The sequence below is a fragment of the Melozone crissalis genome, unplaced genomic scaffold, assembly GCF_028551555.1.
Source record: "Melozone crissalis strain CALT ecotype California unplaced genomic scaffold, PUWL_Pcris_2 ptg000042l_1, whole genome shotgun sequence".
NCBI classification, from domain to species: Eukaryota; Metazoa; Chordata; class Aves; order Passeriformes; family Passerellidae; genus Melozone; species Melozone crissalis.
Window position 1 is genome coordinate 62,941,216 of NW_026535820.1, and position 72,089 is coordinate 63,013,304.

Sequence of the window (72,089 nt, forward strand, 5' to 3'; positions counted from 1 at the left end):
CATAAACTGGAAACCAGTAATATGTGCAGAGCTTTGTTTAAAATTAGGGTAGCTATCCATGATGAAGAAACAGAGCCTTTCTGAGATGGTGAAGGGGTGAGCATTTGGCAGACACCAGTCAGTAGTGTAGACTTGCAGTACCAGAGACTGGCTATGCAAAGCTAACTTACAGGAAAACAGTAAAATTAATAAAAATCAAATCAAAATTTTTGCATGGAAGGACAATTTATTTCCCCTCTCTGACCTTTCAATACCCCTTGAAGACGTAAACAGTGGCATTCCTCTACACCACTAACCTTTCCCAAATGAAACCACATTATCTAGCATCACATTTTTTTCAAGCCAGGGTGAGGGATGGGGGGAGCTACAGCAAAAGCAAAACAACAAGCCTTGAAACAGTGTAAGAGCTCTTTCTGTAATACTGACCATGAGCTCTTGCTCTTGAAAGAGAAGCAAGTGAATTCTGCTCGAAGCATCTGTGAGCAAGTTAGGTTGGGCTTAAGCTAGAAAAGATCATATATACTGAAATACTTAGCCATAATTAGGGACACCCATTTCCACTTTGTGTCATGGCCAGCAGAACTGATCTGACTGTTGGCTTTTTTCCCCTCTGGTCTAGTACAAATGCCATTTTCTTAACTACAAGAAGATACAGAGAAAAAAAAATATACGTATATATATGTGTATATATATATAACCTCTAAAGCATAAAAGTTTGCTAACTCCTCATGAGGCTACTTATTTTCCCATTGCCTAGTTGGCAATGGGTATGTGATCCATTGTTTTTGAGTTATACAGACACACAGGCAGATGGATGGATGGATGGATGGATGGATGGATAGATAGATAGATAGATAGATAGATAGATAGATAGATAGATAGATAGATGTGTGTATTTATACATACATATATATATATATATATATATAAAACAGACACGGCAGTAGGTTACATATATCTCTCTGCATAAATCTTCAGTGGAATATAATACCACAGAGTTTATGACAAGCTATTTTCCTGATCCGTTGTTAAGCTTACTAGCTTGAGCTCTGTCCTAGTTTGTATGCTGCCTTCCAACTCATAACCTGATGGGGAGCTTACAGAAAAGCTAAACACAGCTGGGCAGAAGCTGGGTCAGCTCTGGAAGGCAAACCAGGAATCAGCCACAAAGGAACTGCTGCCATGGACCCAAAGTCAGGATTTTGGGTCATCTTTGGTAACAGATTGTGAAATATCCAAGGGGTGCTGGAAGCAGGACATAGTGAAAATATTTGTTCCCAAAGCACAGAGAAAGAAGGAAAAGGACCATCATGCCCTCCATATGTGCCAAGAGTGGGAGAGAAGGTATCACATCATTCACAAGGTAAGCCCAAGCTCTGATGGAAATGAGCTCAGTTGCTTGTTTGGAGGTCATGCATAGAGGTGCCTGAGCAAACCACAACACAGCCAAGTCCACTTGCTTTCTGAAGCACAAGCCTAAATAGCCAAATAAAGTATTGGCTCTAATTGTAAAGAAAGAGAATGGAGAAAACTCACAAACCCTGCTCATCTTCTCAGAAACAGGAGCCACCTTCCCACTTTAGAATAGATCCCTGTAAGCAGAAAAGTACCAAAAGAGGAAAAAGGAAAAAAAAAAAGTCAGGTCCTTCCTTTGAATTCCTTATTTCAATTTGTGTATCCTATTTGCCAGGGAATTAAAAGAAGAGAGGCAAATACTGGAGATTTGCATAAGTTACACTGAAGCAGAGATGCATGCTGGTCTTCAAAGTAGCAACCTTCAACTTGGCTTCGTCCTCCTTGCCCGCTCACTTTATTTTATTTTTTTTCCTTTAATCGTTTCTTTCCTTTTAATTATCCTTTCCCCGCCTGCCTCTCTGCAGAGTTGCACGGAAAAATGCTGCCATCCAGCGGCATTCCCAGAAAAAATTCCAGAGACTGAGGGCTTTGAGGGTCTGGAGAGCAAGACCTGCCCCCCCAGTTTATCTTCCCAGAGCAGAGGAGCAGCAACGAGGGTGCGGGAGATGTTAAGACTTGCTGGAACTCTGAATTTCACTGCCAGACATAATTATGTCAAATCAAAGATACGATGATTCTAAGGATCCTGCCAAGCACATCGACTATTCATTACTGAATTCAGCTCACTTACAGGCAAACATTTTCTCTAGCTGATGCATTTGAAAAACCCTGATTTTATTTCCCTAGAATGATCTAAACAGAACTGTAGAAAAAATTTACTAAAAATTAAAATATCTAATTTTATTAATGTAATTAGAAAGGAAAAAAATCTCCAATTTTTAGTGCAAAATACTTCCTTTTCTGTCATTTAGAATTATTTTTCCAGCACCCAAAAATTACAAGTTTCTCAGACTGAAAGACATGCAGTCTGCTCACATGTTATAGAAAACTGATTTATTTTTTTTCCCTAGGAATATTTAATATTTAATATTCAATTACTTACTCGAGGACAAAAGTCCGCAGTCTATGAGTTATAGTTGGAGTTATATAGGTTTTCACAATTCATTAAGGCTTTGGAGACCTTTCCATCACTTTGTTAAAGCTTGAAAATATCTGTTCCATGTCAAGAAATTGTGTACAAACATGTAGTTACATAGCCAGTGTTTCTGTCTCTGGAATGGGAAGAGCAAAACCAATCCTTTTAAACAAGCACATGCACTTGCAGTAAAGGTCAGCAATATTCAAATTTTAGGGAAAAAGGTGTTTATTTATCTTAGGGTAAAGTGATTTTGCATAACACTGCCACTCAAAACACATACGTGCAAGATGAATGCACTGAGCTGTTTATGAAAATTTAGCACGTTTGTGAGCCTTTGTTTTGGCTGTGCCGTTAGCAGTACATGCTCATACAGCACATCCAGGTTGTGTCTGCAGCTTGAGTTTTCACCTTCTTGCTCCATGAATCTCCCCAGAAATTCCAAGCTTGGCATGAACTTCACTCTGACATTCAAGACAGGGTTTTACACTTAAACATCTGTTTCCAGAGATAGGTGTAGCTCTCTCTCTCTGCCCTCTGTTCCCGAGGAGTGAATTTGGAACACTTTCCATGGCACTCCCAGAGGTCAGCACTCCCCAATATCCAGCACCCAGTATCCTCCCCCTGGGTTGTCTCCCATGGAACAGGTGAGCCTCCCTTTTTCCCCTCCTTTGGGACACAGCAATCTTGTGGGAACCCAGGAAATTCCTCTGACTGCCCTGGATGGCTCAAGCCCTGGCCCAGGGGGCTCAGAGACCTTGGCACAGAGCCCAAGACCCTGTGCCTTTGATTTAGCCCTTGGAAAAAACAATTACCAACCTTATATGAAGAATTGCAAGCCACGAAAGTTTAAGTAGAATGATAGTGAATTTATCATGGGGTGAAAAATAGATTTTTTGGGGTTTTTAGAATGGAGGTGTAGGGACCAAGATGGAGGAATCTGGGTGTGTCCTGCCTTTCTCCTTCTTCTTCTTGGCCTCCATCTTCTGCTGTGATGTTGGCACTTTTAGATTGGTTTAGAGTAGAAGCTCACTGTCTAACATAGGTGATAGGTATTGGAAAGTAATTGTAAATATTGTACACATAGTTTTTAGTATAAAGACATAACACTGCCCCGGGGGCAGGCAGAGTGCCTCTGTCTGTCTTGCTGAGCGGACCTCAGCAGGTCAGGAGAAAGAATTTTATATATAAGATACAACAAACAACCTTGAGACCGAGGACTGAAGAGCTCTGACTCCTTCTTCAATCTCCGGGCTGGGAAAAGAGACTTTCTAACATATCTTGGGGTCACTGACCAGCTAGAGATCCTGAGATAATCTATTAGGAATAAAACCAGGAGGGTTTTATTTTGGTTACAATCAATTATTTATATTCATTTTCCCCACTTTGCAAAGTCTTCTCACATGTTCAACTGTTCAGTCTCTCTACAGCCTGAGCTCCCAGCTGCCCACTGCAGCCCCTGTCCTACACTAATGAACAGCCCTATCCAAGGAAGCAAGAGGCTGACTGGATCATCCACACCATTCTCCAGTGTGAGGGGATGGAGTCAGACTGGCTGGGTTTCTGCTAGACTGTCAGTAAAGCACCAAGTCTAGATTTCCAGATTCCACCTTTCATACCATACTGAAGCCCAAATACTCCACTGAACCATGGAAAAGACTTTTACCTCCACAGGTACCCATGAAAGAAAGCTAAGATAGAAAGCTGCTTGCCTCAGTGTAAATATGCATCTTGTTTTCTGCTTCATGGACTTCATTCCCAGTATAAACCATTTTCAGTAATCCCATTAAAATAAATGGAAAGCCTGCATGTAAAATCAAGAAATTTTTTATTACTGAAGCCTAAATTTTCCATTCATGCAAAGCCTATATAAATACTTCCATTTTAAATCAACCAAATCATCAGTCTTAAAAGCAAGGTCAATACATCTACATACTGGACCTACAGAGACATGCTCACAATATGTGGTAAAGGAATGTGTATTACATACACAACAGATAATGGAAGGAAATGGGCTTAAATCTACTGCTGACCACTCCCTATGCCTTTTTGCTCAAATTGTCTCTCTACTGTTTTTCCCTCAAAAATATTTTCCATTCTTGTCAACAGCTGGCTCCCTGCTGGCTGGATATTTTGCAAAATACTTTATCACTCCTGTTTACTGTGTGTCTATTCTTTGATTAGACATGACTTTACACTTCCCAGAGGTGATGCTGTGGTATGTTTTAAAAGGATGAAGAATTATCAAAATAAGTGAAGATTGTCCTTCAGGCCTATCCAAAGCCATTAAAATCCAGCACAGTTCAAAAAAAGAGAGATTCATATTTCACAAGAGACTTTATGCCCCCTATTTTTTACACATCCCTTTACTCATGTAGGTTGCACGAGCTAGTTTCTGCTAATTTTGCAAGAGCTGAGAGACTCAGATTGTTAAAACATTCTGTTTACTGGCCTGCAAAAGGTCATCTCTTTCAATGGCTGTCATTAAGCCCATTACTGCACAATTTAATCATAGATGCTTAGAGAAAACACTCAAAGCAAAATATCACAATCAGCATGCCTAAGTGTATTACATAATAGATTAATAGAATGGAAGGTTCCAATTTCCCATCAATACGACCGAGTGAATTATTTTCTTGAGTAGACTAATTACTATGAAGTATCTCAACCAAAACCTTTCCTAAACTCCATTTATCAGTCATTTACTACACGCATCCTTGTCAGAAGGAAAATGCACTTATCTGCTCCATTTAGAATAATGAGACTAATGAGTTTATAATTGTTATTTACCAAAATCCTTTATAAAAAGTAATGAAGTAAATGTAACTGTCACATCAAGGAACTAGAAAAAGAAACTCCCATGGGATGGCCTTTCTGTGGGAATTGCACTGCCAGCAGTGGAAATCTCACATTTTGGACACAGATACATCCAGTAGAAGCAGCATTTTTCAGTCTTGCTAACTGAGGGAGTAAGAAAGGTGAGGACTCCTCCCTTCCCAGGATGCTTTTTGCTGAGCTGTGCAGAAACATGCAAAGGCAAATCGGCATGAGACTCAGAGCAACTCTGGCACCACCAAGTTATACCACACACCAAGTTATACCATACACTAAGTTATACCACACACCTAGGCACTCCTGTCACGTGTAGCAGAGCATTTGCACACCCCCAACAGAGCCCTTGCTTGCCTCTCACTTTCAGCTCAGAGCACTCCATCGTTCCAAGAATTTTGCAAACACTAATGATTTTAAAATGAATAAGTAAATAGAACTGGCATAATAGAATGAAGACCAAGTCTGGGGGAATGCTTCGCCCAGGGCTGCAAGCAATAAATCAATGCACGGCAAGATAATCATATAGTCAAACTGAAGGCTCAAAAAACACCTTAAATGCATTACAGTACCACAGAGTAAACAGTGAATCCACCAACAGACACCCTTATATTTAAGAATGGTTCTATCTTAAATCCTTAATTCAAAATACTTGTTAATAACCACCCCCCCCCCCCCAAAAAAAAAATCCACTTCAACTGAAAGAAAAATATTTTAAAATCTTGAACCTGAAGTCCTAATGGACTATTCCAAACAGTATTATTGGGTTGGGGATGCATTCCTTATCAAGATATCAGGTACCACATGTCAGAGCAGAGACAATAGAGCATGTAAGAAATAGAAGTAAATCTGGATCTGGAGCTAAAGTGAGACTGGTAGAATATACCAATGAATTGTTATCATATACTGGTCCAGTAGCATTAATTTCTATTGAAAACTGATCATTTGGTCTGAGCAATACTTCTGTCTTCCTATTCTGAAATCCTTTTCCGTCATATTTATAAGCTCTTTTCAGATGAATAAAAAAAGGAGAGATTTGAAATTCCACTACAGGAATAAAAATATTTTAGAAGAGGCAAAACTACATGTAGGAACTATATTTCTTTTTCTTTGTCCTTGTGTTTTATACAGAGTTAGATAATTTCACTGTGTGTTGATAAGGTTATACTACAGAATAAGAATCTCTAAGGGATTCCTAAAAAGAGACAGTACTTAATAAAAATTCCTATATTTGAAAAGTGGCAACTAATACATCCCATGTGAGACATCAAATCCATAGATTTGATCATTTTGGCTCATCCTGAGTCAATGCCTGACTAGTCTGAGCATTAAATGATGCAGCTTACACTACCAGTAAATTGTTCAGCAGGACTGCCTGAAAGGAAGGAAACCCCTTCCAAAGGTAGCACTTGCAGTAGGTTTTTGATGATCCAGCCTCATGATGAAAGAATTCCAAGAAAAGATGTTGATATGTTTCTGATTTCTTTGGTAAGATGCCATCTTTACCAGATAAGAAAAGACTTCTTGTCTCAGGTAGCTATCAACACTGAATCAGCCATAGACTTGTAAAACTATTTTATTAATATGAATACTTTCCTATTAAAAAAAAAATTGATTTGGTTGAAAACTGCATGGGCTTTTTTTAACAACATGCCAACCAATAAATTCAGGAATGAAACATGTCTATTTCTGACATTTAAACCACTGTGGAGATGTTTTGGTTTAGATTAGCAATTTGTACTTTTTCAAAAGTTAGATATTCCCATTATGGAGCAAAACCTACCTTATAGAATTATGCAAGTAGTGATTAATTTTAAATCATAGCAGAGATTTGATAGGGTTAAAAAATACCAAAAAAAAGAAAAAATTCTGGTGCACATTTTCTTGATGATTGCTGTGCAGGAATGCTGGGAGCCTGTCTACAAACAATTCACATAGAAAAACATTCTAAAAATACCTTAATCTCTTTGCAATTTATTTCAAATGCTTTTGTTAGAAGGACTTTGGTAAACAGAATAGGATAAGTGTACAATTTGGAGGCAAGTGTTATTATCAGAACATTACTGAAAGTGTCTCAACAACTGACTATAAGAACAGTAAGAAAAGACACAGAAACAAGAGTTACAGTTCCCATCCCAGTCCTGCCCTTACCCCTACACAAAATCCTTGACTACTCTAGCCAAAGACACTGGACCCCATTTGAGCTGTACCCCATTTTCACAGCTTATAGCTTTGAAAATTAAAGCAAAACCTAAACCTTTTCTGAGCCTCTCCTCCTGTCCTTGTGAATTCATCCAAGGTTAGCAAAAGCCAAAAACATAAAGGTCCTCTTTTTTGCTGCAAGAACAGCAAATCCCAGGGGAAGAGTTGGTTTGTCCATTCTCCAGGGTTTCTCCATCTAAAATCCAGGTGACTAACTTTCCACGTTGCTGCTCCAAAAACTTTGCCAATCACCATTGTAATGACTAATTCTGTCATGTTTAGAGTCATTAGAAATAATTAATGTTCAGGATCTATAATTTTACAATGGGACAAATGGAAATGATGGGTTAACCAAAATAAGAATATACCCTAAATTGGCTTGAATGGTAGGGCTTTAGTTAAAATGATACAGAGTTTGCTAAACTCTGAGAATATAAGGAAGATACAGAAGATCTTAAAAGCGGACAGAGATGTATTTAGAAAGTTTAAAAACTAGTATTGCAATAAATTAAATAAGGACAAAAAATCACAAAAACCATGAAACACATACCTTAAAGTCTAGATACAAAATTCATTGTAGATATGAGAATTCCTCTTTTATCTCTAGGCACTCATGTTTATCTCTGCAACAGTGAGCACAATAATCATGCTTATGAAGTGGATTCATATTCTTCATGCTTTTTATGAAGCCACCTGTATATCTGAATACTTAAACAAGCATTTCTATAAACAAACAGTGACTATCTTCTTTTTATATCTTCTCTCTTCTCTGAGATATTTCTACAATGTTGCTCCTTAAATTACTCACTACCTGAAGCATAAAAAAATTCAGTGCTACTTTGAAGCTGATGAAAAAAAGCTGAAAATTCTCTTGAAGAACAGAGGATGAAAAAATAGCCCCAAATTTGTCAACTGTGAATTTGATGCAAATTTAAGAAATTTAAGGACACTGAAAAAATAAACTGTTACTCATATTCCCACAGGCTGTTTCATTAGGGGAAAGAGCAGTTTATTACTGATATAGGATAACCCACACCTGGGGATTTGAATTTGTCAAAGGTGCTGATCAGTTGCTTTGGACAGCAATGGGAGTCCCAGTGACTGGAGTCTGTTGCAAGTGACATCTGCACCTGGGTCAGGTGAGACTCTCCAGTCTGTGGCTCTGCAGATTCCTTCTATCCAGCTGCTCCACGGCCTAGACAGCCCCTCCAGTACATGAATGATCCCTTGCTATTGTCTCAAATTCCATAGAAAACATCTCCTACCCATCTGACCTGCCTAAAGAATACTGCACTTCATGGCCATTTCTGCATCTGTAGAAACAGCTTCTACTGATTCACAAGCATCTTACAAATGCATCTTACCTTGGTCTGTCCTGCAGCAGGAACCACCTGGGTGTCACTGGAGCACCCAGATTCTTCACTCAGCATGGTAATAATTGTATTTAAGCAAAGAAACTGGTCAAAACACAGGAACAGCTACCGAGGGAAAATTTTTGGGAAAGTCTGAAGTGTCTGCTTGGAAAGGCCCAAATATTTGGTCAAATATTACTCCAAGTCAAATACTTAGCTGTGAAGACATCTTGTAGTTGAGTCAATGAGTAAGTTTCAAATCATTTTAGTATCCCAGATCCATGCATTACCTCCTCTGCACAAGTGACTAAACAAGGAGATCCAGAACTCCCCAGAGAGTTAAAAGACTGAAGTGCAGGGATGCACTCTGGTTGAAACCCTGCTACAACTGGCTACAACTATAACAGAGAAAACTTGACTTTTTTTATTTATAACTTGAATCCCGTAGCCCACACAACAAAACAACCACCAACACCACCAGACAACTACAGTTAAAAGCATTGCATGGATGCCCTGAGAAATCCATGCTTACCAGAGAATTCATCCCTTCCACTAGAGACCACCACAGGGCTTGACCACAAAGTCAGCATCTCATTTGCAACACCATTTTACAGAGGAGGAAGCAGGACCCTTGCAAAGTAGGAAATTTGTTCTCACAGATTTGCCACGAGATTCCTCAGAGCTCAACTCTCCTAAACATAAAGTTGCAATAAATAGAGCGCAGGGCTCTGAAGAAAGAAGTCAGCATCCTGCCTTAGGAAGTGAATGGCAGTGTGTTCACATTGCAAAATTTTGCTTAAAATAAAGACAACATTTCTCAGAAGGGCCATAGATATGAATATCATCTCAGCCAGCACTGGATTTTGTGAACTGAGAAAAATATGCCTTACATTTATGAATGATTGCTATTTAAAGGAAAGGCAACATATGGCAACTCTTATTTCAGGATTAGAGTGTTAAGACAGGCTACAGTAGCACCTACAGTGGCTGACTGCTAACATGACTAAGGACAGCCATATGACAAAGCACGAGAACTGTGTCAGTCCTCATTGCTTTTTCCAGTGCTTCATATAAATGTACTGGAAAGGTCAAAAAGAGACTATATTTGGATCTCACTTACCCTGCTATTCCACTTTCAGCTCCATGAACCAGACTGAAGGAAACTTGTGAAAACATTAGACATTTAAAGCATGGGATAAACATGGGAAGGCACTCAGCCACTTAGACAATGTAAAAGTAGCTCTGCCAGAGCCAATAGCTCCTTGTATCAGCTCCTGAGAGGCAAGGACATGCATCTCACCTGCACCTGCATAAAATGAAGTGATTGCTGCTTCACTGATGGTTAACTGTACACACACTGGAGTGATCCCAAAAGCCTGAGAATCCCTTAAGCCTTTGGAAATCAGGTGGACTTTTATCCACTGCTGCCAAGATATGACTCTTCTAGTGCAAAAGAAGCTTAAATTCTTAATGTTTGTTCCAGGCAATGCTTTCCAAACACAAAGGGTCAAGCAAAAGATAAGAGACTGCATCAAAAGCAATGTATAGCCTGAGATTTGTATGCATCAGATTGGAAAAAAATTAAGAATCTGTTTTTCCATAAATTAAGAGAAAAATTATTTACTATATTCTTCACGCACAAATCATAATCTTAATTTTTCTTCAGATCTAAGTACTGCATGAAATAGAAAAATAAACATCCCCAAGCTGTTGGCATAAAAATTGAGTTGTTCTATCTAGAGACCAAAGCATCTGTTTGCTGTACCAGAGGGAACCTGAAAAACCTTTCCTTCATCTGGCAGGAGCAGATTTACAACCTGTGTAAGGCACTGGGTCTAGATTATTTCAGATTCCTTTCCTTCTCTATAAGCAGCAATACACAACAAGAGGATTTTCCAAACACTTGAACTTTATTAACAACTTTTAGTAACAACTCAGCATTCTGCAGCCCACCATCAATCTGGCTCCATTTTCCTGAAGTCTCATGATTCCTAGTCTGCCATCTTTGATCCTCACCTTGGATTTGTCCTGTTGGCCATTGGAAGAGCTGCTGGTATTCCCAGCAAAAAACATTACTTAATCTTACTGCACACAGCAACTGAAGTTCCTGCTCAAAGCAGAGATTTGGGTATTTAAAGAGGGAGTAAACAAGAGAGACTTTTACAGAGCAATGAAATTAAATTATCTTCAGGCTCCCCTGCCAGGGGCTTGCAACAAGACCTGCTCCCACCTATGCTGTTCTGTAGGATTTGGATCTTTTTGTACTGAAATGAATCTGAGGGACTGATCATTTAAAACAGTACAATTGGCCACAATTCACTCAGTCTAGTCGGTATCATGTCTGGGCAGAAATGTATTTCAGGCTGAAAAATGGCTCAGCTTCCCTTAAGATGACAGTTGTTGTTTTTCCTAATTTTGTAGAGACAATCCCCAAGATTTTCCTTCCACCATATCCCACACTGTGGTGAAGAGCGGGCCATGATCTTTTAGGCATATAATGAAACAGTAAAAGACTTTTCTGCAGTTTGTTTTTGTGAGTCCATTTGCTTTTGATGACAAAGCTGTGGAAGTCATCACTTTAATCCAAATAATTTTCCAGATACTTATGCCTAAATGATGCTCTCTATAATAAATTGCCATATTTTATGTAAACAGTACAAGCTTTATGTGCTGCTCTAAAAGTTCATCTGTTTAATCTGGCCCTGTCAGGGCACAGGCATTTCGAATCAAGGTATGAACTATATTCTCTTGCTGTTTTCAACATTGTGCACAAAAGGCACTTGTGTTTTCCTGAATAAGTATTGCCTTTTTGCCAACACTGTAGGAAACCCTTGTATTTTTTAACATAGACAGAGGCTAAAATTACTAACTAAGCATTCACTTATATTTTGCTCCCCATAACAAGATTGACTGCAAAAGCAGCATGCCCTTCTTGCAGTTCCAGTACTTACACCAGCAGGACTGTCATGAATTGTAATGGATGGCTAATCATACCTTGTGCATGTTGTAAAGCACTCTTTTTGATAGTTCCAGGCATATTTATCTCAGCTTGCAATTTACTCATGTCAGACTGTATCCCAGCAGCCTCTTCAAAACGTTGTTTTGCTTCCAGAGAACTGGCAATTTTCCTGCTTCAGTTTTTATTCAAACTGCACTGAGTTACCTGAAGCCTCTGCACAGAATTATCATTACGTCCTTTTTTGCCCCATTCCGGCCTGTAACCCTTCTCCCACCCCTTCTTCTGCCACCATGGGCAGTGCCCACACTGACAGCATTCCCAGGTGTCCTACTTCATTCCCCAGGGATCTGCACAATACTGAATGCGCAGATCATCTGGTACCTGGGGATAATCTTGCCAAGGCAGCCTTGCCAAAGGCACCATTATCAAACCCATTATCAAACTTTATCTGCCAGGAAGGTGTGAGGCGCTCACCTTTCAAAACTAATAGGCAAGTGGCTTTTTAAAATATTACTTTGTCTTCTTGAGACACCAGATAATGTTCTTTCTCTTTCTACGCTTTTTTTTTTGTTTGTTTGTTTGGTTTTTTTTAATGGATGAGTTCAAGCCCACAATCTGCCTCTTTTTCACCATCTGGCAAACAAGTGAGATAGCCCAATTAGCTGGATACAGAGAAAGACTAGAAACGGAGACTAATCCAAATTTCATCTAAATTTTGTTGGAAAGGGAAAAAAATGTTACACAGACCCTGTTTTTTTACTTAACTTTGTGAGGAAAATGTCATTAATTATGTTTTATCTGGCAGAAGTGTATCCCAAACAAAACAGCAGTTCAGATGGAGAAGTCTGATCTTAAGACTCTGCTTGATTATTCAGGTTTTGTGGTTTGAATTCATTTCATGTGTCTTGTCTATAAGACTTTCTACACAGCTCTTTCTGCCTTCAGCCAAATTGTTATGGAAGGTAAAAGCCACAGCTGTCAAGTGAGTATAATTTAACCACTTCAAGCTAGCAAAGAAGATGGCAAAGAAACACTCAGTGAAATGGAAAAGCTTTCAAGCATGACCCAAGCCCCCACCTGCTCTGAGGGAGCATCCAGCACACAGAAAATATTTGTCTGACCTGATCCTTAATTTTTTTGGATATCCACCAAACACTCCCCATGTAGCCCAACTGTTTCATCAGGCTAGCAGGTAGAAAGTTTTCTTTCCTGCTATCAGAACTAAATGGAAACTTATTAGTTTCCACTGTATAAATACAGGTTAATTTCTCCCTCTCATAAGCAGTAAGAAAGACTGAGTATTGCATCTTGTTATATAGTCTATATAAACGGCTAGAAATAGCTAAGGAGCTATTAGGTAACAAACCCCATTCTCTTTATCCTTCCTATGAGGCCACAGTTTCTTAACACCTTACTATTTTTCCTAGTTTTTTCTCAGCTCCCACATTAGAACAAAACATTTTTAAATTATTTCACAAAAATTTTTATTTGCCTCAAGTTATCATTAGTCCTCGTAGTAAAGCCCTGGAAGATGTTTACAGTAACAGGAGCCTGGGTTCAGGCCTCAGAAGTCCCTCTTTAAAGGGCATCTTGCCCAAGGCATCCATAATAAGTGATGATGTTTCCCTACTCAGTTGCCTCCATCACGAGTGCTGTTTTTCAGTGAGAAGCAAGTTAATTCATGGAAGCATATTTTGAATCCTCAACAATAACTGCCACACCCAAGACACAACAGTTGTGCCATTTGTCCTCCCTTTATCGTCTTCACTTGTGGATGCAACTGTCCCAGATGTCCTTTTAAACTCATCCCTTTCCCTCCCCCATCCCCACAGCTCACCTTAGCTGCTGATGGTCAGCAGAGCACAGAGCAATGCCCATGAAGGATCCTTTCTCATATGGGGGAATAGCAGGAGAGCTGGAGGGAAAAGGAGACAGCAGGAAGCTTCCAGGATACTAAGGTAGTGCACACCATCATCATCATCTTCTCTTTATCACAACCCAGAATTACAGCAATCTATGCTGGAAGATTTGTTACTTTGCCCAGCTTGTGGTGCCTTCAGTGAAGTTAAGGCATAGGAAACAGAGCAAATTGAGAAAGGGAGAGTTGCTTTAAAAGCACACAGTTTGCAAATTGTTAATTCAGGAATCCTACACAGGAGCAACTCAGTTGCCTTCCAGCCCATTTCCTCCCTTTGCTCCCACTGATTTCAGCTTGTTAAATTACTCTTCACTAGGAAAATGATGGGAGAGGTCAGTGACTGATCAGAAACAAACCTGAGCCAAAAAAGCACATTGCAAGGCAGCAAGCTCTCCTGCACTGTCTGTCAGATGGACAGTGAGGGACTCTAACAGGCTGCACCCATTTCCTGTGATCACAATCTTTCTCTTTTTCATTGTAAAAACTAACACCACTGACATGCCAGAACACCAAAGAGGCATCAGCCAAATTATTTTCATTTTGCATCCAGACAGTCTCTACACAAAATCGAAATAATATGTCTATATTTCAAGGCAGTTAAAATGCCATCATGGCAGTCTGTCTGTCTATCTATCCAGGCCCATCAGTCCTTTCTTGTTATTGTTGACCCAGGCAGGTCACAGTCAGCCAGGCAGAGGAAGTTATTCTTTCCTGAGGCAGAGAAGACATGCAGAACATGTTTCTTTTATATTCTTGAGAGCATCATATCTTAATCCTGCAAGTGTGAAAGAGAGTTACTAATGTCCTCTCCTTCTCGTTTTCTCCACAACTTAGGGAAAAGCCCTGCAGGTTTTACAAAGAGGTAACTAATCACCTTGCACAGAAATGAAAGGTTTCTGAGGATGTTATCCCTACCACAACATAAATAACAAATAACTCCACTGAAGACAATGAAGTTCCACTGGGATAAAAGCATTAACCAAGGGTTAAGAATTTTATGCAGAATTCGTTCCTTTTAAAAAAATCTTTGGAGCCCTTCCATGGAAGAGATAAATTCCGCAGCTCAGTCAAAAGAGTGGTTACAAAATAACCTTTCAGAAGGGTTTCCCATTGAATTTTGAGAACTTTGCCATTAGTACAGAATAATATTGTCTCTGGAAAGTGCTTTGTTCCTGCAATGGTACAGCATCCATACAATGCCTCTTCATCTGAGCTACTAGAGCACACAAAGGTAGCTGCAGAGTGAATCCATTTTATAGAGGCTATGTACCACTTAGAGGAACTAAGGTAATAAATTCTGTAACTGCCAGCATTTTTTCTCAATGCAACAACATTCTTATTTAACTTCACAATTTGAAGTTAAAACCTGACAAAAAAGGACAAATGCTCATCCTGCTAATACAGAGTTGTCTTTGGAATTGAAGCTGTCGTGGCAAAAGCCAGGTAGGGAAATTCCTCAACTTTCAGGGCACAATTGTTTTAAAGCTTTTGTTTAAAACCCTGTGGGAGAAAGAGGATTCATTATGACAATGGATTTTAAGAGAAACATCATTTCAGCAGTGGTGTGTTTGACCTCAAGTATGATTTTTGCATTGCACAGTACAAAAGAATTACACTATTTCTAGAAACGAAGTAGCTCCAACTGGTGAAACAAAAGACATTGTAGACTGAGAAGTATCTGAGGAACTGACTGTCTTTCATAACAAATGAAATGAAAATTCCACTCCATTTACTGTGCTCCCATGGGAGTAATGTACACAGCTAAGTTTCAACCAAATGGAAAATGCAATAGCAGCACTTAACTTCATTTTCATGTATCTGTTCTCAATTTTGCAAGGGATATACTTTAAACATCTGTAATAATTATACTGAAATTGTTTCTAAATTAAATGTCACAGAATATAGTTTAGAAAAAACAGTTTTCAGTACGTGTATTACATATTGTTTTAAAACAATACATATCAATGACTAACTATCTGCAGGTACATTTAAAGAAAGGATAGTGAAGGAAACCCAGTGGGATGATCCTTTTTTCCTCCTTTTGTCCCTAGAATCCCAGTGAAAGATCCCCCTCTTCCCAACGCCAGCATCTGAAATCACAAATCCCTTGGAGAAATTATGTACTACTGGTAACATTGACATAGCAGAGTACTTCCATGATTTTCTACTTGACATTCTGAACACAATGAAGTATAATTCGCCTGTTTGAAATTATGTTGTAAAAATGGTTTATTTTTAAATGGAATAAATTGAAGTACATTTTTAAATATATATACCAAGGGTGACTGTGTGTGAATATGTATAAATGTGCGCATGCAGGCTTACTTGTGCAATATGAGCACCCTTTAGGGACAGGACAATTACAAATCCACCAATTCCTCCTCCTTTTCTTTATTGAGCAGACATTCTGGGAGATTACTTTCTTCTCCTCCTCTGTCTTCCAGAGCGATGTGAGGAGATATAGTCAAAGCTACAGCTGAGATTTCATTTTATCCAAATGGATATGCCAAGTGAAAGTAAGACCACTTAGACTTACCAAAGTTTCCACCATATTCCATATATTTTTTTTTCTTTTTACATAACTTATGCTAACCTGACTATTTTTGATTCTAAGGTAGGCTCTGTGAAGGAGTCATACAGCTGTTCATATTTAAGATGGCTCTTGTAACAGAGCACAGCGCTCTGAGGATGTAATTAATGGCCATGTGGAACAGGATGACTCACCATCGCTTAATAAGACACAAGTGCTACAGGCATGAGCAAAACAGGCAAATGACACAAAGAGGTTATCAACATGTCCTTCTCACAACCCATGTAGGAATGCATTTTCTGTCTTACAAACTACAGAAAATATTTTTCCAATAGATTATGGATACTTCGATGAATGTTACTGACTTTATTTTGCACCCCCTTCTAGCTCTGAAGTACATTTGCTACAGGCACATCCATGGCACTCACGGCTCAGGAACGATTAACCCGGGCAGTCTAGCTGAGAATCGGGACACCTGTCACTGTCATATTTTCTGAAAAAGCTCTTCGCCCAGGACTTTCTCCTGGGAAGCTGAGAAGCCTCAGAGAAAAATGAAAACAATAATTATCTGATTTGCTTTTCCTTTGTTTTGCTGCTTTGGAATGTGGTTTCGACACTGTTTACCAACAGGTGATTGATTGATTATTTTCGTGTGAAGTGTTTTGACTTAATGGCTAATTACATCCAAGGTGTGTCAGACTCTGAGGAGAGTCACAAATTTTTCAGTAATATCTTTTAGCCTTTTTTCTGTATCCATTGTGTATTCTTTAGTATAGTTTATTATAGTATTCTTTAATATAATATAGGTCATAAAATAATAAATTAGCCTTCTAAGAACATGGAGTCAGATTCATTCTTTCCTTCCTTCGTTGGAGGTCTCAGAAAATACCACAGACATCCATAAGCAAAGAGGGTGTAAGCCAAGAAAACTAATGGTTTGTTTGAGGTTTTTTTAAGCAGAACTAAAACCAAAGCAGTATAAATAAGCTGAATTGTTACATATACACAAATATGACTGTTGTCGTTTCATTCACCTGTAAAAGATTGCTGTCCCAAATTATTTCAAGAGCAAACCCCAAATTCCCTGGCTGCCAAACACTAACCTGCAAACCTAACGCTAGTGACCACTGTCTTGTATTTGCAGGCTTCCCAGATGAAGGAAGGAATGAAGGAATCTGACTCCATGTTCTTAGAAGGCTAATTTATTATTTTATGATACTATATTATATTAAAGAATACCACGCTAAACTATACTAAAGAATACAGAAAGGATACTTACAGAAGGCTAGAAAGATAATAATGAAAACTTGTGATTCCTTCCAGAGTCCTGACACAGCTTGACTGTGATGGGCCATTAAGTCAAAACAATTCATATGAAACCAATGAAACAACTACCTGTTGGATAAACAATCTACAAACACATTCCAAACCAGCAAAACACAGGAGAAGCAAATGAGATTATATTGTTTTCCTTTTTATCTGAGGCTTCTTAGCTTCCCAGGAGAAAAATCCTGGGCAAAGAGATTTTTCAGAAAATATGACCGTGACAACCACTGTCCTAGTGAGAGGATTTCCCTCTGGCATTGTTAAAACCTTTGAGTTCTTTCAGCAGTCATCTTTTTCTATCTTTCTTACTTTGATCCTTTCAATATATCCTCACATGGCATTGTTTAACAGCCCTCATACAGGTCAAAAAACCCCCTAAGAATACTTTTTTCTTGTTTGTTGTCTTTTTTTTTACACAGCCGTCACAGAATAAATTAATCATCCATGAACACTTGCTATGAAGCACCACTATATCACGTTCACTTGGACTTCACCTTTTTCCTTCACAGAAGCAAATGAACAGAGAATACATTTATACACTTGAATAGAGAAAAGTAAACAGTTCAAGTATTCTGTTCAATCATCTATACAAAAAAAGAAAAGCAGTCAAAAAAATAAAGTTCTTCACATCAGGCACCTCATTTTTTGTTTTTAGAAGTACTCAAGAGAAAAATCAGAATCAAAAAATTAATGTCAGATCAAAAGAAGTGGTGATGGACCTGAAATAAATTGCAATGCACTTGAAATATTCATTTCTGGAATGTTTTTTCTCTTTTTCAGAACTGCCAACAAACTGAACAACAATTGTTCCTTACAATCATTGTGCTCTTAAATTTTGTTACAGTAGCACATTAAATTGCAAGTGTCTTAATCAATCAAAAGTGACTTCTTAAGGAGTTTTATTCCTTGATGATAAGTTTACCTCTACTGAGAGGTGGCTAAAGTATTTTTATATCTTTTATATTTGATTTGTTTCTCTTTGACTCTGTAGTTTAGTTTATTTAACATGGGGCTAACTCCAGCTTATTGTTTTTACATAAGATTACATCAAGAGGAATAACATATTTAATCAGGAGAAAATACTGAATATTTACCACAAAACCAAATTTGTCTTCCTGCAATTGGATGATTCTTTTGTTTATTCATCCCACATCACCACCATGTTTGAATGAATCAGCTTTTTTTGATATCTCCTAGTCACAGGTCTGCAGCTGAGTAGCCTAGAAGACCTTTCTCTTTCCACTCTCAACAAAAATCTAAAATAAAAATATCTTCCTAGAAACTGTTTAAAAATATTAAGCCTACAACAAAAGACATTTTTTCTGAGAACTTGTCATAGATTCCTATTCCTTGGACTGATATGGCCGAGATACTTTTTAGGTTTTATGAAAACTTCTGACCCTTGAGGATAAATGCCATCCTCAGCACGTGTGGATGAACTCAGTACTGTTGGAAGGTTTTTCAATGGCAGACCATTGAAAACTCTTGAATCAAAATGTCCTTTTCTGATGAAGTGATTTCTTTGTGGCTGCTTATAACTCTGTTTTGCTCTGTTCCCTCTCTGCACACAGGAGGAGTTCCCTCAAGGTGACCTTCCCATATCCAGTGCCCACGGGAACAGACCTCCAGCCATCAGCAGCACCATGGAACTTGCACAATTGCAGTCAGGAGGGAAGATGGGAATCAACATTTCCCTTTATCCACTAGTGTCCTGGAGTGACATTGTGATGCTTGTATCCCCATTTGTGTGTTCTGTTTATGCTGGATGTAATGTTCTGTGCCTTCAAGACTGGCTCTGAAGACTGAAAATTTTGTTTTTGTTTTGTTTCTGGTTTTTTATCAGCCTGCTCCCCCACGGTTGGCGGGACACAGAGACGAGGCAGTACATAGCGCTGCTTTTGCTTTTTGCTTGGCTTTTTGCTTTGCTCTTGCTTCTGCTTTGCTCTTGCATTGCTCCTGCTTTTTGCTCATTAGTTAGTTTATCTAAGCTGTCCAAATTTTCCCTGGAATGTTTCTCCTTTCCCTTTTTAGGAACCACTTGAACCTGCTCCGGACTGGGACCTGGGAACACCGATAGTTTGCACTTTGACTCTGCAGCAGCTGCCCCAGCACCAGAGGACTGATAACACAGCAACCACCCCCAAGAGAGACTCTGTCATCTTTTTCAGAGCAGTGAAAGAGTGGTGTCATCTGGTATTGCTCATTATGTGTGCTGGGGAGTGCTGTGCCTGTTACATACACAGGGTCTTTCCACTTGTCTCCAAAGAATCCTTCTTGAACTGGCTGAGGGGGGAGGAGGTGTGGGTTTGCTTTCTGGAGGGATCCCCTTTGGAGGCTTTCTCCCAAATTTGCCCTAAACCAGGACAACTAGATAAGTGGATAAAGGGAAATGTGCACATGGCTGAAGAGTGCACACGGATGAAGAGCAGACCTGCTAAGCCAAACTAAGCACCTCCTTCTCTGAGTCCTTGCTAACCACATAACCTACTTTCATTCACAGGTCACGTGCTCCCTGCAATCCACTAAAGCAAAGCTGGTCAAGGTAGCTTGGAGCGAGGGAAAGGAGTTTTCCCCACACCTTGGCAACTGTGATGTTCAGAAAGCACGGAGCAATGCTGAAGCAGACCCCAGTACTCAGGCACAGATCCACAGGGACTCTCATAATGACTTTTCTTTTTTCTTTTTTTTTTCTTTTTTAATTTCCTCTGGGTATAACTGGTTACAATTAAGCCAAAAGGTACTTTACTTTCACTGATCCTCTCAGTGGAAGGTAGGTTTATATCAAGAGATCACTTTGTATTCTTAAAATTACTAATCTGTCTAATCATGCTCTAGGGCTTTACAAATCCTTCATGCATACAATTTGTCATTAGCCATTAATTTCACTACCATTGGCTCGCTAAAGCTCTGAAGAATTATACCAGGAATAGATAAAAAACAATATCACTGCAACAGGAGGAGATCCCCAGACTCACCAGCCTCGAGCAGCTCTGGAAGCAGGACTTTAGGTTCCTCATTTTACCATCACACAGCTACACTGAGAACTATTACCTTGGTAAAACCAATGCCAAAAAAGCATGAAATTTCATCCCACCAGAGAAACAGAGGTCTTATTTTTCTCAGGGCTAATTTTACACTTTCCTAAGTTTAAAAACTTCCATCACTAAAACAAGAAAAAATCTAAAATAAATTAAATACTTTGTATATATTACCCCTTTTCAGACTGCCTTGCATTTAAACTGGAGGGCTCAGAAATATTTCCTCTGTCTTTCCGTTGGATGAAGACTAGAAAAGTTCTCCTGATGTTTCAAAGGATATTTTAGTCTCAAATTAGTGGAAGAAAAGCAAAGGCTGTGTTGTGCAATGGTATGCTTAGAACAGAGACAGTGAAAAAAAAATAGTGTTCTTACAAAGCTATTACATTTTAATTTTAATTTTAAAAAGAACTCGACCAAGTGCTTTTGAGTGCAGTCCTTAGACTCCAAAAGCTGAATACTTCATATGATAATCACTGGGATTTTTGATATGAAAATCTAGAACAATCCTAGAACTACTGAATTATTTGAAGGTTTCATTTAATTCCGCATTATATTTTTGAGGCCTACAGTGCTGTGTCAAGTCCAGACTGTCTTTGCACAAGGGAAAAGTTGTACTTGTACAGTACAAAGGATATATAAGTTCCTGTCATTTTCCATCTTTCTGCTCCAGACCCACACAAATACTTTGTTTCTTCTCTATGGGCTACTAATCAGAGAGAAATTCCTGTGAAAGATGATGTTAGAAAGACATCAATTAATGCAAAGCCTAAAATCCCGATCCAAAATGATTGGTAGCAATTAAAAGGGTTCCAAAATCGTGCTGGAGACTATGCCACCACAAATTTTGTAGCATCTGACAATGTAACATAAATGTGTGCACAGCTATAACAACAGGACAGGATCTGTCACATTTAAATATTTAATAAAATAGTACTCTAATCAATGTCCTAGCATCCTACACATAGGAAGTCTTCCCTCATTGCTGTGGTGATGAACTTATACCATGAAACTGGAAACCTAATTACATTTGCTTGTGACCACAGAATTTAATTATAACTATCACCAGCCAAAATAATTGGACAGTCTTCTTACTGAGTGGAGATGCTTGGATAGGAAGGAATTCAGAAATTTAACCATTAGCTTAATCAGAGAGGAAAAAGGAAAAGAGAAACATCATTTGGAATATTGGGGAACATTGGCAGAAGCATGCATTGAAGAGGAAGTGAAAAACAGAGAATTTAATTTTTTAATCTAACATTAGCATTGATATTAGCATTTAGATATTAATTCAGAGAGAAAGCAGAATATATTATAAAGAATCCTTTCTCAGTTGCATTACTATGTCTGGATGGATAAATCTTAAGAGAACATGAATTTGGCTAAGGACAGTGTGAGACAGTCTGGTGAAAATAAAAGCAAAAAGAGGAAACATATGGGGGAAAAGAAATACAAAATAACCCAAAAAACCCAAAAAAGAACAGAAACAAGGGAAGGCTACCACCCTTCTTGCCTTTTAGTCAGCTCCAAAATACTGTCAGCTCTCCACCCCCAAATATGTGTTAGACTGTTTCCTAGCAAAGCACAAGGCCCTGCTGTACAAGCAGCAGGAAAAGGTGACAGCAGAGAGGCAGAAACAGAAGCAGAACAGGAGCCCCCAAGGCAGCAGTAGTGGTTTTAGCACCTGCTGCATCTTTTCTCCTCACCAAACATAAAGGAATAGGGGGAAAAAAAAAAAAAAAAAAACTAAATTTTTTTTTTCTTCTTGGCAGACGAATCCTTTAATTCAGCACCTGCTGCCCAATTCCAGTAGCAGTATGCAACATCCGTGGATGCATTGCAGGAGGCCAGTGAGGAAACGATGAAGTCTCTGGCACCAGGAGCTTCTGCTTAGCAAAAGGAAGCAATAAACCCCCTTGTGGTCCCCCATGGTTTGGAAGCAGCCACAATCTTCTACACAGCATCCCTGAATCAACTAAAACATCAGATTGTGGCATTGCTGCTGATCCAGGCACAGCAACAGCACTTTGCTGGGAGGCTGGGGACAGAAAAGCAAAGAGGACATCATGGGAGATCAAGGCCTGATCTGTTCCTCCTCCTGTTGCTTTGGATATAGGAGGAACAGGGCCAGAATTTGTCTGGTGGGAAATGAAGAATAACAGCAGCAAGTCAGAGAGTTAGGAAGAGAGAGAGAGAACCTGTCTCTTACCTGTCTTCTCGATTCAGGTAACTTTTATACCTAAATTTTAAAGGTGTGCTCTGGTAGAGTCACTCTGATTATCAATGTAACACATGGTTTGGAGCAGCTCCCATGCAGGAAGCATTCACAGAAAATGGAAATGACCAGGCCTCCAGGACAGATGTGAAGTTATCTCTGTGGCTGATTCTGTCACTGCCAGCAAAAGGGTCCACAAGAGCAGTGGGGAAGGAACCAAAACAGACATTTGGCATTGGGCCATGATTCCTGAAGGCAGACACCTTAAAGGCAAACCATGAAAATAAGAAGAGAATAGCAGAAGAATCAAGCCTGAATACACCACAACATCAAATGTGTTCATTGCTTTTGGAAAACTGCCTAAGAACTAAAAACAGCAGAGATATTGAATGGACCTTATTCAAGAATTTTGAAATACTTACACATATCACATTCATATAAAAATGATCTTATGGAAAATAGTAAATACAAAACATCTGTAAAAGGCCTTTATCATTCAAATGTCAAGTTTGCTTTTGATCATTTCTAACACATTATTTATTTATTAACACAATTATACACTAGCAAATTATATGCAAGTAAGGAGAATTGGTAATATTTTCTGTTCACACACTGCACTGAATCTACCTTTAGTCTGCAAAAACATACCCAGCATTTCTTGTTGGCTTAGAGTTGAGATTTCCCCAAAAGAGCTGTTTGTGATCTACTGGAAGAAAATTAATTGTTACATTTAAGCAGCACTCTCTTTTTTCCATAAAAGATATAAAATTACACAATGAGCAGCCAGCCAAAGGTTAGCCCAATTTTCCAGCAAACTCAGGTACAAACAAACTCAGATTTGGGAGGGACAGGGTGTGTTTTAAGTGGCAGCTTTCCTGTCAGGATACAGCTGCTACAGTAGGAAGAGCAGCAGTACCATGGTTCTCTGTCACCCAGCCTGTTCTTTGCACTGAAGGAGACAGCAGGCCTCAGAATACAAGGTACATGACCACAGAATTTTATCACTGCAAACACACAAGTGAGAAAAATTTTGAAATTTAGGTTGAACTACTTTAAATACCATAACTCCTGGAAAACTGGTCTCATAACCTAAAAAAATTTTGTATGCCATTATGTGCATATGCTTTCTCACTGTTCTTCACTTCTTTGGAAATTAAACTCTCTGCAGAGGATGCAAGATATGGTGATAGGGCATTACTCATCATCCCCTCTCTTCCCACCAAGCAGCTGGTTTAATTACAACTGAGCTGTGAGGAAGAGGAAAAAGAGGCATTTTTCCTGCCCTTTCAGCGAGTCAAAATAGGTCAGCAAAGGATCCAGGGAGCACAAGGGCTGCTGCAGGAAGGATGAGGGTAAATTGCACATCATAGACGTAGATAGACAACTGATGATGTCCTAAACCATCAAAAAGCTCCGAAGCGCACCCAGACTTATTGCTGGGGCCTTCTGCCAGAGGACTGTGCATGAACAACACTGTTGCAAGAGTGTTAAACACACACACCTCTCCCAGGGGAGGCACCTGGACATTCCCACCTGAATGTGAACCTATATTAACCTGTAGATTTCTGTGTTTCATAGGCCTCCCTCACCCGAGACAGAGCAAGACTGCAACCATTCGTTCAACCAACAGACTTCAAAATGACAACCATTGGCTCATCACTCAATCCAACAGGAGGTGGTGGTGTCTTTCCTCTCTGCTAGCTACTCTTTTCCTTCCTTTCTCTTTCTTTCCTATATATATATACTTATATATATATATATATATACACAAACATACACAAACAATGGTATTTCAGTGTTATTTCATTCTAATCTGCCCCTCAAGGGATCTATTAACAACAAGCTCAGCTACCCTCGCCTTCAGGAGTGGGTGATTTCTTCCTCCCCCCACTCCCTTATTTTCAAAGCTGGGAAAAGTTCCTGTTCCAGGCCAAGCATGCCATGTAACCAGGCTCCCTTTGAGAGGCAGACTCTGAGGGATATTCCTGCTGCAGAGTCTAGGCACAGCCAGGGAAACAGCTTGATTAGAGTAATTGAGCAGTAAAATGCTTCATGAGAGTCGAAGGTCTCTGAAAGCATGCAGGACAACAGAAACAGATTGAGAGCAGTGCTGTGTCCTTAAGCAGGAAGAAAAACAAAACAAGATAAATTAATTTCTGATAGTAGCTGGTGCATAAAGCCTGCTCTGTCTTGTTTATCTTAATAGCTTTTCAAGCCAGGCAAGAGGTAAAAAACTATGCAGCAGAATTACAGGAATTTGAGTACTGCACGCTATAAGGCAACTAATCATTTTGGAGGAGACACAAAGCAGATAAGAGCAAAACAGACACAAAATGTTATAGAGCTTAGAAGTCTATCTCACAAGTGGAAAAGGGAGTGAGGAAAAGGGATGAGCAGGCTCAGGAGAAGCCTCCATCATGGCAGACCTGGCAGATGCATCACTCTGAAACTCCAACTTTAACACATGACCACACAACTGGAATTTGAGTAACAGAAGCCACAGAGCCTGTACTGAAGCTGGAGGAGGGACTCTAAAATGGCATTCAATTAGACCTGAGCATGACAAGGCAAGTCAAACAAGCATGTCATATCTGGTACAATAAAGAAAAAGAATGAAGCCTGAGTTATTCCACTAGCTCCATCAGCACATATGGTGTGCTTAAAGAATATGCCAGATTAAAGAAACTTTACACTGCTATAATGGAAGTGGCTTGTGGCAAAGCCTTAAAGTAAAATGAAAGGTTTTAGTTAATCACAAATGTGTGGACAAGTACCACCAGCAGTAGCAGTGACACTGAAAGGGAAGACAGGGGTGGGCAAGAAAAGATGGGGGGCAAGTGTGACACTCTGCTAAGTCCTCCCATATGACAGAGTCCGTCTCTGCAGACATCTGTCATTTCATATATGCTCAAATATACCCAAACAATATGCAGCCTCTTTCTAATATTGAAGGGTAAGATAAATGGTCTGAGTAAGAAAGGCATGAGGCCACAAAAAAGAACATAACAGAGAATTGCAGAATAGAAGAAGTAAAATATGAGAAAAAGTGAAATTACAAAAAAAAAAAAAAAAGGTCACCAAGAAGTACACTGAGGCATGAGAACAAAACTAGTTCTCTCTGATTTATGCAGCAATTCAAGTTGCTGGTTTTTTTCAGGCTTGGTCTCTGGAGAAACTCAGTCCCCAGAGCAATAACACATAGTTTTCAAAATCTGAGAAACAAAAGTGATTAAACTTTAGTTCCACCTTCACTACACAAGGGAAGCAACTTTTTGGGACAAAGACAGGGTAGGCAGCCACAAACATGCAGATCCATCCCAAGCAGCAACACCTAGAGAACAAGCACATTCTTTTTGAACAAATGAAAGGCTGGGTTTCTCTGCCATGGTAACTTTACATTCTTTCCATCTCCTAAATAAGATTTATACAGCACACAGGGGAATTACTGTAACAGGAGTAGATGCTTTAAAAAAAAAATCATGTTCTGGATGCCTCCAGTAAAAACAAATGCCTTATGTCACTTACAAACAGACACTAATAAAAGACTATATGCCCTGGTAGAAAAACATTTTTTGGGTAAAAAAGTGTACTTTGAACAGTTTTCTGCACTACTTCAAACAGAAAGCTGCATTTGGATTGCTCAAGGACAAAGCTCTCAATGAAAGTCACAGACTGCAATACTTCTAAACACCAATGTTCTCTGCAGGAGGGTGAGCCAAAGGAGCTTCTCCCTGAATGCCTGCAGCCTTCTTGCCACCTCTCCTTCTCTGTGCTTTTAGTAGGGAAAAAGACAAATAAAAGAACTGAGAAGTCAGAGCTAAAGGCTCCCTTGAAATTGAATTCTGACTATTTTTTCAGCATGTGCAGTACATGTCAGGAGCAAAGAGACCTTCAGCAAACTATGTACTGCCACTAAGCCATTCCTGGCCCAGAGCTGCCGTGGATTTTGGTTAATATTAAGCTCCTCCTGTCAAAACAGCAACAGCAGCCACCATTTTCTGTCATGCCTCCCCAACCATCTTGCAAATGCTTGCCAGGCAGAAAATTTTCTTCAAATTCCTTTGTGAGTCAAGTTGGGTGCAATATACCAGAACAAGGAACATGATTTCATTTGGAAAGGTTATTGGCTTTTTAATTTCTATTCTGAAAGCAGATAATGTTTCCATCTACCTTTAACCAGACATTTGGGAAGATTTTCTCCCTCCCTTCCCTTTCTTTTTTTTTTTTTTTTTGGGGGGGGGGGGGGTGTTTTGTTTTGTTTTAGTAATGACTTAATGTTGGCATGGTTAACAATCATTTTTCCTCTAGTAGTTTTGAATATATATCAGGAATATTGTGCAACAAACACTATTATTATGAGAAATAGGTATCTGTGGATGCCACAGTAAAGATAGAAATGCATTCAGTCACAACTCACCCATTCTACTGTACAAAGTTTCTAAGGTTAGGATTTTTTTAAAGCACACAGAATTAACACAACTTCTATTGTGCAATTTGTATATGTGCTCACATAGAAATTGCTACTATTTTTGCAGAGGTTTAATTGTTTCTGCCCACTTATGAGTATAGAAGTCAAAATTATTAGTGTAAACAGATTAATGTGAATTCTATAAGCTATAGTATTTCAATAGCTCAGTCACCAGTTTTAATTAACACCAAACAGAGGTCAATCATGTGCATGTAGACTGTATTCTTTGTCTGTTATTTATTTTCAGTCTAGAAAGAGTATGCACCAAGTTAGAAGAGTCTAGAAAACTTTAGCACTTAATAATCTTAACTTTAAAAAGAGAGGACATTATACAGAAGTGACTGACATCTCCTCATTAAAAGACTGAATTTGATTTGCCTTATCCCTGATCTAATTCTACTTTTCTGGGAACTTCATACTTCTTCCTAGGGAACAAAATAAGAGGAAAGAAGAGGGAAAAAAGTAACAGCACCAGATGAAGATAATGTGGACATTGAATTTGAATATATGTATGTCTACAGTATAATTCTTAAAAATGGCTGGCAATGATACAGTGACTCCAGCAGTCTTCTATCATTTCAGGAAGCCACAAATACCAATGATTCACAATGACAGATATGTAATCACCTGTGAAGTGCATTCCTAGTTGACTTGTCCACATTTGCAGGTCTTACTCCCTAAGAAAAGGTTAAATTGGCTGATTCTGACATCTGCACTGAGAGCAGCAGCCTTCCAGGAACAGAGCACTTTAATCTTGTCAAGCATTGTGTTCAGCACCCATATGAATCCAATAACCAGTTATACACACTTGGTCCTGGCTTCAGTGTTGTCAGCATGGAGATAACACCCCTGCCTCTCCCCTCCAACTCAGCAGGATCAGTTGGGCAAATCAGTCACCACTGAGCTCAGATTTGCCTTGATGAATTCCCAGCAGCAAGCAGGAGGCCAAGCTCTCTGCCACGTCTGCCATGTCTGCCATCATTCAAGTTAGCACCAGCGAATATTTGTGAGCTTGGGGAGTGAAAGGAGGCAGCTGCCAGGCTGCACCTTCCCCAGCCAGCAGCACATACCCGTGCATCCAGCTACACCCCTCACAGCCGGGGCGCTGATGGCGCACTGACAGCTGACAGCAAACCAAAGATTATCTTCTCAGCTCAGATGCTCATGATGAGCGCTTTTGTTTTGGAAAGCAGTCAAGCATATGAATAATGTTTAAGTGCTTTTTTAACCCCAGCCCCATTGCAAGAGTTACTCAGTGAATAATTGCTGAGGGGAGTGTTGAGCCCAGGATATGAGAGGTTTTGCCCTTCACAGTACATTTTGAGTTGGGAGAAGTTAAAAGAGCTTCTGAACAGAATGCAATGCCAAAAGAACAACCAAAAGATACAGAAGGATTTGACAACAACACTAACTAGCTAATATCATGCAGAATACTAATGCTTTTTAGAATAATCTTCAAATTTATTCCAACACTTGGAGTACAGTGCTGTTGAAAAGAGACTGTAGTGGATTCGGTTTCTCATGTCCTATCAGGTACTCAGGAATTTCAGGCAAGCACTAGATGTGTAGGCCAAAGGTAAGGCACTTGAAGTTTCCAAGTTTTAGCCAATAATATCACCAACTTCCCTGCAATCAAACTCACTAGGTATTCTAAAGCTTTTTAAAAACTGATTTTTTACTGCTAGCCTTAACATAATGATCCCATTGTTATGCCAGCCTAATATTTTATCTTAATCATCCAGAAAATGAAGAAAGAAGGAAATCACAGAGAAAAAATGTCTGCAGCAAGATAACTTATCCCCATTTAAAACCCCACTATTATCAAAGACAGAACATTATGGAGAATTGAGTAAATTTTTTGTCCATCAGTTAAATGATTAACAGTATGATGCTGGATGTAGAAATGAAATAAAATACTAGGTCACCTAAACTATTTGCTAAGTTTACTCCATTAGAGAAGGACATTACCTAACACTATTTTGCCTTGTTGAGATTATTTTTTTTTTTTGGTTGATGATGGGAAGAAAAAATAAACTCAAAAGAGTCTTTCATTTTAGAGTAGGAAACACTGTGATATTGAAAGGGTCAGGAGTGCATGGCAAGAAGAAAAAATTCTCATGGTCTCCCTGCAAAGAGGTGGTTACAGTCTCAGGTAGCTCACCCTGAGCTGGTCTACCTTGTCACCACCCTAATTTGGACAGGGCAGCAAACACCAAGCAAGCCAGGAAACCTTGTCAGGGCCACCTGCCAAAGACTTGTGTCACTCTGTGCCAGTGAGGCTCCCCCACCCTACATGGGCAGAAGTGTCAGGCATGACTTGGATAGATGTGATACAAATCTAGAGAAAAAAACCTTCCCCAGATGACCTGGGAGACGACACCTAAATCACTTCATTTATATAACAAATGTGTTGTTTACGAGATGTCCGAGATTTGTTTTTCCACTTCTACATAATAGATACTTCTATATTACAAGAAATAGCTTCACCCAAGCACAAAATAATAGGATGCAAGGATCAAAAGCATTCAGAGTCTCAGCACTGCAATTCAGTGAGAGTAATGAGACTGTGTAGGGAGGCAAAGATTGAGAAAAAGGCAAAGCAGGGATATCTTTTACTGGCTATCAGTAGAAATAGCTAAATAGATTAAAGGCTTCTGGATTACATGATAAAATGGAAACCATAATGCATCACTGGACAAGTTAGCTAGACATTTAGCATAGGCTTGACTTTATTAAGAATGAAAATACTGAAAGCTCAAGTCAGACTAAGCATTGGCAACTTCTAAGAACTCAGCCTATAAACAGAATAACCTTCTGAGAAAGCAGAAAAAATGCAGACACAGGAAAGGCTTTACAATAATTTGAAGATAATTCACACAACAGAACAGAGCACAAACTGACTTATATGAGCAAATACTAGAAAATTAAGAAACCTGGTGATGAAAGGTAGATGGCAGCAAGTATTTCATTAATGAATAAGGGAAAACACTGTGTAGTGCTAGAAAAAGTTTCATTAAATATATTAAAGTCCTCTTAGAAGGATCTCTCTAGGAGAGGCTCACAATTGACCCAGAGATTGTGTGTGCACATGTCCTGACAGGAGGTCAAGGTCCTGCCAGTGCCAGACATTACATGTGTGGGTTGTACACGCACACAGATGATTTTTTAAAACTATGAGGGAAAATTCTGGTGCTCCAGGCAACAAGAAGGACTAAGTAGCCTTTAGCACTGCTGTGTCTGCAGTCTTTGTAGCTCAAGCAGATCCAGTGAAAATCAAAAGGCAGGAAAGATGCAGGGAGACAAATCCAAGGTGTGACTGTGGAGCAGAGTGCCAAATGGAGCAGAGTGCCAAACGCAGCACAGAGCAGAGCTGACCAGAGAAGCCTGGTGGCACCAAGGTTGTTCTGGTACAGTTTCCCTACAACATGATAAACAGTCTTTAGAAGCTGTAGTTGCACTCATACAACAGACTGGCAGACCTCCCACTCTGAGCTGGAAACAGAGAAAGAACAATTCTTCCTAAAGAACAAGTTCATCCTGAGTATCTGTTAAACTACAGAGCAGAGGGAAAGCGTAAAAACAAGTTTCAAATCAGAACCATCTGCAGTGAATTGGGATTGAGTTGTGAGTGGCATTAATATGCAAATAGTTTTCTCATTTTTCAGGAGCACCTGTGTCTATACCAGACTCTCCATCATTTTTCAATATCTCAAGCTTGCCAGCTGCTAGGAGAAGCTGATCTCATTCTTTCTCCTCAAGCAGAAAAGAAGATGCTCCCCTAGCCTGTCCCATCACTAAGCATCTCTCTCACTTCTCCAGGTATGGCCTTGAACTTAGCTAGACATGCTTATCACACATTCACCTTCCCAGACTAGAAATCATTTCCTGAAACCATCCCCCTCCCCAGAAGAGAAATCCTGTTTGTTTCAGCCAGCTCTACAGAGTGATAACACAGTGGTGTCTCCATATCTGTAGTAATACAAGTTCCCATGTCACTTGCCAAGCCTCCCTCTCCTTTGGCTTCAGTACAAGCTTTTCTCATCTTTCCCTGGCCAGGGAAAGGAACATAAAAACCCGATTGCCACTCTTGCAGGTGTGCTTGATACATGTTGACTGGTAACATCTGTAGGCTTTGGCTCCCTTCAAACCCAGGGGAGCTGTTCCTCTTCTGACTCAGTTGCCACAGTCACAATTCCACTTTCTTGAGTAAGCCTGATATTTAAAGATTCTGGAAGCTACCAACTGCTCTCCTCCCACTGGTAGTGAATTAATGTAAGCCCAGGTAATTGCTGGGTCTGTGTAACTGCATTTGGTGCTAAATTCCCTAATGAAAGTTTTTTAAAAAGGGCCATAAATTCCAAACACTATTGTCCAGAAAGTTGGAAAAAATTCCAAGAGAGAACCAAGACCTCTTATGCATTTCACTGGTACCACTGTCCCTGACTTTGTACTCCTGGGTATTTTCTGTTATTAGACTGTGTTAAAAATTGAAATAGTTATGCCGCCCATCCAAGTTACTGCACAGAAACATCTTATAATGCATTTGACAGTCTTGACACAAAAATGCCCTTTCCCAAATACATTGTTGTCTACCCAAGTGACTATGAAGTATGATTGGAAAATGCATTGAGCTGTAAGGACAAAGTGGAGGAAGGGTGAATTGAAGAACACCATGAAGAGTTATCACTGCAGACTCATAAGGCAAGAGTTGCAGAAAAATGTACACTAGAATTATATAGAATAGATTAATCCTATTAATCTAGGTGATAGTATGTTCAGAGATATATAATCTCTGAACCTACTATGTGATAGTATTGTTCAGAGATATATAATCTCTGAAGAAACTATTTGAGACTATTTAAACAAAAATAAAATTTCCTATATATCATTTAAAGACAAAATCAAATTTCCAAGCACAAATCTCTAGTTTGAGGGTTAAAAAAAATAAGAAGAATAACCAACCTAAACCAAAACAGCCAAAGAAAACCACCAAAACAAAGAAGCCCAAAAGAAAAAACAACTCACCATGCCCAAGGTCTTACCCAAATTTTTTTTTGCTATCATCTTTCTAGTTCAGTGCCAGTCTAAAGCTCAGTCTAAGTATTTGAGGTTGAGCTGACAAGAAAATAAAGTTCTAATGAAAAAAGAACATTTGTTAATCACCCCAAAAGCGATGTCTTGAATCATTCAAAATCATACCCAAGTGTTGTTTGGATATGAAATTCAAAATACCAGATAAGTTAAAGGAGGAGGAAGGCATGTGGAAGAGAAGAGAGGAAATAAGGAAAAAAGCCAAAAGACTTCAGCAAACATTGCTTGGTTTCTAGCTGATCCAGAGAGCAGCAACAGCACAATATTTTTTGGACACTGTCTCAGTCTGTTCATCTCCTGCTGTCCACTGACTGCTTCATGTCCTGCTGTCCACTGGCTTCTGTCTTCACCAAGATATGATTTCAGCTGAGTTTGACTTTCTGCTTGAATTTCTGTGCATCCAGCCCTGCTTCCTGATACTACCCCACTACTTGCATTATGAAAGAAGTTCCACAGTAATCCTAAAAGTTACAGTTGCTATGCCATACTTTTCCACCTTTGATACCTTTATTTGAACTACATTCAAAAGCTCAGACAGACAAGGGCAGCCACGGGAAGAAGAGATAATCTGTCCTTTTCTCTAATTTGTACCCTAAATAAATCATGTCTTGTTTTCACTGCTTCTCTCTCTCTTGAAACCACTTGCATCAGCTGTGTTAAAAGGGTTTGGGAATGTTTGCAGCCATCAGATTGAAGACAACACAGCAGAAGTCAAAGTGGTGCAACACTTGATCATTCAAAATCTGTCAAATGGAGGGTGGTAGTTGAGGTCAGAGCAGTAAAGAAAAATTTTTGAGATGCTGGAAGGAGAGTGCTGATCCTCTTTCAATAACAATTTGCTGTAATTTAAAACAGAAAAGGAATGATACATTGACCCCCTTGGGAAAAGTCCAGCTTTTGCCCTGATTGAAAATTAATAAAATGCTAAAAAGCACCTTGTCTGCCCTCATAGCAGAAATCTCTTCTATACAAGAGGCAGCAGCATTTGAGCAGCAGCACTCAAGACCACATGCAGCAAGAAACCCAAGTGGAAAGGTGGTTAGTCTGCTACCAAGATAAATGGAAGGTTCTTGCATGAAAACAAAATTACAAAGTAAGCTGACAAAATCCCAAAGTCTCCCCATTATGTGAAACAACACCCCCTAAAATCTGGAAGGCCATCCAGAATACAGCTCTACAGGCAGCTTCTCCTCCTCCATCAGGAAACATTATTTGGAGTTATTTCTCTCATGTTCAATCACTTGCATCCAGCAGAATACTAATAATGCAGTCTCACATATTAAAAGTGACATTATTGCGACCCTCACATAGACCAAAGGATTTCTTGGCAGTATTTACTCCTCAAAAGGAAACATTTGGATTAGCTCTGTTGGTTAAAGCGTGGTGCTAACAAAGCCAAGGTTGTGGGCTCAGTCCCTCTACAGACTAGTCACTTCAGAGTCGTATTTGATGATCCTTGTGAACCCCTGCCAACCCAGAGAATTCTGTGAACACTTCCCTTGTTGGATGGCTTTCAACTACTCCACTCCTGACTTCAGAATCCTGAATGCCTTGAAAGTTCTTTCCCGTAACATCATATTTCACCCTTCTGTTCCTGCCTTGACATTTCTCCTCCTTTGTCCTAAACCAGCAGTTACCTTTACACTGTCAAAGCCACCATTGCTCACTGTACATCAGCACAATGCTCAGTTAAAAACTCACTGTACATCAAGGATGGGTCACTGCGGTGAAGGGAAGTTCATCATGATCATAGAAAAAGAATTGTGGAAATTAGGATCAGAAGAGACATCAGGAGGTCTCCAGTCAGTTTACATCCTTCTTTATTGTGCTTCTGTGACTCACTACAGAAGATCCCATGTCCATCCTCTTGATAAGCCCCTCAGATGTATTGACAGGCTGCTATGGGGTCCTCATGAAGTCCTCTCTTTATCACACAGGACAAGTGCTCCAGCACCTTGAGGACCACCTGCTAAACTTGCTCCAGTTCCTCAGTACCTTCCTTATATTTGAGGTTGCTGCCTTCAAGTCGTGGCGACCTGGTTCTAAGTCCGGCATGGTGGCCCAAAGTCCGGGGTCACTCAGTCCATATGCTCCTGACACCAATGTGGTGGACAGCAAATGGCGTTTATTGAGGGGTCTCAGGGGTTTACAATGGCTTGGGCAGTCAGTGTCATTTACTTCTGCTCACGTCCGGCTGGGTGCAGCCAGGCATGGAGCAAGGGTCTGACTGCAGGGTGGGGGGTGTCCTATCTAACCGTACAGCCCGAATTCTTCCGCACGCTTGTCCCTGACTCTCCACAGAGGTGCAGCAGGAATATAAGACTCCAGGCTTTGCCTAACAAATGCTGATAGAGAGGGGTAATCACTTCCCTTAATCTACTGGCAGTGCTTGCCTCTCTGCCTGGCTCAGTCTCAGGTGACTTCAGTACTTAATGAGATGTGACTTTCTGCCCCCTATTAGCCAGCAGGACATGGGAACTACCACAAGTCCACATGAAGAACTGTCTGTTCCTTCCACCCTGAATAGCTGTTACTCTAGGGAAAAAGGAGATAAGTACTAAGAAGATGAGATCATTACTGAAGATACACTGAGAAACATTATCTTTAGTCTATATCAACTAGACACTTAGGCACACAAACTCTCCATATGGGCTATTCCATCCTATTGGTATCAACATTAAATGGGTGCAAATACAAGAAGGATGATGAGAAAGTTATCGAGCAGACACAAAATTTCAATTTCTAGTATTCAAGGACAACTGAATGCACTTCTTAGGCATGATTTCCATTAAATAAATATTTAAGATAAAGTATACACTGCTTTTCAAGTAGTAGATGCACTGAAATGTCTCTGAAAGAAAGCACAGCTTCCCGCTATTGTTACTGGACTTGAAGTATATCTGTTCTCCTATAATTAATAATTATTGACATCAGATTTAATTGGTAATCTTATTTTGCCAATGGCCTACTGAAGATTTATCATATTAATTAGTAGCAATGAGACAGCTCTAACCACCTACTGTCATTAATTTCTTAAATATGTACAATAAGATGCACACTAATTGTGACGGGTAATTGGTACCTGCCCACACTCTGCCTCTTTTGAAATTGCTCTGAAGTAGATCTGAGTTAATCATCATAAAACTATACTTTTTTAACAGATTAAAAACCAGCCCTTTCAAACAACATATTTCTGAATTTAAGCTGAAATTGTTCTTTTATGAGAAGGCAGAATTTTTCTATAGACTTACAGATCTAGTTATCCATTCAGAAAGGCTGGAGGATTCTATCCAACTACACATTTTGCTGAAACCCACTGAAGGCTTCAGCCAAAAACAAAAGTCTCCTGTGTTCTGGATTTAAAGGAGTTTTGGGTCAAAATATCATATATTAGGTATGAGAGGCAGCCCTACACCTAGTAACACAGAGAAGAAACACCAAGAAGCACTGGGAAATTCAAACCCCTTGGCCCTCAAGATAAAGACAACAGGATTAAACTTCAGCATTTCAACCACAGAAAACTTTTCTCTACACCTGCCCAGAGTCAGGCAGAAAGTGTCTTTCATTCTTGTCTGTTAGAGCTTCTCCCCTTGTTGTTATTTGGCTATGCACACATAAAAGGAAGAATAAATCCAGGATGGGACATACATACAATACTGAGGGGGTTGAAACTCTTGCTCTCATTCGTTCTTTGTATAAAGATTGATTTATTCATGCATTTCACTTATACTGCAAATATTTAAAAATAGCAAGAGCTCCCTATGCCCCTTTGACTGTCATTGAAGCTCTCCATTGACAAGCAGTGGGGGTGAGTCAGCGCGGCAGGGATGGCAGTGTTACAGATGCTCACTCTGACCTGATGGTTCCTCAGGGAACCGTGAAGGAAATTCATCTGACAGACACAGGCTGCATCCCATGTTGCCACAGCAAACACAGCCTATTAAAAGCAGAATGTAGTGACTGAGAAATGCACAAGGGAAAGGGCATCCTCAGCATTCATCCATGGTCAGTAAGAAGACACATAATATTAGAATGACTGTAAATCCTGCAGTGGGAAGGGGTTGGAAGGGGGGAAGGAAAAAATAAAGGAAAGTACCTTATACATAATTAGCCTTTACCAGTAATCAAGTACAGCTTTCTGTATATCCTCAGTCCATTTCCTTTCACAAGCAACTCATTTTTGATGTAAAGAGTTCTGCACTTTATTTATTTTTAGGCAGTTGCAGATGGGAACAAGGTAATTGTCGTCACATTTCTCTTCACAGAGAAAAGCAAGGCACAACTTCCCAATAAATTTCTGGGATTCATATTTGCTGAACTTCGGAGAAAGGAAAAGCAATTCTTATCTCATTTGCTGCATCTATGTTTGTTCACAAGTGGAATGCATTGTGGAAGATTGTTTACCTGAAGAGAATTGGTAATTGGATTCTGTTGTGAGTGTTTTGATTCACAACAGAATCAGAGCCCTGTGTAAAAGGCACGGTCTTCTTTTGTGTGAGAGGAAAATTGGTTTTTATATGTAAGATGAGTGTCAGAGAATGGTCATTCCAGTAGGCAGCATCCTATCCACATATGGTTTGAAATTACATCCTACCTCCCAGTTTGCTGGGTTAAAATACGGATCTTGAGTCTCCATCTGTATGATTGCATAGCCAAACACCTTCCTCTCCTCCCAAAGAACCTATGGAATCATGAGGGATATAGCCCATTCAAGTGAAATATTCACACAAGTCTGTCAACATCCAAAGTCCCTACTTCACAAAATGGCCATGGAAAATAAGTTACAAACTGCTGGGCAAACTCTGAGTAAAGAATTTCCCCCTTGTTAGATGTGCCAGCTAAGAAAAATTCATAGTTGCAGCATGCTGTCTTGCTCCTGACTGTCATTTTCAGCAGCTCCATTCACAAACACAACACACAAGTAAAGTTCAAGCCTGTCTGAATGAAGATGTCATCAAGCACTAAACTAGAAATAAACAAATGCATAAAAGTTTTCTAGATGATCTTTAGGGTCCCTTCCAACCCAAACTATCCTCTGATTCAATGCCTGAGTTTTCAAGTCTTAGGCCTGTATAAAAAAAAAGGCAGCTCTAAGAAAATGCTTTGAAAATACAACTCATCTGACCCACAGGGTGTTGGGGTCTAATGAGTCACTCCTTTGCACTCATACTTATGGTAGTCACAAGTATTTGTCAGCCTGACAAAGACATTTTAAAAAGTTACCCATGCTGAGGAGGCTGCCTTTAAAAAAATTGTTTGCTTGTTTGTTCTCCACTAGTAGGGTTCAAACAGTCTGGATTAAAGCAAGTTGAAGATTTTGCCCACTCCTCTTCCAAAAGACATGAGGAAGCGTTGCTTATGACCATTTTCACACACCATCTTGGAGATTTGCTATTTGTATAAACAGGTGGTCACTTACCCTCAAGAACACCATGGTCCAGATGCAAAGGCTAAGAAAGGGAGCAGCTCTGGACTTCAGTAGCATTTCCACTGATCCCCCTCCAAAGGCCAGCAGGTGAATCTCACAGTTGAATCAAAAATGTCACAGGTACTTGGTGCTATCTTTTGCCTTCAACTCTGGTCATCAGTCAAGAAATTCCTATATTTTTTGAAGGAAACAGATGAAGATGCACAAAAGCCCAAATTCAGACAGCCCAGCATCTGCCTAATGACTTGCATTTAAATAACCTTGTGAATTTGGAGCCTGTGGTTTAAATGCTGAGGGTGTGGGAGTATGAGGGCGGTCTCAGGCATACCAGTAAGGCCATACATGTATTTTTCTTCCCTTTGTTAACCTTATTTAGCTGTAGCTGACTTTATCTTAAGGACTGTGCATCTGCACAGGCTTGCCTGGACAATAATTCCTCTACCCTGGAAACTGCTTACTCTTCTCCCTGGGCCATTGTCTGAGGGAAGAGCCAGAGGGATGAAAAGGAAGAAGCCCTGAAACTGTTTTTGCCCATCAGGACTGGCATGGAGAGTAGGAGCCATGGCTTTTGCCACTGCTGGGAGATAGTGGGTATAATTAATGGTGCTTCAGGGGTGGCTGCCTCTGTAGGAACAACAGCCTTTCTCCCACTTTTACATCTTTGCCTCTGTGAAGATGAACTGAGGTACATTTGAAAAACAAATGCTGTGTATGGCTAACACAACAGTTAATAACTCCCAAAATTCAACCCCTGATGACTCTATCTCTCTTCAATCCAAAAAAGCCAGAAGGACAAACAAATTAAGATCAGACTAAGCTGAGATATAGAGTATGCAATAGAAAGTTCTACTGTAATGCCTTAACCAGCCCACTTGAATACATTTTTTAAGTCATGCTTTTTGATTAAATCCAGTAAGCCCTGTTTATGGAAGATGACATACTTCTGAAGAGAACTTTTGTAACTAAGAAACTTAGTCTGTTCCTCTTGGATAAGTGGCATTCTCACTCCTTTGTTAAAATTTATTAAAAACACTATACAAAACTAATAGAAACCTCTTTTGAATTTTAGCATAAAATGATTTCAAAAGTCTGGAAACCTAGTGCAGTCATAGCATTATCCCAGGCTACAGTCAACCTAGATTTGGAAATGAACATTTCTAATTTTGAACTCAGCACACAAGGGAGAATCCTCTTCAGGCAACACTTTTTCCAGGCTCCATTTTGGTTCCATATTGCTGAAGCAACACATAACTACTCATACTCAAACCATTCTATGTATGGTTTTCAAAATTTCTCTTCTGGCACAGACCCTATGAATATGAATTTCCACAGATGCACAGGGATTGTGAGTGCTTCCAGACCAAGACTCTTCAGCTTGAGTGACTTGAAGAAGCAGTTTACAAAAAGCACTGAGCATCCACACTTGACAACTGAGGCCAGGATTTCTTCTGAGAAACTCTGGGCCTTCTCTAGGAGTCTGTGTGTGTCCATACACACACATAGTCATGTATGGACTTGCACAACACACACCTATAAAGTCACTAGTACTTTTTTAGGAAGAAATTGCTATTCTCAAAATTTTAATGGAGAGAGATGTCACTTCTTGCTATATATTGTTAAGTTTCACAGTAATAGAGCAGATATTTCTTATCAGCATTTTATCACGTACACTCATATCTCTGTGTATATGTATATCTTCCACGTATATATTTTATTTTCCTGGAGCTGTCAAAATCAGTTATTTTCCTTGTAGACAATAAGAAGGGATTAACAAAGCAGTTGGAATAAACCCCAGTCTCTTATTTGTCCAGCAAAGCCTGCAGGGTTTCAGTTGTCCTGTGAGGACAAGCTGGTTTGGTTTTTTGCACCCAGTTTCAACCTCAGACCCAAACCAGGTAAAATTAGGCCAAAGCATACTTCTCTTAGCACCTTTGAAGGAAGGGGAAACTCTGGGTTTCAAGAGTGTGAGAACTGACCACCAGAGCTGTTTGTTGAGCATTGTGACAAAGGGTGTGGCACAAAACTCCACTGCTGGAAACAACGGAAGATGTTACTGTTTTCCCTCTCAATGTATAATGTTCTTCATTTCCTGCTAGACTGTTAATTCACCAGGTACCTTTTTCTCTTCTCCCCTGGCCTTTATGCAGGAAAATGCAGGAAAAGACAGGAGGAACAACACTGAGGAATCACAGGTTCAATCACTGGGCATGCTGAAGTGCCATGAGCCAAGACATCACTGCAATGTGATGACAGAACACTATTTTCTGCAACAAGTACTTAAGGGGGAAAAAATATATAAGACAGCATTTTAGTATAGAGGATGGGAAACTGGATATTTTGTTTGCCTCCTGTTTTAAAACTATTTCAAACCATTCCTGGACCACATTCTGGAAAGAACTCTTTTTCAAAATCTGTTTTTTCTTCGAAACCCTAAAATGACTTTAGCAAAGAGCTAGTGAGAAAAACATATCTATGTGCTATTGACTAAAAGGACAGTACATTAATAACTGACGAGTGAAGGAAGGAGTCTGAAAGGGCTTGGAGAGTTGTCTCCTATGGCAAAAACATACTGCAAATGAGTAGCAAGGAATCCATTCTTTAAACCTTGTGCCTGACAGCAAAAGGCTGAAATTCAAGGTGATGACCACTGATTCCAAAACTGTATTTCTGCCTCAGCCCAAATTACCTTGAAGCCAGCTTATTCAGTTCTGACAAATCATGAGCTGCAGTAGTTCAGTAGTTCAGATAATCATTCAAGCATTAAAATTAAGTCACAGCCTCTCTAAGTCTCTCAGCACTGCTTTTACCAGAAATGGACAATAAAGCTCTTGCAAAGATCCAAGGCACATTCTTGAAGAGTTTCTCCTGATTATCAAATTCAATCCTTGGCCAAACCCATCCTGCATCTCTCCAGCCGCAGGAGGGAAGGCTCTATAGTAACTTTTAGTCACCAGATGGCACTAGTACAGAAACCAGACAGCCACGTTACCCTTCAGTGGCATAACATAAAACCACACCACGATTTATCTGTAAATATTTACTTGAAAACCATGACCTGAGTTAATTAATGCTCTGAAATATTTGTTAGAGGAAGTTTTAATTTCTGATATTTAAATAAATATGGATGAGAAACTTGACAGGCACCCATCATGGAATTTGCTGTTTTCTTTTAACTATGCAAACCAGGGTATACAGTCTCTCACTGTACCTGAAAGCATTCCACCCAAAGGCAGTAGCTTTGGACTGTTGCAGTCAAAAAAAAAATAAAATAAAATCCACATTGCTTTTAATTCTGGCATGCCAGTTTATTATGAAGTGAAGGGCATCCCTACAGTAAAGGCAACTGCAAATCCAAGGAGAACATCAGAGCCGAGGGATGCATCCCTCCCTCTCACCATCCCTTGTTTGTGTAGCTGCATGTTGACAAAATCTCTGTCATGGATACTCTATTCAACAATTCTACCCTTGAGATATTATGAGCTCTGAAAACAGCCAATGTAGCTCAACTAAACTCTCATGGTACCTTCATCCTCATGTTTTTACAGCAGTTTGAAGGTAGGCATACATTTTTCCATATAGCATTGCCCCCAGCTGGAGAGTGGACTGCCTGAGTCAGTTTGCAGACTCAAATACATTAATTCAGCATTATTTGCTGGGATTCAATCCCAGAGGTGTAGATTTTGGACCCACTTTTTCTGGTGTTCTTATTTTTCCTTCAAGTTTAAAAGTCAAATCATCCTTCCACAGAACCCAGATAAAACACAAACCTTTTTGTTAACCAAAATACCTGCTTTAAAGCTCTCCTCCCACAGGACTGAATATAAATACACATTAAAGATTTTTGTGTTATTTGGGTAGAGACAGATTGAGACATTGCCAGGACACACATTAAGCTACTGACCGAAGGCAAATGCAACATCTTGTGCCTAGCCTTGCAATTGGCTAGAAACACATTTTCTACACAAATTCTCTTCAGAGTATAGAGTTCAGCACAAAAAACCCCACATGCTCCACAAACACATAAAGGAGAAAAATTATGGCTTTCTAAATGTTGATAGAAAACAGACACGATACAGTTCCAAAAAATGGCACTACAGGATTCAAGCAAGCATGAAGAATAAGCTTGCTGAAATATAACAATCATGTATCTCTGATTTTTTCAAGGTGGAAAGTTGTGCAATTTATCTATAAAAATGGTGATAAATCAAAATATATCAATGAATTAGAAGATTTCAGTTAAGTTATATGACTATTTAATCCTAATAAGAATACATAAAACTGCATTCAGTAGCAGGGGGAAAGTGCAGAAATGTTCATATTATTCAGGGCATGAGTGAACCTCTGAAAAAAATCCAAAAAAAATTCAGATCACTCTGTCTCATAATTGGCTACATTTAATTCCACTAAAGCATCAAACTTTTTCAAAAATAACATAATCTGAGTTTTAACGCAATTTCTATGGTCACATATCCCTGCCTCTCTCTAGCAGAGCTCTCAGAGCAAAGGAGGAATTATACATGGCCATGCAGAATGAGAGCAGCAAGGGTCAGCATTTATATTGGCAATAATTGCTTGGAAGGCAACGACTGCTCAGAGACAAAAATCAGCAGCTTGCCAATTGGCCAGCATGTGCAAGCTGACATCACATGGCTCCACAGCTTATAAGTACCTTAAAATAGTTTGTTGCAGATTTCTTTCTTTTTAATCTACATAATATTAAGTATTTTAAAAAACAAAAATTGAACCCTCACTCAGATTATAAGAAGCCACTGACTGAAGCAACACCAAAAAGACAAATAGGTTAAGCCAAAAAAACCCAACAGAAATGAAGGGGAAAAGACTGAGCAAGACAAAAACAAATTAAAGCCACTCTGGTGACATTCAGATTGCAGGAGGCATCTTCTGCTTTGCTATTACTACTGGAAATAGAAGGGTACTGCCCACCACCCAAGAGAAACAAACAGACACCCAGCTATCCCTAAATAAAAAAAAATCACTAAAAACATTGGTCCCACAAACAAGACTTGGACACATAGATCCAGAAATATTTGAGTCCATTCACACGGTACAAGAGGAGTAAGAGCATTTCTGTGTCTGACCAAGTTTGAAAAGAAGTCATCCCAGAGAAAAATAAAAGAGTATAATGTCACAGAGAAATGTGGGCTCATTTTTTCCCATTTCTCTCTGGATTTGGCCTACGGAGAGAAGGGAAAAGTGTACCTCACCACTTCAAAAAAATAAGCAAGAAATTATAATGGAGGATGGAACAGGAAAGAAAAAAGGAAAGGTAACAGTTAATTTCCTACTGGAACTGGTGAGGGTGGTTAATGTACTTTTTAACATTACATGGAAAAAAATACTTGACACAATTGAATTCCCTTTGAGCTTATAAACCTCAGGAAAGCACCCAATTCCCAAACTGATTATAATGGAAAATCAACTGGTTTATACTGGGTATTTTGCTTGTTTGCTTTTATATCCACTCTGAGGGAAGGACAGCCAGATTTTACATGAAAGCCTAATACACATTTCAAGTGAAAAGACATAATTCTTGTTAATAATTTTTTCTTTGTGCACTACTGAGAGGTGTTTACATACACTGTGCTATTAAAGGCTATGTAAGGCAATTAAGTAATACCCTGGATTTAAAAAAAAAAAAGGTTTTTCAGCTACCTTCAGCTCTTGAATTAATCAAAGCATATAAGCATATTACCAAGATTTGTCTGAATATCCACCCCCCCTTACAGCTCATTAAGCCTGGCCTTTTGAAATGCTGCAGCAGCTGAAGGAAGAGGCAACACAGAGAAGATAAAATGCAGCTGCTCTCCAGCAGGCTCCAGGCTGCCCAGTCAGCTTCTCTGCCAGCATCTGCCTCGGGTCAGGCACTGGTGATCAGAGAGGGTACAGGTACAGGGAGGTTTGGACACTGCAAGCAAAGCCATTTTACTTGGGCATTTATATACACAGCCTGGATTTCACAAAGATTTGGAGGATGTGTATGGTTTCTTTGAACACACAGGTGTTGCTTTATATTTGTAAGGGTGTCAGATTTAGAGAGGTATGAGGTACCTCCCTCTGTATCACTTGTTTATTGATCATCTGAGGCGAGAAAACTCACAGAAGAACAACTGTGATGCAGAATTTCCCCCAAAGTAGCTGCCACACTTGGATTAGCTAACAATACTGCCATTGGTACTCCTATTTGCTCTCACTATGAAGCAGCTGTCAAAGATGATGAAAATGAAAAATGTCACTCTGCTGCTTTCCACTCTCATGGTTTCCACTCCCCCTTCACAGACCTGTTTCTTTGCCACACCTGTTTTCTTTGCAGCACTTATGGAAAACTCTATTCTTTAAACACACAGCACTGCAAAAAGCTTGACAATATTGGAGATCATGGCACATGTGCCACTCACTGTACAAGTACACAGGTCTCTGAGGACCAGTTTAAGCACAAAAGGACAAAGAGAACAAGATGAGGAATTCCAGCAGCAAAGCCCCAGGAAAATAAATTTTGCACATGCTGGACCAACAAACCATCTTCATAGTTTGTCCCGTCTATATTCTTCCTTGATATTCCTAATCCTTGACCTTCTGGCTAGGTTACATTTAGGGTTGAGGTTTTGGTTTTCTGATAAGAGAAAAGCAAACAATGAATTGTGTAATAGGGTAAGTCTTATTTATAATCAAGCAAAATGCAACTTAAATGGAGAGACCTTGAAATCACATACATGGTACATTCTGCTGAAATTACTTTGATTTTAAATATGATGGTGGGAGCATTATGGCAAGTAATGACATGGAGATTTCTGTAAGTCACTGAAGAAATATTTTGTTCTGCTAATAAGTGAACCTTTTGTAAATTATTAGCAACAACCTATGCATCTGGGCCATGACATGAAACATCATCAATCTTGCATCAGTGTAAAAGTATTAATACTCAACTTCTCCCTGCAAATCAGTTTAAGAGGATCCCAGTTCTGGGATCTTACTCTACCTTCCTGGAGGGTCAGTGATGCAGAGTGAAAGAACAAGTTATGACAACACCACCTTCTTCATGTTAGACAGTAATGCCTTGGAAGATGTAAGTGAGGGGAAGCAGAAGTCACACAAGGTGGGATTCCATTTTCTGCAGTTCCACATCATGTTTCTGCCCTGCCTCATGCCTACCCATGGAAATCAATAGGCATAGCACTTTCAGCAAGTGGCCCAAGTATAATTTTTTACTATGACGTTTCATGGCATTTGATGATTCATTGGAAGCGCTTGATTATGCACATTTTGATGAGCTTTTTTCACTGTGGAGGCTTGGGAAAAAAAGCAGATACACAGAAAGTAAATACCTCCTCTCTGACATTGTTGTTCTAACCTTCACAAGTCCCTCCATTCATTTTAGGATAATCAGGTTTTTATTACTGTCTTTCAGCTTCTGCCATATATGAATTGCCTTTAGGTTCAGTAGTGTAAGTTAAGGAGGGAAGGAAGAGGGGAAGGTGAACAGTGAGATTTATTCTCTGCAAAAAAACCTTACAGTTTATCCAAGATAAAATTTGGAGAGTCAAACTCCCAATGTCAAAATTCAAAGCTAAGGCTGAAATCCCTTATAACATTCACCAACCCTGGACAATACCAAGATGCATCCTGGCAAAGCCTGACTGAAGTCATAAAGTTGCTGGAGAACACAGAGCCTTCTCCTTTTAGGAGCACACTAAGAGTACATGAGAAATCACTCCAGGCATTAGCATTAGCAGTTTACAGCTCAGATACCTTCATATTTCAAATCCATCAGTCACATACCCCTATTTAGACATCTCTCAATCTCAGGGTACTATAAAATCCTCTAGACAGCTTCTTTTTTACAAACATCCACAAGCAACATATGCAAAGTATCACTTTAATGCTACATAATGGGAACTGAATTTGGTCCTGAATTCAGTGTCCAAATTAATAAAATACATCTTGATGGCTGAGTTATCTACTACTCATCTTGGATATAGTCAAAAATAAGCCAGATCTCCAATTTAGGATTTTTTAAATTCGTTTTCCTTTTGTTCCACATGGTGATATTACTGAAGCATAGCTTTAGATTCTGTACCATCCTGAAGCCATGAGCATAATTTTTGGGTACTGTTGCATTTTTGCCTGCTACAATATGAATGTTATAGACAAACTAAAATCGTTGGTAGGAGTGCAAGAACTAATGTTGAAACAGTTCTGTAAATGACTGCAGATGATGTTTCTGAAGACCTAGCTGTAATGCCAAGATCTGGCACAGACTGAGTATCACTAAGTAGATCGCTTCCCATTTAATTAAAGTAAAATCAAATTTCTACCTGCATTTACACATGAGATGCTCTGTTAAAAGCAAAAGTACACAAAAAAAAGAGCTGCAGATAAGAACACAAGGACAGGTGTTACATATACTTCCTGCATATATGGATTTCATTTTAGAGGATCTAGGCTTGAATGAATTTTCTCAGCACAAGACAGCTCTGCAGCTACTAACACCTACATTGTGGCTTTTGTGGATGCTGTAGAAGGACTCACTGCACCCGGAAAACAGAGTACTGGCTTCTGCAACTGCATCAGTTAGCTAAATAAAAGTGTAACACTTTTACAAACCCCTAACCAAACACATCACAGCTGCAACTGCAAAATCTCTACCAAAATAGGAAAAAAATATCATCTCTTAAAAACTGCAAATCACAACAGTGCCTGGACCAGAGGACAGAAGAGAGAATGCCCCATTTTATCCCAATTGAGTTCTAATAGCAGAATGACACGTGAACAACTATCCAGTGAGTCATAGCTGAGTAACATGATTTTGTGCAGCAGCAGGGAAGAATTATTAAGGAAACCAAGCCACCATAATACGCAGCTCAAAAATTTACGTGTGGATGAATTTAGGTCTTTTCAACTGCGACAGCAAGCACTGCTCTTTGGCTAGGTAAGCAGGGAGAAAGAACACAGAATACTAAATTAGGAATAGTCCTTTAAATGCTCAGATTGCAATTGCTCTAGAGGAGCATCCTTGTTTACAGCCTTTACTTGAAAATTTTAGTGATGTTGCAAGAGAGCAAGGCACCACTTCTCTCCAGTAATTTTTTATCCAGACATTAATGATCTCCACAGACCAGCAATGCACGAAAATTAGAAATAAATAATTGATGATTTTACACAGTCTGAGCTGGCTGAGTCATCTCCAACAGGCTATTAAAACAGCATCATGAGCTCAGCTGGTATAAAATGCCTAGAAATCCTCAGTTCTTCCTGCAGCTGGAGCCTTTTTTCCATTCTGACTGAAGACAATCAGAAAAACAAACAATTTAAGGAAAATCTGAGGAGAAGTTGGCAAGGGGAGTTGAGCCTTTTACCCCCTCTCTTTAGACATCTGCCCCTTTTCTTTCTCTGGTTTGCACAGTTCTGGTGTAACTTTCTCTGCACACCTATAGCTCTCATGAAGGTGAGGGAAACAAACAGCTGTTCCAAAAAGAAAGGCCAGCTCCCAGATCAGGACCATAAAGTCAATAGCATTGCTCCTGGGATACTCTCAGGGATACAGAACAATTACAGATCTTGCATTGTAGCAAACAGAGTTCCCTCCCCTGACTCCGAGCATAAATTCCATAGCTCAGTATTCACATTTCTTGGGGGGACTTTACACCCATACTGCACATACCAGGAGGTTTTTACTGGTTGAACCATAAAAGAAACTAAGCCAGGTTTTCTATCTCCCTAAAGTGAGGGGGTGGTCATTGCTGAGCTGTGGGAATCGCTGCTCAGCAACCCCACTACAGTGCATTTCTTAGAAAGCTTTCTAAGATATCACCAACAGGGAACAGTGGAAATCAGATTTTTTTTTAAGACATTAAGGCTCTTGTTAAGAGCAAAGAGAAGCCCAGATTTTTCTGACTCCAAGTTGTGTTACAGAATGATAGAATCACATAATGGTTTGGGTTGGAAAGGAGAAAGCTGACCCTGAGATCAGCTCAGCTGGTCAGAGTATAGTGCTAACAGCACCAGGATCACAGGTTTGACCTCCATATGGGGCATTCATGTAAGAATTGGAGTTGGTGATCCCTACGGGTCCCTTCCAACTCAGAATATTCTATGGTTCTGGAAACAGAAGTCTGCCAGCCAACCTTTTCTAATGTAACCCTGGTGACACTAGATATGGCAATTTCAGACAACCTAGTAGATCAGGCAAGGTTATGTACCTATTTGCAGAAAAATAATATCCTGTCCTGGTTCCAGCCAGGACCATTAGTTTTTGCAGTAGCCAGGAGGATGGTAAGAACCAGTGGTTTTCAACACCATCTCACATCATTTTCTGGGACACAGGTGAGGGTACATGGAAGCAGTCAGGAATTGTCAGGCTCTGCATGGCATTGTGGTGAGTACAAAATTTGCATTTTTTACACTTAAGTCACTAATATTGTCGCTGTTCCTGTTTGGTTTTTTATCTCATTGCTGCTTCCAGTAAATTGTTCTTACAGCAACTCGTGATTTTTACCTTTTGTGCCAGAGAGAGGAGGGAAAGGAAGTGGGGTATGAGCAGCTGGTGTGTGATTTGGAATGGTTTCAGTGGGAACACTAAATTAGGCAATACCATTCCTAAACCACAACATATCCACATGTGTATTGGAACTCTCCCTGACAAAGTTTGCTACCAGGAAGACAACTATCATGTAGTCCCACAGCCTGTACTTTATCATACTGTTCTGATACACACACACTCCCCTAAATCATGCAAGAATTGTATGAGGATAAAATTGGCATTGTCAAAATAATAAAAATAATAATAAAAAACCCCCAAAAACAAAGCCCTGCTCCAAGGCCAGTTCCCCAGTTTGTGACCTTCTTGGAGCACAATGTGTCAGAGCTGCTAAGAGACAGAGGATGGAGAAAGTACCAAGATAAGAAGATAAGCTGTAATTTTTTTTTTTTTTTACCTCTACCTGACAGTCTAGTAGCATTAAGCGATGAAAAGGGGCCTTGCTCTCCCATCCTCCCCCTTGGCCACAGATTCTCATTATCTCCTTTCTACAGGCTGGAAGCTAAATGGCAGATACTGCTCATGCATACAAATCTAAGTTTTCTCTGGTTTAGGAGGCTTACTGCAGCCTGTTTTGTAGTAAAAAAAAAAAAAAAAGAAAAAAAACAACAAAAAAAAACAAAAACAAAAAAAAAACCACAAGAAACCATGTTTGTTTCGGGGTCTTTTTGGTTTTTTTTTGTTTTTTCAAAATTGCATTTAGATTAATTTTGCTGCACAACAAAGCCCTATCTTTGGGGGTACTCTGGGAGCAAGTTGTTCTGTAGGACGCAGAAGAGCAAGGGGCAGAATTTCCAGCTTAGCTCACAAAAGCAGACCAGTGGATGCTCAGCACTAAGCTGTGCATGTCTCTAACTCTGAAGCACAGAGGTGCCCTATCAGCAGTACCAATTTTATGACAGATCACAGCCACCCTGATGCTGATAACTGAACAGATTGGTCCCAGCACAATAAAAATAAGATACCAAGGATGATCTTGCACTATCATTGCTTCGCAATGATCTCAAACCCTGGCTTCTCATTTTTCCCCAGTTTCTTACTTTAACTCCAAAAAGTTAGAGCTATGGAAATCTGGGCTAGTAAATAAAATATTCTATCTGAATTTCTTCAGTGAAATTCTGGTTTTGAGTAATTAACTGTTTCCATGCCAGAAGCCTAAAAATACTTACTAAGAGTAGCACCCCAGCCCATAACATTTTTACCCTCTTAGCTGGAATAGGCAGAATCTTTGAAGAATTAGGTGCCAAGGAAAAAATTCTCCCAAGGAAAAAAAAAAAGGCAAAACAACCACACACCAGAAAAGAAAAAAAAAACCCACCAACAAACCAAACCAAAAACAACAACAAAAAAACCCCAGAAACAATGCACACCAAAAAAGAAAACCACAAACATTTCACACCTGAATAGAAAGGATTAATGAATGCTATCTAACAAGACATCCAAAACCCAGAAAGTAAACCAAGAGTCTGGTCATTGTGAACTAAACATGTAGACACCTGATTTAAGCCAAGATATACCTCTTCAGTGGTATCCTCTACCCATTCAAGGTCTCACACACACCACAGTTATCACTATATTTATGCTGCTGCTACTACATTTATGTTACTATCTTTGTGCTGCCATTTACTAAATGGCCATGAGAATATTTTGTCCCTTATCCCAAAGAGATAGAAACCAAAATTAATTATGCTTTTGTTAGTGTAATGTTGGTCATAGATTAGGATGGGGCCAAATGTTTGGGACAACTGGGTACATTTAATAGAAGTCAGTTCTGGCTATAATGTTTGAAAAGGTACCACCCAAAGAAAAGATAAATAAGAAAATCCTAAAGTCTGTTTATGGCAACTAATCCTCATCAAATTACTGCTAATTAATGGTTCAAAATGAGTTAGAACATCCAGATCCCATTTTTATTGGGCAACATTACAAGATTGTCTCTTTTTCCCTGATTTATCTGAAGAGAGAGCTTAATGAAATTCCTCCCCCTTCTCCAGCCTCTCAAAAAACTCAAAAAAACCACTAAAAACCAAGCAAAAGACCAAAACCAAAACCACAAAAAAAAAACAAAACAAAAAAAAAATCAAAAAAAGGAAACAAAAAAATAACAAAACAAAACACCAAAAAAAGCCTCCACAAAGTGAAACATCTAGCATGCAAGCCCTCTGAGACAGGGAGAATACTTGGGGTCTTGACAAATAATGAATCACTTTTGGAAACCTTAATAGCAAAACTACATTAAAAATGTGACTTGTTTATGACTGAGAACTTTGTCTAAAACAACACTCGCAAAAAAATCAAAGTAGGGAAAGAATAGGGGGAAAAATGGTTAAGGAAAAAAATCTGGTTCCTGGAGATACCATTACAGGTGCCATGGGGAAAAATATTGCATTTCTTAAAATTAGGTACCATTTTCTGAACAATTCTTTTCTATATCCTCACAGTTTCTCAGTGCAAGATGTGCACTGCCAGAACTATCCTATTTTCCAGAGCTTCTGATGGGAAAAGATATTATGTTATAATGAATCTAACAATCTTATATCCTCTATATATAATGGACCCAGAATGCTCCAAAAATAATTGGAGTAGTTTCTTAACTTTAAGTCTTCTACTATTACCATTGCTTAGCAGCAAAGAGAATTGAACACTTTACTAAGTAATAACATGAAAACTCAAAGAAAAACTTTCCAACATATGGTCAAGTTTTATCAGGCATTGAGTGATTAAAGTTGAGTTCAGACCGTGGTTAGATGAGGCAGAGGTAGGGGGGGTTACCCTCTATATATTAAAATCCTACATTGAAACAGAGGCTGATGGAATGCAGAAAGACTGAACAGAGCTAAACAAATGTCATTAAGGACATCAGAATTTACATATCCTCCAAATATCACTTGTAGATCAAATTTCCAATTTCCTTGGAAAGTGGTGAAGACAATAATACTTGATAGATAAAAACAGATCAGCAATGCTACCCAAACCCCTAACATTGCAATAAGACTTAAGTCAGTATTTGAGCATCTTTAACCTACAAAAGAAAAACAAGTCATCCATCTACTTTAACATTAATTAACCTCTAATAAGCCCTGATACGTATCCATGGTAGATTTCCATTTTGCCTCCCTTCCCATAAGCAGGGTCACCCTCTTCTCCCAGGTTCTGGTCTTCCTTTGAATAATACTCTTTTGAATAGGGTCTCCATACCCCAGGCCCTATCTGAGAAATTACAAAACCTACTTGAATGTTTTAATTTGCAAGACAATTAATTTAAGTCTAATGTATTTAAATGTTATAGAAGCAACATTTTCAGGTCCATTTGTGTTGGTTTCTTAAACATCCATGGACATTCCAGGTTTGCATTTGCTCAGAGCTCCTGCATAAGCAACCTGAAATGGCTGTGATTTTGTGTCACGCTTGCATTGCTTGCTGTAGCTTTATAAAAGCACTGATGAAAGTTTTATTATAAGCATGTTTAATCTGATTTCTTTTTGTCCCTAACAGCTCTAGTAGAAAAAAATTCTTAACTCTCAGCTACTCTAACTACAATTCTCTGTAGCTATTTTTACTAAAAGACTGTTCACCTGTAAATGATTTCATCAGATACAATTCACAGGCATAACATTATGAGTGCTTAATTATAACTTAATTTCCAACATCTCTAAATAAATAAGGGCTTAGGTCAGTCAAGATTTCTGATGGAAACATGAGGACTCATCTTCCATATTATTTGTTTATGACAACCTAGTATTTAAAATTCCGATTTCTGTGCATTGAAATATCATTTACTCCAATTCTTGTATGCTTTAAAAAATAAAACAAACAAACCAAAAAGCCTCCAAGTACAGACAGGAAACCCACAAATAAATAAAAATAAAACCACCACAAATATATAGGAGATCAAGATTCTGTTTATTCTGACACAAAGTAAAAATTTTCCTAAAGAATATTTAGGGGCATTTTTTACACCATGAAAAAAGACTGAAGCCCAACCCCAAACAAACAATTAAAGAGGGTTTTTTCTGCCTTTTTTTTTTCCCCAGCCTCAGGAGATGCAATTTGCTGTTCCTTTCTGAAATAAAGTACAAATCCATTGACTGCAACATGAAAATTTCCAAGAACTCATTTGTTCAAGAACACATTTTGGTTGTTTACTAGGTGCTTGGCTAATGGAAAAAAAAGTTTGGAACAGTGACATTCAATTTTGCAATTAATGATCTATCATATCCATTCCTTGAAAGATGCTTATGCCTCAGCAGAACCAACTGGTATACTTAGGCAAGTAAGGCAACAGAAACACTTCTAATGTGAGGCACAATTTCTCTCCTAAGTTTATAGCAGCCTATGTGTTATCCTATTTCTTTCATTAGAAGATATTAATTAGTACTTCACAAAAGAGACCAGCCCTCTTAACCTCAAATTCGAGATGGGGAAAGAGATTCACAATGAAATACAGTATTGTCCAACAGGATATGGTTTGGCCCTCCCATACACTGAGGCACTTCCTATATGACCTACCAGGTTGTATTTTATCTTGTTTTGATTTCCTGGCTACAAACCTGATGTCAAATGCACAAACAGAGGTAATACATGCAGGAACTATATGGAAGCCAACTATAACTCAAATTCGTGGTGCAGTGGAATCAGAGCCTTTAGGAACTGAGTTTTCTAGGTTTTACGTAAATAATATAAAGCTCTGTATCAAGAATAAAAGTTAACAGAAGTGTACACATCATCTCCCACATCTCTGACCAAAAAAAGAGACTTTATTTTATTAGAAGTGTCTTCATTCTTCAGGCTCTACTGTTGTGTCTAACGCCACAAGGAAATGCACAGTGAGGGTGTCATGTTTGTGCATGCCTGTGACAGTGCATTGTCAGATGGCCCTCAGGAGACACCTTTGCCTCCTGGGTGCCACAGATGTACAGGCAACAAAACAAAGGGCAACAGATGTTGTTTTTCCAAGGGTGCATTTATGCAACTGCTTGCAACGCAAGGTTTAATACTCTTGAAAAATGCGCTGATATTGACTTGAGGTTAGATAATTAATTCAACACTAAAAAAGGCAATTGCTGAGAGGTAGCTACCAGGTTTTTTTTCTAAAAGTATATATTGCCTTCAAGAGAAAGTTTCCATGTAGGCACATCTTAGGTTCCGTGGTGGAGAAAGCTAAAGAAGAATGGTCAATAAAAAAAGGTTTCTTCTGTTAGCCGAAAACATCCATGCACATCAGCCAGTTCAACTGCCACTCTTTAGCCACAACAAATACAAGCTTCTTTAGAAAGATGGGGAGATTAAACAGTGTTTGTGAAACTTGTTAAGTATTTCTTGACAAAATACTTCAGTGTGATGATAATCTGTGGTAGAAAAAAAAGGCAAACCCCATCACTGCATTAGCTAAAGCACACTGTATCTCACCATCTGCAGCTCCGAGAACCATCAGCCACTCCATTTATTTCAAAAAGGACTGTTAGGAAGCTCTGTTGGGAAAAGCCTCATTTCATCCAAGTTACTTTGCAAACCAAGCCCCTGATGTTCACAAGCATGAATGAACCCTGGTACTGCCCAAGAAAGAACATTTCATTCTCAGGCTGTTTCTGAATATTAGTACCTGTCTTCTTTGAAATCCCATTCTAAGAAGGGAGCAGGAAATTCCTATGGAAAGGTTAGCACTCTGATAAACTCATAAAACACTGATGGCTTCTGTGTCTTGCTGAGACCACAGGCACTTCCACATCACCACATCATGACTGTGCTATGGTTATTAGCAATCTAAAATTAAAATACTTACTCTGAAAAGGGATCATTTTGCTGTTTCATGCTGTCAAATTAACCTGTAGGTGGGCAATGATATTTCACTGGGGGCTGAAGGTGAATGAAAATGGGATTAAGCTGAATGCTAAATTCAGCAGTATCAGAGGAAACCAGGGTCTCTGGAACCAAAACAGATGATTCTTGCAATGACTAAGTATTGGATTAGCAGCCTGAATGCTTCACCAATTTCATCTTTTTTTCCAATATTATATAAGGAAAGTCTCCCTGCTCAGTTCCTGCCAGTCAAATAGCCAGTTAAATGAGTAATCAACTCCAGACCAGGCTGGTGGTATATAGATGGCAATGCAATCACCCTGTTAATACGGCATGCAGATTTCAAGGGACAAAACACTAATTTAAAGTATCCTGCTTTCTCTTTAGCAGAAGGCTACCTAGCTTGCAGTATATGGGGCATCATCCAATTTTGACTTTCTGTTGCAGTGATAGGAGGGCAATCTGCCACTGCCACTTCTACTAACCTATCTCCAAATCAGAAATGAATTAACCACAGAGATGCAAGGATAGAGTTAGCAGAACCTTCACTAGTCATTTCAGTGAGATTAATTGTCAGGGTATTTTAAAACCCATTTTGACAGCAAGACAAGTTGAAACAAGGGACTGTCCTGGCTCTGTTTTCTCTGTGCTTGTAAATGTGTCAGATACTATGTTCCACAGGGAGGAGGGAGACAGCGGAGAAGAAAAGTTGGTCCTTCCCCAAGCACATCAGGGTGGTGTATGGAAACCTTTACTCAGACTCAGGATGAATAGAATGGAAGCCATGAAAGCTATAAGCAGACACATCCCAGCAAATTACTGTCTTACTGCAAGACAGCCACCCCTGGAGAGCACAGGAACAAGAAGATATGTCTGCTGATACCTGGGCACAGCTCATTCACCTGGCAGCAGAATATGTTTCAGGCTCTTAACAGCAGGAATGCAATGACTCCCATTTTTGCCAGGTAATGGCTTCCTAGTAGGGAAAAAAAAGAGGGGTTGTTTCTTGTTATTTTTAAATGCACTTCACTTTTTAAACTTTTTTTAGTGAAACTGTTTTCTAGAGGAACATGGGAGATGCCTTACAAGAAAAGAGCTGTTTGCAGGATCATTGCTCCGCTGTTCCCCACCAGAGCTGTTTGCATAGAAGAGTGGCTGTGAACACTTTTACATGAGCAAGCTGTATATTTCTATCACACTTTGCCAGACTAGAACTCAATCTGAGTACACTGTCAAAGGAGGGCTGATGGCAGGCAAGTAATTCATTCCCTATTCCAGGCTGTTAGCTTCCAACAAGCCCATTTCACGGGACAGTTAACAGATCCTCTCACGATAAGGATGACTGCTGAAAGCACTTAGGCTGATGTTGCTTTAATACGAAATCTATATTGAGGTGTTTGACACAAGTAGTGCCCTACAAAGTAGCTTACAAAGGCTGGTGGAGTGGAACAAGACATGAAACCTAATAACATTCCTCTTGTTTCTGAAATGCCAATGAAATCTCTTGATGCAGTATTTCTAAATAGAATGCTTTCACACAGCATTTTAGTTACAGCAAATGTAACTGTGCTTGTAGATTAATTTGCTAGGTAAAGATTTCACTTTGAAAGTATACTTTCAATTCTTGAAGCCCTTGCACACCTAACATATCCTTAGTAATATTTATGTCTTGTAACATTATTTCATTTTATTTCCTGGAGGGAAAACCACCGGAAAAATGGTTTATTGCATATGTCCCAATTTTATGTGGTATGTAGTTGTTTATATAATAAATATTTATAATGTAGGGCAGTAAAATATTGTACAAAGCTTCTACAGAGAAGATATTTTCAAGCATTAATTATAAAAGACAAAGAGTTCAAACAATTCTCCAGCAGAAATTTTTCCTCCTGTTTTCCAAAAGTGCTTTTGACTTGGGACAACCACATTTGAAATTGTCCTGGCTGTTTTCACAAGCATTTCTGGAAAATCTCCTCTTTCTCCTGCCCTGAGGGTCCTTTAAACTTCATTTCTGCTTGGATCCTTTGAATTCTTTTCCAGGTCAGTAGCTATCTAAACACAGCAGAACTCCCATGTTATGTGGTTGTCCTAATTATCAGAAGTCCTGAGTATTGCAATAGTTGATTCATGAAAAGATTCTTGAAAAGAATGAAGAAAAAAAAAATTAGTTCAATTGATTTGGTTGTAAGTTCTTTCTGTAGCCTTTATTTTCACAAAGATATACACACACATTCCCATGTCACTTGGTCAATAGAGAATGACTTGCTTGCTACTGTGCTGCTCACACTTTCACCCTCTACTTGCATTTGCAATTAAAAAGTATTAACTGAGCATATGGATTGCACTGAAGGTCAAGACCTGTTTTAAGTCATACCTAACAATTTTTTAGGCCAACCATTGAACAGTACCATCATTATGGTATCTGTATGCCAAGTGAAAACAGATATTGACTGCTTTCATCAATATTACCTTGTTCCATCAACTGTTTATAAACTGCACTTCCCTGTCACCATGGAAGAGGGACAGTGCAGAAACCCAAAGTGTCAGTGGTGGCTACCATGCTCTGGTTAAAGCTCATGGAGATAAGGACATCTCATCTCAAAATAATTATTTGGCAGTTTCCCTGAATTTTGAGAGACTGCTCAGAAAGTGGCTCAGCCAAATATTATTTGGGGTCTTTCAAGTACCCGGCAGTTTGTCCATGAACAAATTTTCAAATGTTCCTATATATCTGTGTTCATACCCCACTTAGTTTAGTGTTGAAATTGCATTCTCTCCACACTCCCCACCAAACACTGTGAATCGAGTAAAGAATAAGAGTTTTAAGTATCAGATCTGCAAATGCATCCTGGGATTTTGCAAAAGCCAAAAATCTAATTCTGGGAATGGTAATTAGTAGGGGGATACCTGTATTTGTCAGCCAAGAATCCACACTATTAACCTGTTTGCAATTGCACTTAACATGTTCATTGAACATACAAACATCAAATCCATAACATGCAATTCCCTGAGCAACTCCTGCTCATCCCAGTGCTGACCAGTAGGAAGGAGTGAACTCAGATCTGTTGTGCTGAGTTCTGACAACAATATCAAAGTGATTAAAAAAAAATTGGGAGAGGAAGAAAAAAAGAAGGTGTGTGTGGGAAAAATACTTACACAGTCCCAAAAGGGACACATGGTCATGACAGCTAGATGGTCTGTTATATGCAGGGAGGGAAAAGAAAAATCTTCATGCACACTGAGTACTTCTACCTTACACCATGGCCAAACCAAAACTGATGACAAATGTCAGCACTCACATGAGATATCGAGCAACAACTCCAAAATGCCCAGGAGGCCATGACTTTTTCCTCCTCCACCTCAGCTCAAATGTGCTTACATCCTCACTGGAATCCTAACAGGCAAGTGCCACACTGAAGTTCCACTGGAACAAAGGGAATGGTGCTGGAACACTTCTGAGCAGCTTCCAAGCCCTACATTAGTGAAACTATGAAGATATTCTTACATTCTAAAAAAGTTCATGGCCTCCGTTAAGTTGGAATACAGTTCTCTGTGGCCATCAGTCTGAACTTGTCACAGCTCTTTCATGGCAACTATAGGAACTGAATCACAAAGTGTCTGGGGGGAAGCAGAATCCCAAAAAAGCCAGTGAGTCATCCTACTGTGTCCCATTACTTCAGGGGGTGAGCACTATTCCCAGTACTCATGAAAGTGAGCAAGCCTGACTCGTCCACCTGACTTTTTCCAACACTAAACTCAGAAACCTGCATGGAATCTTACTCATGACAGTGGGCTTAGGCATTGGTAGACCTGTTACAGAAACTGTTGGAGTTTAAGAGCAGCAGTCATCAGAACTAAGTAGGCATGCAGTGAATTTATTGTTTAATAAATTTTTATGTTTCATGGTTAGCTTGGGAAGTCCCCACAGGAACCAAAGGGACCTTCTGCACCTACTTCAAGAGGCTTGATATTAACTTTGTTTTTAATAATTAAGTATCTAAATGAACAAAAGTAACAAGACAGCACTTTTGTGTTTCAGGAGCAGCAGTTGACACAGTAATGGTTTCATCTAAGGTGCTGTATTTCTTCAGAATACATCCAGCTGTCAGACTCTGAAGAAATGAAGAAAAACTAAAGAAGGAGAAAAAAAATTACATTTTCTGTAAATAGTATAGAGTTTTTCCAATAACTCACAATCATAGCACTATTTGCCTCCCTACTGATATTTGGTACTGACAATGCAGTGCAAATTAACAGAAGAAAGCCTTTTTGCAGACAGAATCATACAGAGTTGGACTGAAGCTTCAGCAGGACATTAAAGAAGCTACTCCAGAAAATGAAAATATTTATAATATATATTTTTAAAGGAATACCTCTCCTAGCCATATCATCCTTTACAAGTGGAGTCTGCAGAACAATTTATGCCTTTTGCTTTCTGAATTTCTTCTTCAGAGTGAATCTGAATGACAGAAAACACAAACTGCATGTGACCCCTTTTGTACTGGAAAGGAATGAAGAAAACAGCAGCAGCAACCAGGCCCCTTTCCTCTACCCACTGAAACAAGTCCCAGCATGGCCTTAATGTTGCAATTTTCTAATTAATACTTGAAAAAAAAAAGTGATATATTCACACCCAATCCATAATACGAAAATGAAGAAGGTTTTCAGGCTGTGAAGGTAAAATATCAAGCTTCCTGCAGCTGAGCTGAATGGATTTGAGAATCCCTTAGAGTCAGCATCAACCATCACTGACGCACAAGCACAGCACAGTTTGAAGAGATTTGTGCTTAATTTGTGATTAAAGACTTGCAATTCATAAAATAGAAAGAAGCAGAGAAAGAAATAAAGCTTGTCTGTAGACAAATAGATTCCAGCCTACCTGTGTTTTGTACTTCTGTCCATAACTCTGGTAGCTGGTGCTTTTCTGTGCAGATAAAACTATCATCGAATTGATTGTCTCAGTTGCTAAGGAAACCAAAGGGATGATGCTAATGGATACTATTTATGACACTGGGAACATTCAGAAACATTTGCCATGAAAAGATGGAGTCACAAGTTAGTTAAAATCTACATTGAGTCTTAGCACAGAAAAGAGAACTAGATAGAATTTTTTCCTTTTTGTCTTACCTCTGACATTTTATTTTTTATCAGATACTTATAGCTTTATGCTTGGTTTGGCTGTCAGCACCACTTCATAGTCATTTCTATAGCTTTATTTCAAAACACAGGAGTTAGCTTAAACACATTATTCTAATTCTAAGCAGCTGAGTCCAGGATTTTTTTAAAGCATCACACATGATGCAAAATAGAATTTGACTTTGGGAATGCTCTCCAGAGGACAGAATTTTTGAATCAAAACCATTGCATTTTATAAGCTTCTACCTTTGCTTTTACGAACTGTAAGTTATGGAAGATTTTCATAGCAGACTTAGCAGACCTCATAAACCAAACTGTTATTATAAAAATTATCATATCTTCAGGAACCTATGTTTATATTTTTAAAAAATAATCCCCATTAAAAAGAGACAGACTTTCTAAAAGCATTAAAAAAAGCACCAGGGAACTGTAAGTTATTTTTTCGCTTTCCACAAGCTATATGTTCACAGCATGAGTCATCTATCAAAAGCAACCACACAAGTCTGAACTTATACCAGTGAAGGATCAAGCTCCAGGCACTTATTTATTTACAGAAGGCTCGAGGAGTTATTTCTGCACTGGAGTCTCAGATGACCCATTGTCAGACACCTTGTTGCCATGGAAATCTCACAACACCATTTTCTGCCTTGCTCCCATCCCAGATCCTCCTTTGCATCCCTGGTGATCCCTGCTTGTCACAGCTTCCCTGGGCCCCTCATTTTGGGCAGGCAGCAGCTGCTAGCAGGACTGGAGAACATTTAACTCTGTCTGGCACTTCCAAGCCATAGGAAGGTCAAGAAAAGTTATTTTTTAAGATTATGATACTTGACTGAACATCTTCTGCTACTTTACATTCTCATGCACTCAGACCTCCAAAGTTGTGTCTCATTGCTTAACAACAAAGAAGTAAACAGAGAAACTAGTGTCCTCCCATGCTAGTGAGAGAGTAGGAATTAACAATAATTAACCAATTAACAATAATTTGTTCCTGGAGAAAGGAAAGAGAAATAATATCCGATGACTACTCATTCTCATGGGAGAGCATATCACTGAGACAATTCAGTGACAGCTCATAAGGTGCATCCAGAACAAAGCAACATAAAATCTCCAAATGACTCCTCCTAAAACACCAACCTCACCAAAATGTTGAGAGGCACAGGGAAGCATACACTCCACCTGAGCTCACAGTCACAGAATCTCTTGAGTTGGAAGGGACCCATATAGATCAGAGTCAAACTCCCTGGTCTTTGCAGGACTACGTAAAACTAAACCATGTTGCTTTAGATGCTTTTTGCAAAATCTCTGCAGCTGAAAATCTCTGCATAATGGGCAACAATTATTCCTCTTTTTTTTTCTCTGTAGCACCTATGCTTCTACTTGAGACTCTCCACTTCAGGATCATACATCTATTTACACATGAAAAATATTGCTCTTTCCTAGTAGAGCAGATAGGAACAAGTGCCTAAAATAAGTTAGATAACATAAGAATCTGAAATTTTATTGGAAGAAATATGAGACAAGAGTACATTATACCATCACAACAAATACAGGGCATTAAAGTCATATAGAGTACTTCCCTTGACATGACCTGGTTGCAGACATCGACCCTAGGTGATATCTGAAAACATTTAAAAAAAATAATACTACTGATTATTCTTCATACAAGTAGACAATTCAATTTTCAGAAAGATATCTCAGTTTTGCCCAGCCTGTAAGCATTAGAACTGCAACCTACCAAGACATACTTATTTGAAGCAATTCCAGTATGAGACCATGAGCATCACTGTGTAAGTGAAAGGGGGGAAAAAAGTTGTGACATTTCCAAGTCAGCTCTAGGCAAAACCATTTGAAGAAAACATCTTCTCACAACTGCCCAGTGTTGCTGTTCACCTTTTAGTCTCCTCTGTGGCCTCAGGAGACAAAGCTAAAACTGGTGTTCCTGACACTTTTACAGCTTGTGAAATTTAAATAGCTCTCTCTCTGTTCAAGATTAAAGGGTTTTTCAGTAGTAGTAGTAGTCCCAGCACTGAAAATTAGCCCATTCCAATTAAGGCTTCAACTAGAAGTAATGTCTCCCTTCAGGGAATACATGACATTTTAAATTAAGAAACATTCCAGCTAACAAGCCTATAAATCTTCCCAATTAACTGTATTCTCTACTATTTTATGATTCTTCTGTTCAATTTGACAATCCTAATCTCCCAGAGAGTGCAGAAAAGGATGAGACCTCTGTGGTAGCTGCTTTGCACTTGATGTACAGGAAGGGGACGCAGACACTCTCTCTCACTGTACTTTTATTTGACCGATCTGAGTCAAATGGCACATCAAAGCCCAGTACTCTTCACTGCCATCAGGTGAAAAGGTTTCCAGTCTGCCAAAAGCCTCTGTGATTTCCCTCTCCACAAGAAAGCTCTGAGGCAGCACCACTAGAAACACAGCACCAAAGGATTCTCTCACAGGAGCACTCTGCACACTTCTCCACGGATTATTCTTTAACTAATCAAAGCTTTCAGGGAACACAGCCAGGGTTTGTCCTAGGAAGCAGTGTCACACAGTGGTGACTGAGGGTGCCAGGTGAGGTTGGGGGGAGGAAAAAGCAAGTACACCTGTCAGGGGCATTAAGTGTAACTTTCCTCTCTGTTATATAGATGGCTTTATTTCCTTTTAATATGTTAAGAGGGTAGCTGGAAAGAACTGCTAAATAGGAGATATAAAAGAGACATCTGTAAAAGTCACAAACAGGGAGAAACATAAGCCAAGCACATGGGGAAAAAAAAGAACAGTAGCTGAAGAGATCACTGTGTTTTTGAAAGACAAATGTCAAAAGCTATCATCCTAAATTTGATGAGGCAAGCTGGGGTATTGCCAGACACACTGTAAAAACAGAGCCTGCTGAAAGACCATGTTGGCTAACCAAGAGTGATCATGGAAACATGGAATGGTTGAGGTTGGAAGGGACCTCTGGAGAGCCTCTAGTCCAACCCCCCTGCTAAAGCAGTTTCACATCCAGCGAGTTTTTAGTATCTCCAGAGGAGACTACCACCTCACAGGGCAGCCTGTTCCAGATTCTGTCACTCTCACAGGAAAGTGGGTTTCAGTTTATGCCCATTGCCCCTTGTCCTGTCACTGGGCACCACTGAAAAGAGCCTGATTCCCTCTTCTTGAAACCCACCCTTAGGATATTTATAAGCATCGATAAGATTGCCTTTTGCATTGTGGCAGGGCATCCCCAATGTGAGAATAAAGAGCCTTGACTCCATGACTGCAGAAGGCTGAACAAATGCTTTAATAATCTATACTATATCATACTACATAGTACACTAATTCTTGTATGTATATGTATTTTCTTCTATACTAAAGAAAACCCCATGACCCTTACAGTCAGTCACGACACAGCTTTGATCTAATTGGTCAATCAATCCAAAACACCATCACCAGTGTCCAGCTAAGAAATCCCTTTTGGTAATCAATCTCCATAACACATTCCACATGTGCCAAACAACACATGCAGCAAGTGAAGATAAGTATTGTTTTTCTTCTTTGTCTGAGCTTTTTCACAGACTTTCCCCAGGAAAATGCTGGGGAAAGTCTTTGTCTCTCTCTGTTCAAAGAATATGTGAATACCACGCTTTTGGTCATGTCTTCTCCAGACAAACTGGCCCAGTTCCTTCAGCTTTTCCTCATAAGAGAGATGCTCCAGTCCCCCATCCTACAGCCCTTTGCTGGACCTGCTCCAGTAGTTTCTTCTCTTCCCTGAACTGGGAAGCCCAGAACTGGACACAGAACTCAGATGTGGCCTCTCTAGGGCTAGATAGAGGGTCAGGATCACCTCCCTCATCCTGCTGGCAATGCTCTTCCTAATGTACCCCAGGATGCCATTGGATTTCTTGGCCACCAGGGCACTGCTGGCTCATGGACAGCTTGTTGTTCACTGAGACCCCCAGATCTGCCTCCACAGAACTGTTTTCCAGCAGGTCAGACCCCAACCTGTCATGGCACCTGGGGTTTTTCCTCCTTCAGATGCAAGACTCTGCACTTGCCTTTGTTGAACTCCATTTGGTTTCTCTCCACCAACTCTCCAGCCTGTCCAGGTCCCACTGAATGAGAGTGCAGCATTCTGGTGTGTCAGACACTACTCCCACTTTTACATCCTCTGCTCACAACGTTCTGAGCTCTGCCATTCAGCCAGTTCTCACTCCACCTCACTGTCCACTAACCCACCCCACACTTCCTGAGCTTACCTATGAGGATGTTACAGGAGACAGTGTGGAAAGCCCTGGTGGAGTCAGGGTGGACAACACGCACGGCTCTTCCCCATCTACCCAGCCAGTCATTTCATCCTAGAAGGCTTTCAGAGAAATCAAGCATGACTTTTCCTGGTGAATCCATGCTGACTGACCTTGACAATCTTTTCTACATGTCTAGAGATGACATCCATAATTAGTTGCTGCATCAACTTTCCTGACCATGATGAAGGTGAGGCTGACTGACCTGTAGTTTCCTGAGTCTTCCTCTTGCTTTTTGAAGACTGGAGTGACACTGGCTTTTCTCCAGTCTTCAGACACCTCTTCAGTTCTCCATGACCTTTCAAAGATGATAAAGAATGGTTTAGCAATAACATCTGCTCAGCACTCATGGGTGTATCCCTTTGGGGCCTGTGGATTTGTGGGTGTGTCCCATTTGGGCCCATAGATTCGTGGTGGTCAGGTCTGCCTAAATGACCTCTAATCTGATTCTTCTCAAACAAGGGAAGGTCTTCTTTTCTCCAGACTTTCTCCCTTCCCTCCAGGGTCTGGGATTCACAAGGGCCAGCCTCAGCAGTAAAGATTGAGACAAAGAAGGCATTCAGTAGCTCTGTCTTCCCTATTTCCTGTGTTGCCAGGGCACTCACCTCATTCAGCAGGAGGTTCTCATTTTACTCTTCATTTTGCTACGAATGTACTTAAGGGAGCTCCTCTTGTTGCCCTTGTCACATCCCTGCACACCCTGACAATATTACTGTATTTCTCCTAAGTGGTTTGCCTCTTTTTCCACATTTTGTAAACTTCCTTTATCCTGCCATGATCTCGTTTCCAAGCTGCACAGGTTTTCTACCCCATTTGTGCATGCCTATGAGTAAGGAATCAAGCAGTCTTGACCTTGGAGGAAGTGATGCTCAAGTATTAACCAACTCTCTTGGACCTGCCATAATTCAGAGGTGTACGATGTGGTGCCACTTGAGGCCATTTCCAGGGGACAGTGTGCTTTGGAATTAGAAGCTGTTAGCACCTAGGCTGGCTCACAACACAGAGAGCAACAGCGCACTGTCCCACAGATACAACCATAAAAGCACAAACAAAATATTTCACAGAGACATTTAAAAAGAAAATTTTGATACTGTAAAAGGAAAACAAAGTCATTTTCCCAAAGCTATTGTCCCAGGCCAAACTACTGGGAAGTGTTGTGGAAAGAAAGAAAAAAACCCCAACCAACAAATACATCACATGTCCTCTGAAAATGTACCATGTGTACATCTACCTTCCATAAGGGTAGCATGAAGCAGTTTCTGCAGTGTGGCCTTTGCAAACCAAACAATATTAGTCCACCACAATTGAGAACATCCCTGTACCGCCAGCTCCAGGGCCACTGCAGCTGATCTCCATTTATGAAAGTAAGACAAAAGCCTCTCTTCCCAAGAAGCTTGGGACATCAAAAAAAGGCAGACAGTAAAGGAAAGAAATATTTTGCAGTCCTTTTAACCTGCATCCTGAATCCACAAGTTTTAAGACGGCCTGTATATAAGGGCTGACCCTCAGAGCAATCTATATTTAGTAGATCCTGGACAGAAAGTAAACAAGACAAACATATTAAGATTCCTCATTCAAAACAAACAAACAAAACAAACAAGCAACAAAATAAGCAAAAAAAAAAAAAACAAAACCCAAACCCCAACACCACAGCACATTCCAGTAACAACAGAAATGCACCACCAGGTAAATGAGTTTGTGTTTACAAAATTTCTAATGCTCAATTAGGTCTGTTTAGCACTGTGTATTACTTGCTGATCTTAATGCAGCTCCTTCTATGCTATTGCTGCCATGTAAAAATCTGTACAGTGACAGAAACCTTTCCACATAACAACCTAAATGAGAGTGTTTGCCCCATTAGTCAGGAAACAGTCATGCTCTAATTAATTTGTAGGAGGTAGAAAATGGATAACATATGGCTCTACTCTTACAGAATCAAGGGGAAAAAAAAGAAAACATATTTACGTGTATTTCCAATACTAAGAGAACATCTCTACACATTTTCCAAGTGTTTAGCACCTCTTCCAGAGGCACATACAGCATCTTTTGTAGTTACCATTCCCTCTGATGTTGAACACAATGAAATCTCAGACCCAGAGGCAGACCGCATGAATGACTCATTAAAACAATTATGGCCCTTATAAATCCAAATAGAAAAAATAATAATTTAGAAAAAAGGTATCTAGTTAATCCCTACCATGATTACAATTCCAAGAATTATTTTATCAGCCAAAAACAATGGAAATATTAACTCATATTTCAGCACACAATAAATCAAGAAAAATAACAGATTTGACATTTCCAGCAACAAAGGTCCAGAAACTGGTTTGGGTCAGAGAGTCTAAAGTCTTGTTAAAGTTTAAGCCCCACTTAAATAAGTGAATAAATGAGGGAGAAAAAAACCAAAGCTACCATGGTCTGTGTGAAGTTTTGGGAGTGCAGTTTTCAACATAGATAGGTGGATAGGTAAATCACTAATCTTGCCTGAATATGGAAACTATGAATTAGGAAGTCATTACAGTCTCAGGACAGTTGCTTTGCAGGACATTGCCCAACATCCAGGCTCCAACATAGGAGCCCATTATCCCCTCCTGACGAGGAAGTAGCCACAACACATTGAGGAAATGGTACTGACCTGCCTAAAGGGAAAGGGACACCAGAGGCATGGTACCTCCTCGTCAATGGTCAAACCAATTGGCAGATAAGTTAGCTTAAAAACATATCCTTTAAGAAGGTTCTTCTGTTTCCCTTTTGTCAGAGGCCTTTATTACTTACTAAAAGATGTTTCTAAAAGTTGCATATGAAGCATTTTGCTTATAACAAAACTTTTCCCACCCCAAAGTCTTCCTAGCAAATTCTTCCATCCATTGTGAGTTGCAGAGCCTCACCTGAGCGGAGGGGAAAGTTCCTTTGTGGGAGCTGGAACAAGGATAGAGCGGCTCCCACCCCAGCAGCCTACTTCTTTTGAAAACATATAAAATTTGGAGCATATTACATGTTTGCAGTTATTGCTTCTCACTGTAAGTTGCAAATCACCAGGACTAATCTCCAACCTTAATGTGGGGTGAAGTGCTAAAAGTGATGGGGCAGAACAGAAACTTCCCAGAGGGTTCCCAATGTTCCATGGCCTAGGACCCAAGAGGTTGGAATTGCTCCCCACATCACAGATCATCCAGTAACTGGTGCATTTGCCTACACAGAGCACTGGACTTCATTGACTGATTTTCCAACGTAGAGGGAAATATTTAGTGCCCCAGCTCTTACTGGTCTGCAGATACAAGTGTCTTGGTCTGAAAAGAAATTGTAAGAATGTCACTTTCTCACTTTTTGCACATGCACTCAGACACACATCTGGGCTCCTTTCTCCTTCCACATATTTTTGTGACTTGAGAATGGCAGCTTGATCTCAAAACTCAGTTTTATACAGGGGACAATGAGCATATATGACAGGAAAAACAAGAGGCAATAAAGAAAGATGAAGTGAAGTAAAATCAACAAACCAAAGAAAAACACTTAACACGAGAAGTCTGTAGTTCTCCTGAAAACAACCTTGAGAATAACTACTGCATTTTACAGCTCTGAGACTTGCTACAGTGGCACTTCACACCTCTCAAGGCAAAATTATTCACTTTCCCCAGTTTCCCTTAGACTCAAATGTAGCAGAAAATGCATTCATTGTCCCAATGTGCAGACAGAATGATACTTGTTGAACAGAAGAGTTCTAAATCATTTTATTTCTTGAGAAAACTCAGACAAGAAAAGTAAACACAAATGTTATTTTGATTTCCTTTGGCCCATTAAGATGCCACAATAAAGTTTACAACTAGAAGAACAATCTTTTCTCCCCTTTCTTTTTCTCAACATAAATTAGAGAAAAAGCCATGGCTTGATTTCACCAGGAAAACATTGCACTTGTCCATACTGACTAGCTCCTACTACTGGAAACTTCAATAAGACGGGCAGCATGTCAAAAATACTTCTTATCAAGACAAAAAAGAAATAAACAAAAAGATGCTACACTGAAGGGTGCAAAAGTTGTTGTGATTTCATATTAAAACCTTAAACTTTCAAATTAAAGCAATATTTATTAAAGCAGACATGATTCCTCTTGTAGGGAAGATGCATTGAAAAGCTGGGGAAATAATTTTGGCATATGCAGAAAGATATTGGAAAACTTCAACTTTTAGTCCCTCAACGTTACTTTTCAGAGCATTGCAAATCATTTAATTAATTCCCCCCTGCCAAGTCATCAGGCCTTTGGCAGTAGGTCAACCACCACTGGTGAAAAGGCAGGAGACAGAGTCAAGTGCCCAAGAACTCCCAACAAACAAGGCCCACTTGGTTCACACAATGAGGTTTATAAGGTGTTCAGAAGGAAAACAGGAGTCAGGACTCCACTCAGGTTTCTTCAAGGAAGTGAACAAAAGGAAGGTGGTTGAAGAGTGAAAATGCATGAGGGTGAAGGATGGCCATCTGCCACTTCTCCCCCACAGAACATAATTTTCAAACTCTTCCCAACATATAGTGTCTGGATCTCATCCCAGCTTTTCCGCATGTACATCACCCACGCTGGCAGGTGCTTCCAGCATTCTTCATTGGATATCTCATGTTCTTCACAGCAACTTAACTCAGGTGCTCAAGAAGGAAGAATTAAAAGTAGCTCTTATTCCTGACACCTCAAAAAACTGCAAACTGATTTTGAGTCAGGAAACAAGGAAGAGAGCACTGGAAAAGCTGAAGGCACAAGAGATGCTGGCTATGAAAGACAGAGACAGTTTGGAACCAAAACTTGCTGATGTGAATTTTTCCCTTGAAAATGAGCACATCAGAAACCCTATTCAGTGGCTTTAATCCTCTCAATAACACTCAATCCCAAGAGAATCTCTGGTGCCCAAGGGAATTGCCAAGGTCCAATGCCATAAGGATCCGATGCCTTGTACCCCAAATACTGGGAGAACTCTGTGATTTAAATTATATTGGGAAATTAAAAGCACACAGCAGCATTAGGATCAAAGGAATGTGCAAGAATATGGATTTGTGTGTGTGTGTGTGTGTGTGTGTGTGTGTGTGTGGTGTTGGGTCTTGTTAGGTTGGTTTGGTTTGGGGGAGGTGAGGAGGGCTGCAGGGGAAGGGAGTGGTTTTGGGTTTTTTTTAATCTTATTTCTTATTTAGAAATGTGCTGTCCATATCTCAGCCAAGACAGCTGCTCACATCAATGAAGCTGCCTGGGTGTTGCAATGCTTCCAAGATAACATGCTCCGTGCCTTGCTTAAATGTGATAATCTATATGGGCAGCGTATTCCTAAAGGAGAAAATTAGGGACACACACTCACTCTGCACTGTCTACAGAGAACAAAAGGGTTGTTGTTTTTTTTTTTATTCTAGCACTGTGAGCTTAAGAGTCACAGCTCCTAGGTGATTAGGACAACAGCCATAGTCTTGCTCTTGAGCTGGAAGCATAATTTCCTGATACATTCCATAGCCACAGCATACATACATTGAATATTTCTGTACTATATGATGCCAACACAGTTTCACAGCTCTTGCACAGTTTCAAGACCTTCCTGACCTCTAACACAATTATAACTGTCACTCCTTTTCTGCCTCCTGCCTTTTTTCCACAATTCTCTTTCATTCAATATGAATTTTCTTCCATCAGTGCCCATGGAAACATCCATAGAATTAGCTCCAGGCTAGACAGTGGCCGTGAACAGCTCCCTAACCATGGAAACCTGTCAACATTTATCACAAATATAAGACGTTCCACAGCAGTAAAAAGCACAACAGCTCTTCTTTAACTCTTTTGCAGACCCTTGGCACATTGCGGTAGCCAGAGCAATTTGTAAACATGGCAAACTGCCTGTCTTGCCTTTTTATATTTATAAGCATATGAATCACCTTTAATGGCATGCTCAAAGATTCTAAGACTATAAATTAGACAAAATAGTTACCTGTTTTGTAGCCATCAAATAACACGTGGGTCACATTGCTGTCAAAGATGCTACTGTGATAAATACGTACAACAAACAGTCTGCCTCGTGATGAAGAATACACACAAACTGTTTCACACTAGAAAATTTTGAAGATGCATGCTGGATATTTTAAACTTGCAGCAGTTACAAATATGAATTCTGGGTGTAGGGGGATTACTTGTAATTTTTTAAGTAACTTCAGGTATGAAATTGGGATGAAGGATGACACAATCATATTCCATAGAAATAATGTTGATAGTTTGAAATCCTGCAGTGATTTCTTTTAAAACAATCACCAATTGTCTCCCAGAGTGTCTGTTTACTGAGAACATCAAATAATTAAGTTTACAGTGGTGAATCAGAATAAGTAGCAGAGCCAGACTTATTTGGGAAGCAATGAAACTATAATTGGACTAGAAAAGATTGAATGCAATAAAACACAGATATGCATGCTGTTAGGAGGTTCCACACAGGGACAGAGAAACATTTGGCATGCAGCAGAGAAATAGCCTGCCTTGATGTGCATGGGAATCAAGTCCAGATCTACATGCACTTTAGAGAAATGCTCAATGAAGTCCATGCCTGGCTGCTACAGGATGCTCAACTACACAGTTTCTCCTCTCCTTCAATTAGTTTAAGATAGCTTTTCCCCAAAACATTCACATCCCTAACTTAACCTCTGCTGCCATTGAAAAGCCTTTACCTTCATGTTACTTATTTTCATCTGAATGCTTTCTACTATTACCTGGAATGCTTGGTCACCTGTAAAAATACTTCTCCTTTCTAAATCCCTACCAATTTATAGGTTATTAGCCTGTGGATGCATCAAGCTTTGTACAAAAGCTTTTATCACAGAGACTTGCAAATGGCTGTGTTTTAACATTACTGCATTCAAGACTGCTCACCAGAACAAGATGATTACCACAGCTGACAGCATCACCGATAACTAGGAGGCTTTATTTTCAGCTCCCCAAAATGTACAAGATAAACATGGTTTGTATAATCCAAGGTATGAATTTAAACTGGTAAAGCACAGCAGTGTAAAACTTGCACACATACCTAAACCAACATTTTCCCATTAATTTTTCACATAGGGTTGGGTGGAGCTATCTAATCTATCTACATCTATGTAATTACTCATATAGTAGAATGGTTTTGGTTGGAAAGGACCAAAGGACCTTAACATTCACCTAGTTCCAACCTCCCTGCCATAGGCAGGGATACCTTTCACTAGACCAGGTTGCTCAATGCCCCATCCAGCCTGGCTTTGAGCAATTCTACGGATGGGGCATCCATAACTTCTAAGGGGAATCTGGTCCACAGCAAAGGATTTCTTCCCAAAATCTAATCTAAATGCACCCTCTTTCAGTTTGAAACCACTTCCCTCTTCCATATCCTATCACTTCATATCCTTGTAAAAAGTTCCTCTTCAGCTCTCTCGTAGGTCCCTCTTAGGTACTGGAAGGCTGCAATAAGGTCTCCTCATAGCTGAGTAACCCCAAATCCTTCAGCCTAGTCTTCATAGGTAAGATGCTTCAGCTCTCTGATCAGTTACATGGCCCTCCTCTGGACTTGGTCCACAGGACCACATGCTTATGTTAGGGACCCGAGAGCTGAAAGCAGTACTCCAGGTAGAATCCATAAAAAGGGAGTTTTGGGGGTCTCAGCTAGTTTTCTGGGCTGTGAGTGCACATTGCCATCTCATGTTGAGCTTTGTATCTCCCAACATGCCCAAGTCCTGTTCCTTAGGGCTGCTCTCAATCTATGCTTTTCTCAAACTGTATTTGTGCATGAGATTGCCCTGACCCAAGTGGAAGACCTTGCACTTGGTCTCGTTGGAACTTCATGAGGTTTGCATGGCCCCACCTTTCAGGCCTGTCAAGATCCCTCTGGATGGTATCCCTTCCCTCCAGCATGTTATCAACAAACTTGCTGCCGGGTGAATTCATTCCTACTGTCCATACTGCCAACAAAGATGTTACACAGCACTGGTCACCACACAAACCCCTAAGGAATGCCACCTGGCACCAGCCTGGACCAGCCAATTCCCGATACACTGCGTGGTCCATCCATCTGCGTAGCTTTTGCTGGTTTGGTGCGGGAGGCCACAGCCTGGTTTGGTGTGGGAGGCCACAGAGGAAGCTGCTAGAAGCTTCCACCATGTCCTGCAGAGCCAGTTCCTGATGGCTCTGAGGATGGACTTGCCTCTGGCAAGCCTTAGCCAATTACAGATGATGGTAACACCTCTGTAATAGCATATTTAAGAAGAAAATCACAACAAAGTGGGGGCACAGTTTTTTCTAGTCAGAGAAGAGGAAGAGGTGAGAACATGTGAAAGAAACATGGACACACCATGGTCAGTGAAGAAGGAGTGGGAAGAGATGCTCTAGGCACTGGAGCTGAGATTCGTCCGCAGGCCATGGTGATGACCATGGTGAAGGAGCTGTGCCCCTGCAGCCCATGGGGATCCACGGGGGATGCAGTGATCCAGAGCCTG

The 72,089-nt window shown here is 39.7% G+C and overlaps 1 long non-coding RNA gene across 1 annotated transcript; it reads right to left on the reverse strand.

Annotated features, from left to right (window-relative positions):
* Window positions 1-547: 547 nt before the first annotated feature.
* On the reverse strand, window positions 548-59,148 carry LOC128942349 (uncharacterized). Its single transcript, XR_008483618.1, has 3 exons — window positions 59,078-59,148; window positions 1,537-1,592; window positions 548-639 (listed from the first exon to the last, which is right to left on the reverse strand). It is a non-coding gene; the product is annotated as an uncharacterized LOC128942349 (long non-coding RNA).
* Window positions 59,149-72,089: the final 12,941 nt, after the last annotated feature.